Raw genomic sequence first — 63,709 nt, forward strand, 5'->3', positions numbered from 1 at the left:
GTAACCAGACAATTTTCCTATTGCCTCTCCTATATTTAATTCTTCCTTGTCCAGTAAGTGACGTTGTCTCACCCATGGCTATACCTTTCCCTCACCACTAGAAAGTACAAAGTGCAGAATGACAGAATGACCTATGTCACTTTTTTGTCTGTCTTACCCTTTTACTTTCTAAATTTCTCATTCATATTACCTCTGACTAAGATGTCATTTTCCTGTTGATTACAGCCCTGGGCTGTTTGTCTAGGTAATAAACTTCATACCACCAAACACCAGATCCACTAGTAATTTTCTATCACTTGTGTTTCTTCCCAACTAATTCCCTACATCACTTCCCTCCTCTTTCGGACCGAAAGCACCAAGTGTGCTTGTTGGTGGTTCATGTTATGCTCCAGATGTGCAAATAAGGCAACCAGGTCAAGAAGACAACCTCCAATTCCCAGGCCACCCTTTGCAAAATGCCTCCAAACCAAGCTGGTTTGTGACAGTGCCGATCCTTTCCCTGCCTAAAAATTCTCACTAGTAATTTTGGCAAGTGCTAATGAGGCATCCTTACTGCAGGATGTCTCCCACACATCTCCCAGTTGCAAGGTCTCTCATAGCACCCAGATGCAGGTCCCCCATAGTGTGTGTGTTCCCCTGCCACCCTCTGGCTCTGCATCCTTCTGGGCAGAGTGTGATGCTTTCAGCAGGTGTACTGCAGGGTCTGCTGTCCCTCAGCCATAGGGGAACATTTCACCAACAGTTCTTTTTTTGTTTGTTTTGTTTTTTTAACCTCTCTGTCCCCTCTGAATAGGCTGTAAATGGGGACTCAAGCATGCTGAAATTATGCAAATTGTCCCACCGGGTTTTTGTAATGCTAATTATATCAAATGCATGCTCATCAACGAGAATGTCTAATTCTCCTTGCTCATTATTTAGATGTCACATGCTGATATAGAAACATCTAAAAAACTTAATCTGATCACAACACAGTGTTTGTGAACCCCTTGCCACCACCTTTGCAACCCCTGCCTCTGTCCCAGGTGATCCTGGGCACCAGCACATGCAAGAAATTGTCCCCAAAAGCCACCACTCCTTTGGTCCTTCCTATAGAGGCTCTTGTCGTGAGTCTTTGGTGTTTGGTTCACCGAATTGCTTAGGTCTTGTATTTGTGACTGACATCAGCAGGACGGACACAATGGATATGTGTTATGTAGCACTCTGAAAAGTGATGTCCGAAGTAGTTCAGAACATACATCTGAGCTACTAAGTTTCCTGCCTATAAAATAGCAGTAACAGTGTGTCGGCTAATGGGCCTCTTGAGGAAGAAGTTAATTCAAATTTATGAAGCCATTGGACGCAAGGATGATAAATACTACAGAAAAGCTGAAGATCAGTAGCCCTACTTGCAGAATGGAGTTCAGATATGTGCAGTAGATAGCTGATGGATTTGTTATACGGCATGCAGAAAAAAAAAAAAAAAGGAGAAAAAATAGCAAATAGCTACTTTTTTTTTCTCTTTCTGTGAGCGATGCTCTTCCTACACGGGGAACAAAGAAAGGACTTTGTCAGGAAAACAATCTGTCATTGCGTAACCAAGGACAACCGTGGCACCTATGCACAAGGAGCCCACAAGGAGAAAAATAAGTCTGGCGTTTCTGAACTCAGAGAGCAGGGCTGCGACACCTTCGGTGGGGGTGTGTTTTCATTTATCGCAGTGCTGCCCTGAATGTGTGAGTTCAGCATTTACCAGGCTCCAAACAGGTAAACACTGAGCCATGTAATGGGCAAGATTACTTCCAAATCCATTTATTGTCGTTGCTTCTCCGACCTCGTACCGGGATGTTGCTATCCTGGCTACAAAATTAACTCCCTCTCTCCCCCCACTCCCAAGGAAGAAGCACTCACACCTTTATTTCCTTCAGTTATTACCATTCTCTTTTCTTCTTTCCAAATTGCCTTTTTTTTTTTTCCCCCCCAAAGGCTGAAAGGAGTTGCTTTGCCCCGGTGCATCTCGGAGGGGGCCAGTGCTGAAGGGAGCGGAGCCCCGGGTCCTCCCCGAAGGCACCGAGGGCCGCGTTCCCGGAGCCCCCCGACAGGGGTCCCGCCGGTCCGGCCCCGAGGCACCGCCGGGGGCCGCTGTTGGCCGCGGAGAGCGACAGCGGCAGCGGGGCGGGAGAGGAGCCTCCTTTGCCCGACTCAGCACCGCCCCCCCTCTTTTTTTTTTTTTTTTTTTTTTTTTTTTTTTTTACTTCCCACAGTCAGAAACGCTCTTTCATCATCACTTTGAGGTGAAGAGTTTGATCTTCTCCCCACACCCCTTACCCTCCTGAGTGAAAAGTACTTCCTTGTTCCCTCGTATTTTAGGGGCTGAAGTGGAGAGTGATGCCCGTGCTTCAGGCGGCAGTGTTTGAGGGGCAGGGAGGTTTTACAGCTAGCATGGAAGCCTTGTCACTGTCTGAGCCAAACAGCTAAAGCAGTGGTAGCTATGTCTGGCTTTAGCACGTCCAAACTGTCTAACAACCACAAACAAAATCAGCATATCAGGTTCTTCCATGACATTACACTATTTCTTCTTGTTTTCTTTGGGAACCCTTGCTGTGCAGGGTGCTACGTAAGTCAAACAAAAAAGTGATCCACACCCAAAGATATCTCCCAGCATAAGAGCAGAGATAGCGTATGACACAGAAATGTGGGAAACTGCAAGGAAGCCCTGAGATGGTTTTGGTCAGCAGGATGTACAGCAGTATATCAGCACAGTGGCAGCCTGGCCTCTGCCGAGATGCTGTGAGCATTGCAAAATACACGAGTTTGCAAGAAAGGCTTCAAAAGCAATGCATGAAATGTGGAGCTTTTACGGCACTCAGCCACAGGATCAAGGACTCTGCAGTTGGAAGGCAGGCAGGGCATGTAAAGTGTAATCCAAGTGAGAACAACTCCAGGGGGGGAAAGATAATGAAGAAGCTGAAAAAATGATTGGGGTATGAGATCAGCATCTAAAACACAAGGTCAGAGAACCATACAATTATTTAGGTTGGAAGGACCTCTGGAGGACATCCATTTCAGCTCCCAGTGACTGGGGGAGAGCGGAATGCAGGGGTTAACCTCCCAAACTCAGAGCAGGCACTGCTTAAGTTGCTCAGGGCATTCTGTAATACAAAATACATGTTTTGTTGGAGGAATACATCAAGTGTTGGGAAGCACACAGCCAGTATGTGGTGGAAGGAATACAAACAGTAATAAAAGCAATTTGAAGATAAAGTCTGGCTTTTTCTGGGACTTCTGGAACATCTTTTCAAGCTGACTTACAGAACTCAGAACATCAGAGGGTTTCTGGAAAGTATAAAATACATTTAATATTATGATTAATAGTCATAACAGTACATTTATATATCATCCTAGTAGGGAACCATTTCCAGAAGCATCTGACATGTTCGTTCTGAAAGTCAAGACTTGAAATCCTAATGGATGTGTGCATTTTTGCATACACCCTGTCTGATCCATACAGAATAAGGGATCTGTGTGCCTTTACCATCTCTCTGACCTTTCACTTGTTTAGTCTTACTTGATAAGAAGTCATTTGTTTAATGTTCACATCTGCAAATGACACAAAGTGCAGGGAGGCAGCGAATGGCATCTTTTACCCCTGATATACTTGGCAAGAATACTAATTCAAGAATAATCTCAGTAGGATACAGAGGGTCACTTAGACAGGTTGAAAAGGCTTTGCTAGGCTTATATTACCATTTAACTTTCCTTTCTTGAGTACCGCTGCTTCATGTAGTTCCTGTTGTTCTAAGCACAAGTTTTAAAGTGGTTCTGTTTTTTGTTCTTGAACACCATCATGCCCTAGGACTTACAGATTTGTTTAGCTTTTTTTTATACATAGTTATTAAACAGAACATATAAAGCTAGACAGGGTGAGTGACTCATTTCACTGAAAGACAGCATGTACACGTGCTCTTCTTTATCACCACGTGATGGAATAAAAAAAATCAGGCTTACAACGGCAAAAACACAGAAGCGGAAGAGCTAGCTAACACCAATTCTCTCTATCAGACATGAAAAATATCTCAAATCCCCTCCAGAATCCAAAGCGATTAAATTTGACTGGAATCCTCAAAATTAAAACAAAATTAATGCAAGCTGAAAAAGATTGAATGCCCAAAGGACAAAACACAACAGCCCACACTGGGCACACCATTGCCTATATATAACAATTAAGAAAAGCCTTCAGAAACCCAAAGTCAGGAACTTTTTCTGCTGCGTATAGCATGACCATTGTTAAACTGGTTGATAAGATTCATTAAGAGATCAGCTTTTCATTTATTTATAATTTTGTCAAAATATTTGAGCTAAAATTTCCTCTGAAGGTGGTGGAATATTTATGAAATGTTCCAGGTAAAAATAGTTCCACTATTTTCAGGAATGAAAATATAAGTAAAGATTATGTTTTCTGATGTGCTTTTTGAGAAGTTACGTGTTGTGTGTTGGGGAGGATACTGTAACTTCAGCAGAGGAGCAGCCTCTTCCAGAGGAGTCACATCTGCCACCTGATATTTCATTCATACTTGGCAAGCTTGCCAAGAGAAGATGGGGCCAGACTCTGCTCATAGTGGCCCTGAGAAAGCACAAGAGGCAGCAGCCATGACTTGCAACAATCCCGGTGAGAGTTAGGAAAAGCCTCTCCCCAGGGCATGTTTCAGCACTGGCGTGGATATCTCAGAAGGCTGAGGAAATACCATCCTTGGAGGTGCTCAGAAGACACCTGGACAAGGCTCTGAGCAACCTGAACTAACTTGGGGTCCCAAGTGCATCCTCTCTGGCTCTGGGACTTTGGCTGTATGGGCCTGGGGACAAGTCAGAGACAGAGACAGTGTAGCTGTAGTAGTAGAGGGCTGCCTCTTCCCTCTGGTGGAGGGACAGTTTACAGAAAGCTCTGCTGGAGCCTCAGTCAGGTCTGACCCCCTGCCCCAGGAGCTGTTTTTAAGCTGTTGCTCTTGTCCTTGGCTCCTGTCTGAGCAGTCTTGCCTCTGCCTGACCATGCCTTGTGTTGATCTAGACCCATGGATAGGTTTCCTGACTTGACCCAAGACCTGCCGTGTCACAATGGACTTGCCTGGCAATCTCTGGACTGTGGCTCACTCTGGTTACCGCCTCCAGAGCTGAACATGATGCTGACATGACTTCTTATTTTGACCTTGGACATGCCTCATCACCACAAGCTTGTCTGATCATCTGGATTCTCAGTTGAACCCAGCTATCTGCCCATGCCTGCCTTGCAGAACTTGCTCAGGTTCTTTCCCCTTGCTGGGTAAGCTTCTTCCTCTGCCTGGCTCTCAGCTGTTGTGTTCCTTTAGGGAGCAGCCAGCCCTCACTGCCCCCAACAACCTGCTGTGAGCAGGGAGTTGGGGTAGAGATCTTGAGATGTCCCTTCCCACCCAAATCTTTCTGTGAATTTATGACACCACTCTAGCCAAGTTAAAAAGAAAGAAAAAATCAGCTTCTCTGGACAGGGAAGAAAACGCAGTGTGAAGGCATTGTGTCGGTGCTTAGGTGCTGGAGCATTAGATCTGGGGAAAGGAGAAAGGCTCAGAGGGACAGGGACAAGGAAAAGGGTCTAGGAAGGAGGAAGGTGGAGGAAGATGTGGAAATGGACAGAAGTGCATCTGACGTAATATCACTTCACTATCCTGTAAATCCCAGGACAAAAGGGTAGCATCAGACCCTATCAGAAGACATGCACACAGCTCTGTTTCCTTTCCAGCTGCACAGTGTCACAAATGATTCACATTCACATGACAGTCCTGAATTTTCAAAATAGAAATACCTACTGCCCTGCAAACCCTCCTCCATCTCTCTCCCTGCGTCTCTCAGGCATCATTAAAGGTCCTTCATCTGCAGATAGATTTCAGGGTTGGTCTGCTGGTGATGCATGGGCTGAGCAAGGGGACAGAGCTGGCCTACCAAGGGCATATGTCTCCCAAGGCAGGCTGTAACACAAGGATGTCTCTGTGGAGAGGTTCATCATCTTCTACAGGTCTTCTTGAAGACCTGCATCTAAGGGTCTTCAAGGGAGACTTGAAAAATGGATTTAAACCCCTGTATCTCCTAACACAAACCCATGATGCCTTATGATACATTTATTCCCACAGCAGTCATGAGGTAGGGACTTGAAAACAGATTCATTGATTATTTAGACGTCTAAAAACCAGGACTTTGAACTGCATTTCTTGTCACTTTTCCTGACCTTTCCCTTAACATTAAAAAAAAAACCAAACCAACCACTATAATGGATCCACTGTGGGATAGTCTGAAACCTGCTGGAAGCCACAGAGGGGCTGTTTTGCAGTGCAGTTGGAAAGGCAACCCTTGGTCACTAGCAGGAGTGAATAACTGGGGCCTCTGGCACTGCCTGTATACAGCTGGATCTCTCACTTTTCAGGAAATTTATAGGGCTTTCACATACAGTGCAGGCTAAAAAAACATGTACAAACAGTACAAACTATATTTCACCACAGCCAGATCCTGTGACATCATTTCTTTTCAACAGTGAAAATTACTCAGACCTGAAATCAATCATTCTATATAGGGGCCCAGCAACAGGAGAGTGCAAAGAACTAGCATCAACATGAGCTTCAGACATGATAACAATATTGGTACCCTCTCTTTTTTCTGGGGCCATTAGGAATGTCGGTTTTATTTTTAAATATGCTAGTATTTCCCAAGCCATTTTGCTTTAGGTAAATGTATAGCCACCGTGCTGCATGTGTGTACAGCTGCATAAGCACATTTGACATATCTCCTGAAGATTGTTTTGCTAAGGTCTGTGACTTTCTATACAATTAGGAACATATTTTCTGCAAGAGTACCGAAAACTCAGCTCTTCTCCTTGACCCTCATAAGGGTTGCTAAATGCTTCAATTCTTTGGGAAAATTAAGATATTTATTTAGGTGCCCTGAGCTGGACCTATGACTCAAATTTAAACATCTAGTCAAAGGTTTCCCTCAGCCATTGCTACTAAATACACTTTGTCAGCAGTGAGTACCATATCTGTGTTCTGATGATCCCCAGAACTGCTTCAAGCTACAGTGCAGCAGATGGTACTCAGACAGAATGGACTTGCTATAGGAATTTATGCTGGCCGCCCCCAGACACACTAGGTTTGTTTCAAGTCCTTGTTCCACCCTACTGTTTCCTGTACCAAAAGAATCAGTTGTGACCATGTCACCAAGGTACCTCTGTTTATTCAAAACAACCTTTCATCCTTTAGCTTTGCGTCATCACGTTCACCCACTTAGAGTCTGCTCTGCTCCCTCAAACAGTTTGCTAGGTTACCCTGAGCAGTTTCCCGCAGGCTTGCTGTAGTTATTACATGGCTGACTCTGCAATGGCTTTTCTGTGGTTAAACTTCTGAGTCCTCAATGGGGCCATTCAAAAATACTGCTGTAGGAAGTGACGGTGAAGATTCATTGGGATGGACAAAGTTTTCAGATTGGAACAGTTTTACTTTTGAGACAGTCTGGTCTCGGATTGACTTATTCTCCACAACCTGATGCTTAAGCGTCCCCATCTCCGAGTCCCAGGCTTGTCCCCGCCGTAATTTCTTGAAGGTGTTACGGAAACCCTCAGTACTAAAGTAATAGATCAAGGGGTCCAGCGTGCAGTTCATGCTGGCCATCATCATTGTTAAAATTAACACTTGGCGCACCGAGGCCTGAGTTTCTTTCTCAACCTCAATCACCCGGGCCTTTATCATCCCATAAACTGCCAGGCTAGTGTTGTAAGGCACGAAGCAGATGATGAAGATGACTAGATTGACCAGGAGGAGACGGACAGTCTTCCGTTGTCGCAGGGTCTTTGGCTGGCTGGACTGGCATAGCTCCTGAAAGATCCGAATCGAGCAGTATGTCACACAGCTGAGAGGCAGGAGAAACCCCAAGATTTCAGCCAGGATTACTAGAGGGAAGAGGTTATTCTGCCATATGTTGTCGCTAAAGCTTTCAAAGCAGAGATAGATGGTCTGGTTCTGGTTCTGTACCTTACAATGGTTGCGCTTGTGGACTATGGCTGTGGGGATGGAACCCAGGAAGATCACAACCCAGACCATCAGGCAAAGGAGCTTGGCCACCTTGGGACGCCGCAGGTGCCGCCAGCGAAGTGGATGAACGATGGCAACGTAGCGATCCAGGTTGATGCACATGAGGAAGAGGCAGCTACCATACATGTTGATCTGGAAGACAGAGCCAGAGACCTGGCACAGGGTGCTGCCAAAGGGCCAGTGGTGGTTGGAGTAGTAGTAGAGTCGCAGTGGCAGAGGGAGTGTGAAGGTGAGGTCGCTTATGGCCAGGTTGAACATGTAGATCATGACTACAGACTTCAGGCGCAGGTATCGGATGAATATCCATAGGGCTACCACATTCAGTATCAAGCCTGTAATGAATATCAGGATATAGCCAGGCAGGAGGAGGTGGTGGTTGAAGGTATAATCCTTGCACGTCTGAGACGTATTGGAATCTGACATGCCCAGTGGGGATCAGGGGATGGTTTCACTGAGATGGCTGAGCCTGCTGATGAGCTAAGGAGGCTCAAAGAAAAGCAATGAGGGAAGTCATTCCCCTCTAAGAAGCTACAGACAGGTCATTCCTCTCATCTGCAGATGGGAGGTAGATGGGCACATCTCTCTCTTGGCTGATGCTGTGTTGGATTGCTGGTCTGTGGTCATCTGGCAGGGATGGTACTGTAATCACATCAGCTTCTGCCTCTAGTTCAGCAATTCTTTCCAGTGGTTATGGGGGTGCTGATGCGATGGAGGATCATTGCCAGTTGCCAGCACAATTCCTGGTCAGAGTGGAAGACCAAGACAGAAGTGTTTAAGTTGGAGGAGAAAATCTCTTGAAATGTTAAAATACCACCCCGATGGCTTCTGCAGCAAGAACTCACAAAGAAATCAAAAGACTAAAAAATGGACACTAGAAAAGTGAGTAATTGCATGGCAAAAGAAGACAGAGCATGGAGAAGGTGGTTGTATTTATCACTCAGCCCCAGAAAATGCACATTTCTTTGATCACTACTGAGAGCACATGCATACAACAAAGGGACAGCATGAGCACACAGGGAAAGTAGTTGAGGTGGCTCCAGCGAAAGAGAAAGAAAAGGCAGAGAGCAGCATTTTGAAGGAAAAATGCTGACTGGAAGGAACTTAAAATAAAAACTGCACGGTACTGTTTTATATCAGAGAAACAGGACTTTGTACATCCATTTCAGATAAAAAAAATTATACCACAGTTAGATCTGACTCCACCCTCGCTCCTTTTCGTATGTGAAACAACACATGCAAACCTTAGTCCCAGTGACTTCAAGTTCCTTATGTTGCTTACATTCCTACAATCTCTTTGGTGTTCTTACTTGCATGGGACCAGTGGTGTTTATATGTATTGCATGTCTTCATTCTGCTGCTTATAACACCATGAAACGTGAAGCAACTCATGTCCCACAAACACAGCCACCATAGCCAGGTAAGGGAGCACACAATAAAAAAGGAAGAGCCATGGAATTCATGTGGACAAACATAGCTGTGACTAGAGAAGGCTCCAGGTGGTATCAGCCTCCCTGCATTGGGTTTGCCTGGGAAGGTTTTAGTAATGGCAGGGGCTGCAGGGCTGGTTCTGTGAGAACATGCCAGAAGTTTTCCCTGTGTCCAATAGAGCCAGTGTTAGCTGGCTCCAAGATGGACTTGCTGCTGGCCAAGGCCGAGCACACCAGCAACAGTGGTTGCACCTCTGGGATAATGTAGTTAAGAAAGGGAAAAAGTTACTACAGAACAGCAACTGCAGCCAGAGGAGAGAAGTGAGAATATGTGACAGAAATAGCTCTGCAGACACAAGGTCAATGAAGAAGGAGGGGGAGGAGGTGCTCCAGGTGCCAGAGCAGGGATTTCCCTGTTGCCCCTGGAGAAGACCATGACGAACCCACGCTGGAGTAGTCTGTTCCTGAAGGACTGCACCCCATGGAAGAAACCCACACTAGGGGTTGGTAAGTGTGACACAGTTCCACTCAACTGTTTGCAGGGATTAAGTAGGGTCTCCCTCACAGAGTCCATATCAATTGTGATTTAGTTCAAAAGGAAAGTAGAATTTTCTGTCTAGAGAAAGCCTTTATGTGAGTTTGATATTACTGTAAGAGGAAGCTACTCAACAACTTGACAGGTATGACAAGCATGTCAGATCTTCTGAGGGGATTGTGGGGCAATGCACTGATCTAGAGGAAGGATCTACTGAAGGCAGAAACATGTGCTGACCTCACAGATATTTTTCTGGCAATATGTTGAACAAAAGTGGAAGTCTAACACGAGAGAGCAAACAGCTGCCAACTTGCCCATCCTTTAGTGTTATTGGGCAGATCCACCACCAAGACAGGTTTCTTAGAGAAGCTTCTACTGGTTTGTCAAGCTATATCTGAGTGGATTTCACCCTTCTTGGTGAATGAAAACTTTGTATGAAGTTGTTGATTTCAAGTGAAATGATTAAATGCTTCAAAAAATCTCAAGGAGAATGTCAGTTTTTGCTAGAGCCAAAATTCTGCAATTAATGCAGACTGAATAGATTTGAGACCTTTGTCTTGACTGAGACAAAGTTAGTGAGACTGAGACTCACTGAGAGACCATGACCTGCTTTAACATATGTACCCAGACCAGATAGATGTCAGAAGATGTCAGATGTTACCTCCACAGATAACCTATTTTTCAAGTTTTTGAGAGGTATTTGATAAACACTCTAGAGAGTATAATATGTAAGCACAGTCCATGTGTATGAGACTGGTGGGCTATCTACAACTAGTATTCCATCTCAAATGTGGATGGTGAAGGGATAATGTTAAGAGCAATGCAACTGTGTAGCTACGCTGCCTCCAGTTCTCTTCCTGATTCCAGCATACAGCAGCCCAGGGATTTCCTGAGGCAGAGGGGATCAAGTTGAATTCAGTAGTCCTCAGGGAACTTTTATTTCACTATTTTTTTCTGTTGCTTTTTGAGTTGATGTAAAATCTACCATCTACAGCATCCAGTGCCGGGAGTGCCAAGGAGTTACATGGCTTAATCACGTGTCAGGGGAAGAACCACTTCCATGTACACATTTTTGATTCACCACCTGCTAGATTCAGTTCCTAGTTTTAGTGCTGGAAGTGACAAGGGAAACAACATCTCAATGCACTTCACTTTATAACTGATAATATTATTAACATCTACCATATTCCCACTCAGTAAACTTTTTTTTTGAGGTGAAAGGGTCCTCGTCTTCATAGTTATTCCCCACAGAGGAGCCGTTCTGCACTTTTGAGCATCCTTAGTACCCTTCTCAGCACCTTGCCACTTCTGCTGCTGCTTTTGTGAGCCCTGTGGTGGGGTACTGAAAATGTACATGACACTGATGGTGTGGACGCGCTGAACTGTGTAGGCTCAAATCTCATTTGCAAGGGGTAATGGTCAGTCCAGTTTGGTTTTTCCCATCACTTAGCTAGCTGAAATTTCAGCTCTTATTTTAAGTCCAGTCACTCATGCTTCTCTTAATCTCTGCAGTTCTTTTCAACCAACCCTCATCTCTTCTAACTTGAATAATTTTATGTCTCCAACAGATTTGTTATTTTATTATTCATCTCTCATGAATAAGTCAAACAGTCCAATCCCCAGCACTGGTGTCTTATAACTCCACTGGGAAAATCAACCACCTACCCTCATCCTCCTTCCCATCTTTTAGGCACTTTTTATCGAGGTAGGAACCTGTTCCCTAAATTGCTTTAAGTGCCATTGGTGAGAACCCTTTTGAAAGCCTTTTGGAAATCCACATGGGCCACCGTTCACATGCTTCTTGACTCTTTTAAGGAAGGACTGTGGGACACAGCATCCCTTTAGAAAAGCCATGATGATTCTTCCCCAGTAATTAAATGTGACTGCATGCCAATTGATTTTTTCCCCCTTTATTATAGCTTCTACTAATTTGTTCAGCAAAAACATCAAGCTGCCTGGTCAGAAACCCCCAAGAGCCTTTTCTCAAATTGAGTCTGCTAGTGAGCCTTTAAAAACAGTTTTAAGCAAATGTTTCTACACCACAGTTAGTCAGGTCTTCCACCCTCCAGTTGTTTTCAGACCTCTAGGTAGGAGCCACATGGTTTTAGACACTGCTTAGTACATCTTTCTCCATAGCTGTTCCTACTGCTGTTTTGATCAGAGACAGTCCTTTGATGAATTTTCCTGTAAAGAGAGTTTCTGCTGCAAAAATCTCCCAGGCTTTTGTGTCATGAACACCAGTGAAAGAAACCTGTCCATTTTTTTTGCCCACCATCACCTTTTCTTTCTTTTTTAAGAGGTCTTTCCTTACATACTCTAGCCCTTCAGCCTTTAAGACAATAAACAGCAGAGTTCTAAATTGGCAGCAAAGATCACTGAGAGCAGAAAATAGATTGGGGGTTTTGAGGGGATATTTTTTTGTGGGTAGATGGAAACACAGAAGAAAGAATATGCTACGGTGATGTTACTGAAACTAAGCTGATAGTTTCAAACTTGCCATAACAGATACTATGATCAAGACCTCAGACACCTGAAATGAAACGTATGCAGGCAGAGTCATTGGAGCGATGAAACTGTGGGACCAGAGCGTTTCTCTGATGAGCTCTGGAGGTACTGTTTTGACTGTTCCTCACTGAAAAAGAAAGGTATGGGTAGCTCAAGCAGGCTGACAGCAGGGGAACAGAATAGCTGAAATTGGTTGGAATATCCTTGGTTAACGTCTGAGAGGCAAAGGGCATGTTCTTTGTGGCTGCCTCTAAAAGAACCTCAAGTACTCATTGCCCTGCACAAAAGCTGCCATCAAGCCATCAGCTGTGTAAGAAGGCAATGGTACCACAGCTGAATAATCTTCCTCCTCACAATAAGAAGCTGTCTTTAAATCCTGAAGGAACTTTGTGTTTGGTGATTGACCTTATGGGTCCCAAGAGGTGGAGGAAGCATCCTTTTGCCTCTTCGATATGAGTCCCTCAATACCATCATCTGCTGAGACCGTGACTTGCAAAACCCAAAGGGATCTTAATTTTTTCTTTTGCAGGGTGGGAAACCCTAGATGTGCTTGCAGACAGGGGCCAGAACGGGCAGGCATGCCCCAAGATGGGATGTATGCCTGGTGTCTTGCTTCCTGGTCCTGGGAATCCTCTCCCCTGACACTATCTCACTAGGAGTCACTGGCTCCTAGCACCACAAAAATTATGAAGAATCTGAGTATGGGGCTGAGAACTGAGGTGGGAAAAAAAAGCTAGAAATATATTGCTGAGCATGCTGCAGGGTCAGTGTTTCTGACAGTGACTGTCATTGAACCCATGGGAGCCTTGTGGCTGCCGTGGGGATGCAGACAGCAAATGTGGCATTGGGGTGCAGAGCTGAAAACGCAAACTGTGTGAGGTCGCTTAGTAAGTCTGAAAACAAAGAGGAAATAACAAAGAGCTTGCCAAACCTAAAAAAACCCCACTCAGCTTTGCTCTAGAAATTGAAGGTATATTTTTTTTCATAAACATGGATGCTTTTTACCTGTTGTCAGTGACATCTAATCCCCAATTTTTGCCTTTTTTCTACCCAAGCAATTAGATTATTGTGATGATTAAAACCTCAGAGACATTAAAGACTTAGGATGCCTTGTTCTTAATGAAAGATACATGATATTAAAACCGAGACCTTCGTATTTAACTCATGAAGTCTGGTCACACTATTGGCTATTCCTTAGGGTTGTCACCCCCCTTTCATCTTCTGAGGGTCGTATGGGCTTCCAGTGTGGGCACCTTGATAAGTAAGCTCTTCAGGCTGCCAGTGCTTTTGGCATCACAGGATCCCCAAAGAAAGCCTCCATTTGAACTGAGATTTGCCTCTAGGTCCACTGGACAATTGAAGAGGGGCAGATGTTCTCCAGTGCCGCATGGTCAGGTCTGGCAGCACACGCACAGCAGCTCATGGGGACCAGCGCCCAAGGTGCCCAGACCATCCAGCTCCCCAGATGTTTCCATCTGGCTTACCTCTCTGCTGCTGAAGAGCCAAGGGTGCACACGAGCTCGCTGGCTGGTGGTCGCCGCCACTGCTGAGGTCTCAATCCAGGCACCAAACCTGCAAGCAGCTTGAATCAAAACAGAACCAGGCAGGCTCTTTGGCTTTTTATTCATCCAAATCACAGCTACCCCCTACAATGCTATGGCTGATTCTACATCATGCTGCAGTTTGCTTCTTCTCCTTTTTCACTTCCTGACGCACTTCTGCCTGGCCACAAAGCATGAACTTTGCTATCCATAGCTGATAAGCTAAACCACATCCTATAACAGCAAATGTAGTCATGAAAGAAGCAGCACCCAGGTGTCATTGCAACTGAGGAGACCTGCCCTGGGTCATAGTGCCAAATCCTTGCTTATCTTGCTAACTCAGCTGCCCTCAGGACTGACAGGGGAAAATTAAAATATCCTCTTCCCCAAAATATTTCTAAACAGAGGGTAGAGTTGAAATATGGGAAGTGAGAGCAAAGTTGATTAATTGCTAGCTAGACAAAGACTTGGAATCCTGTCACTCTCATGGGCTTGGGCGCTTTGGGGTTGAAGTCCTGCCTGGGGGCCCAGCTGTGCACTGCTGGCATGTAGCAAGGTCCCAGAAAGAACTGAGCTCTGAAGAGATGTCAGTGCCCGTGGCAAGCAAAGGTATGTTTGCCACAAACGTCAGTCCCTGATGTTTGAGGCTACAGAAGGCACAGTGCTAAGAAAGTAAAAGGGCTGATTTACCAGGAGATCTGTGACCTGGCACTGCCATGTGTAGCTGGGAAGGGAACTGTTACTTCAAGTCCTATTTCTGCTTTGCCAGTCTCAGCACACCTGGAAGAAGACACGAGCAGTGATACTCCTAATCCTACTATTATCCTTCCCCAGAAACAGCTGCCCCAAGAAGAAGGTGCTTTGCTGGTGGGATCCCTCTTCCTCTGCAGCCCTTGGCCTGGCTCCTCCACCTGCTGGTGTTTGACTTTCTCACTCCCTGCCTGCTGTTGCTGACTCCTCGTTCAGGGAGTGACACGCCAAGGGATATATGTTCTTGTTGCTCATAAATCCTCAGAGGGTACAATAGCTCCCAAACCACTGATCTCACCCTGTCTCTTTTTAGTGCCTCTCTTTTTTAACCAGACTCCCATTCTCACTTCCTAGTTACTGGGATCTTTGTTCTCACAGCTTTTTGTGTCTCTTTAGTTCCCGTTAAGGCACCGCCACTGATAAAGGCTTGCAGATATACTGGCGGGGTGTCCTCTGGTGAAGGAGTCTTTGACACCCTCTGTGGGAACTTCCCCCTCCCCTGCAGCCCTCGCACCCCACACACACATGCACACACCTGGCTGAGCCTGGTAGTCTTGGCTTTTCTATGTGTTAGAAGAGGACGACACAGTAGCGCTTAGCCCAGCCCGTGAGCCAGTGAGCCCACGAGGCCCACAGCACCCCTCACCAAGCTGGGTTCACTCACCTCGCTGCGTCTTGCTGCATCAGCCCACGAACTCTGTCTCCCCTCGCCCAGGTGGGCTCACACCTCTTCCCCTTGCTGTCTCTTGGAGGCTCAGCTTGTGGGGAAGAGCAGCACAACCCCCGGTGTTTCCTCACTGCTGAGTGAGCAGCAGGTAAGACCAGATTTTACTGGGGTGTGTGTTGGAGGCTACACCCTGATGCTGCAGATCCCAACATGCCTACCGCCCCGGAGTGCTGACTCCAGAAACCAGGAGCAAGGACCCAACGGAAGGAGGGATGCAGGAAGCTGGGAAGGCAAGGAAAGAGGTGGAATTCATGCTAAAGGAGAGGGGCTGCTCAGGTTTGAAAGGATGACTGGTAAACCTCAGTGCTCTTCAGACTCCTTTGTACAGGAAAACGTGGAAAAGCACAGTAAAGAGGTGAATCCCTTTATGAAAGAACCACAGCAGGGCCAGAGCAGCCCTGCTTCACTTTCTGAATGATTCAGACAGGAAAAGCAAAAATCCGTGGGCTCTGTGAGGAGTGCCAGTGTGGAGACAGCTGGCACTTCCCAGGCTGCCTGAGGGAATGGCAGGCTTTTGTCCCAGGATATTTGAGCTCCCTGGTCACACAAATCATATTTTCCTGGGCTTCCAGGGGATCTTAGGCAAGAGCTACCTGCTAAGAAGAAGGGTAGCCAGCCCATTATGCCTCCTAGAAGAAAGGCAAGGACTGTCCTTGGGGAAGAAAATGAGCAGGGTGAAGGGAGACCTGCCAGGGAAAGAGTAAGAGAGCCAGGGAGCAGCTTGGCTGCAGGGTAGAAAAGAAGAATCTCCAGCCTGGAGGAGGCAGATGAGGGAGTGTCCTCAAGAACAGCAGCTGAGGATGAGGAAGGTAGTAGGTCTTCCTGTCTCTAATCCCAAGAGCTGTCACTGCAGGGAAACTCTCTCTCTCAAAAGCAGTGATGAGCTGATGGGTCTAGCTATAGTTGCTTGATGCTGCCAGGTTCTTCTCGTGTGGAAGGCTCCATCTGCAGCTGACTGGATCTTGGGCTGCTTCCTGCTGATGAAGTGACTGGACCGTGGAGAAAGACAACGACATCACCTGCTGACAGGATGGCAGAGGCCGAGGGCCTGACACTGATCCTCTCCCCATCAATGTGATCTCCCTGTGGCGAATGCCCACCCTGAAGCCCCAGGTCACAACTCTCCCACCATGCTGCCCAAGCTGTAAGTACAGAACAGCACTGGTGTGGACAACCTCTCAGGGCCAACCCAGCAGATTTCTGCAGGCTGCTGGGTTTCTGATGCTGGCAGGCACACCAGGGCAGCCCATGGTCAGGGGCTGCCCCTGCTTTGCAGTGCTGGGCTGCAGCTGCTGGGAAAGTGACTATCAGGCAGAGGCCGTGGGAAGCCACAGGAGGAGATTCAGGTGGCTGTTGCACCATGACTGAAGGTGGTGGAGTTTTGCCATGGACAGGATGGAGATGGTGTGCCTGCACGCAGTGCTGATCCCCGTGCAGTGCGTCGCTGCCGTGACCTGGCTGTAAGTATGCTTTGTACTGTTTGGGTTAGAAAGTCATCTAGGCAGGTGCTGTCTTCAAAGAAAATGGGGTGATAGAAGGGTAGAAGAAGGAATTTGGGCAACTAAAAGGCAGCACATTAGAAGGGGCATCTCCGGGAGCATGGATGGAGGAGGATGGTAAAGCTGAAGAGGTGCAGACCAGGATGGGGAAGAGGAATGTCCAGTTCAACACAGACAAGATGAGACAACTCCCCTTCCCTGCAACATTTCTTCTCTAAAATAAGTCTACAGAGGGTTAGTCCTGAAGAGATATGGCCCTGGCTCTGGCACATCTGAAACTGAATCTCTCTCCTGCCCTGCAGGTACCTGGCCAAGCAGACCTCCCTGCAGGTGTCCCTCCAGGACCGCAGGGGCTGTGATGGTCTGATGGGGTTGGTAGAAGAGCAGATCCCCATTTGCCAGTGGCAGGTGGAAGCCATGGATGCAGTGAAGCAAGGTGCGGAGCTGGCTGTCTGGGAGTGCCAACACAAGTTTCACTCTCGCTGCTGGAACTGCTCCACCCTGCAGGGGCTGCAGGTCTTTGGCAAGGTGGCCGTCCAAGGTCAGAGAGGGGGAGGTGACACAGACAAGGTTGGCATGGGGTCCCTCTGGTATGCCTATAGGGTCCCCTTGACACATCAGCCTTTCCTGGGCTAGGGTGCAAGGGGCACACTGGACCCATCCCCAGAGCGGCCAGCGCCTTCCTCCACATTCCAACATGTCTGTCAACAGAGAGTAAACTGAACCAAACGCATGTGCTTTCACACATACTAACATTCTGCTTAAACTTATTGCCCATTTGACCAGATTTGGCATTTTGGTCCCATCTGGACCATTCTGGGTACCAGCTATGCAGATTGGTGGATCTTCTCCCTCACCCTGCCACCAGCCCTGACACAGAGCCACCTCCATTACTGGCTCCTGGCCTTGGGAACAGCTGCTCCAGGTGAACATCCTGCCATCTATTTCTCCCAAGCAGTCTCCATCTGAATACATCTTTCCTCTGTGCAGTCACAACCTCTTTTCCCTCACCACGTCCCATCAGTGCCTTTGCCCCCCGCAGACTGGTGCCGTTCCTTGCCCTGCTGCAGGCACATGGGAGGCTGGTTTCATCCACGCCATCTCTGCTGCTGGCATTGCTTTTGCTGTGACTTGTGCCTGCAGTCATGGGGAGCTGGAGAAGTGTGGCTGCAACTGCAAGATCCGAGGAGCCAACCCTGAAGGTGAAGGAGAAGACTGTGGCAGGAAGGGGGTGGCGGAGGGAAAGATCTATGGGACTGTCTCCAGGGATGGAGACATATCCCTTCTCCACAACCCTTTGGGAGATCCTCTCAGGGATTCTCCTTCATCTCACGGCTGCTTTCCCTCAGCAGGTTTCCAGTGGTCGGGTTGCTCTGATAACCTGTCTTATGGAATTGCCTTCTCTCAAGCCTTCGTGGGCAACCCAGAGAGGAGCCATGGTGTCTCCTCCAGCCAAGCACTCGTGAACCTGCACAACAATGAGGCTGGGAGGAAGGTAACAGCAGGAACAAGGGCTAGGAAGCAAGCCTGGCTTCAGAGGTTTCCTTCTGGCTAGATAGAGCTCAGTCCAGCCCCCATACCCCAAGAAACAGTTTGAGGAGTTTGCATCCTGCTGCTTTCTTAGCCCAGCACTGGTGGAGGGGGGCTCCAGCCTCCCCTACCTGCTTCTGTGCAATCTCCTTTTCCTTACAGAGCCCAGCTGTGATTAACCTTCCTTGGCCTTTTCTGCAAAGGAAATTAGTTACTCTGTTCTGCTCTGAAGAGCTTCCCTGCCCCTCCAATCCATCCTCAACAAAGGCACCATCTTATCCAGGGGTCACAGTCAGATCTGGTCCCTTGAACATCCTCTGTCTCTGGACAGATCTGTTCCCCTCACAGAGCCCTACAGGCCAGAGCAGGTCCCCATCCCTTTCCCTGCCTCAGGGATTTCTCTTACAGACCCAAGCCAGCTTGTTGCCCACAGAGTGGATCTTCTTCTCTTTGTATTGACCTGGCTTAAAAAGACTTTTTTCCCCTCCCCTCCCCTCCCTCCATCTTTCCCCTCCCCTCCCCTCCCCTCCCCGCCCCTCCCCTCCCCTCCCCTCCCCCCCTCCACCTCCCTTCCCCTCCCTTCCCCTCCCCTCCCCTCCCTTCCCTTCCCCTCCCCTCCCCTCCCCTCCCCTCTAGCCCCCTGGGAGGTGTGTGGAGGGAACAGCAGTTGCTGGGGGAACCTGCAGCAATGGGAGGTGTTGGGAAGAGTGTCCCTGGTCTGACTGGCAGCTGCCTCCTGCTCCCCAGGATCTCCTGACCCACATGAAGGTGGAGTGCAAGTGCCATGATGTGTCAGGCTCCTGCAAGGTGTGCACACGCTGGAAGGTCATGCCTTCCTTCCGCAAGGTGGGCAACATCCTCAAGGAAAAGTTTGAGGGGGCAACAGAGGTTTACCCGAAGTGGGTCAGTTCCTGCGAACTCCTGGTGCCCAAGAGCTCTCGCTTCAAGCCCTACACGGCTCATGACCTGGTCTACCTGTTGGCCAGCCCAGACTTCTGTGACTGGGACCCCCGACAGGGGGTCTTAGGCACCTCTGGCCGCCAGTGCAACCAAACATTCCTGGCCATGGATGGCTGCAAGCTCCTGTGCTGCGACAGGGGCTTCCACACAGCCCAGGTGGAGGTGGTGGAGCTCTGCAGCTGCAAGTTCCGCTGGTGCTGCTCTGTCAAGTGCAAGCAGTGCCGGCACCTCGTGGAGGTGCACCGATGCCGCTGAGGGGGAGCGTGCCAGGGCAGCAAGAGGTTGCCAAGGGACAGCAAGGTCACAGGGAGAGGCCAGCCCAGGGAGATGTCCAGAGGTGTCACCAGCTCCTGAGTGCTCCCCACACAGCACCCTCCCGCCAGCCTCAGTGGGCTTTCTGTGGTTTGAATTAATTTTCTGGGTGGAGGGTTGGAGGACACAAGCCAAATAAACCCCTAAACTTTAGAAATAAACCAGCTGCAATGGAAAGTAAAGTGCACACAAAAGCTTCTTCCTCACATGCTGCATTTGGGACCTGGAGGGTCCCTGGCTTTCCTCCCTCCTGTGTCCCGGGAGGGAACAAGGCCACGCTGAGTCCTTCTGCTCAGGGACACGTGGGCTGCATAAGAAAGGAACATGACTGTGGATCCGGATGGCATGAGGATCCATCTTGGGCAAAAGAGGGGTCACTGGGGAGTGTAATAGAGCAGTGGCATTGGAAAGAAGGGAACAAATGAATTTTGTATAATCAAACAGGCTCTTTATAAAATAAGACTCATCCTTTGGAGGACTGGTACAGGGAGCTATGTACAAGGGAAGGATGCAAGAAATGCCTTTTCCAGTGCTCATCTGTTCCTTTGGCTGGAGAAAATGTTTCCAAGAGGAGTTCCAGCAGCTGCCACAGTGAGGCTCCCCTCATTCAGTCTGACCTCAGTGCCGGAGAAGGTTATGGAAGAGATTACCTTGAGTGCAATCACAGGGCATGTGCAGGACAACGGGGGGATCAGGCCCAGGCAACATGGATTTACAAAAGGCAGGTCCTGCTTGACCAACCTGATGTCCTTTTATAACCAGGTGACCCTCGCAGTAGATGAGGAAAAGGCTGTGGATGTTGTCTACCCGGACTTGAGTAAAGCTTTTGACACAGTTTCCCACAGCATTCTTCTGGAGGAGCTGGCAGCCCATGGTTTGGACAGGTGCACTCTTTCCTGGGTTAAAAACTGGCTGGATGGCTGAGCCCAGAGAGTGGTGGTGAATGGAGTTACATCCAGCTGGCAGCCAGCCACTACTGGGGTTCCCCAGGGCTCAGTGTTGGTGCGAGTCCTGTTTAGTATCTTTATAAATGATTTGGACGAGGGTACCCTCAATAAGTTCACTCCACCAAGTTAGGTGGGAGTGTTGGTCTGCTGGAGGGTAGGAAGGTTCCGCAGAGGGATCTGGACAGGCTGGACTGATGGACAGAGGCCAATTCTGAGGTTCAACAAGGCCAAGTGTCAGGTCCTGCACTTGGGTACACAACAACCCCATGCAGTGCTACAGGCTTGAGAAAGAGTGGTTGGAAAGCTGTCCAGCAGAAAAGGACCTGGGTGTGCTGGTCAACAGCAGCTGAACATGAGCCAGCAGTGTGCCCAGGCGGCCAAGGAGGCCAGTGGCATCCTGGCTTTTATCAGAAATTGCATGGCCAGCAGAACCATGGAAGTGATTGTCCCTCTGTACTCACCACTGGAGGGGTCACACCTTGAATGCTGTGTCCAGTTCTGGGCCCCTCACTACAAGAAAGACATTGAGGTGCTGGAGCATGTCCAGAGAAGGGCAACGAAACCTGTGAAGGATCTGGAGTGGCTGAGGGAGCTGCGGTTGTTTAGCTTGGAGAAAAGGAGGCACTGAGGAAACCTTATTGCTCTCTACAGCTACTTGAAAGAGGCTGTAGTGAAGTGGAGATTGTTCTCTTCTCCCAGGCAACAAGTGATAGGACAAGAGGAAATGGCCTCAGGTTGCAGCAGGGAAGGTTCAGATTGGATATTGGGAAAGATTTCTGCACTGAAAGGGTGGTCAGGCATTGGAACAGGCTCCCCAGGGAAGTGGTGGAATCACCATCCTTGGAAGAGTTCAAAAAACAAGTAGACATGGCACTACATGATATGGTTTAGTGGGCATGGTGGTACTCGGTCAAAGGTTGAACTTGAGTATCTTGAAGGTCTTTTCAAACTTTAATGATTTTCTGACTGCTGCTTGGCAAGGCTGAAGAACCTCTCATGCCACTGCTGCACCTCCTCTTCTCCCTCCTTCGCACTCAGCACCCGGTAGGTCTCGTTACTCTTGCATTCAACGCGAGTCACCTGCAAGGAGAACCTGAGTTCATAGGAAGGGTGCCACTGCCCATCCTTTCCACAAGGAAAGAGGATCTCCATGTTGGACAGCATTTGGAGGCTGGCATGATGGGGGCACCAGAGGGGAAGGGGGAGAACCAGCTGGAAAGCTGTTCAGGTAATAGCTGAGCTGTGTGTTTCCTAAGATATAGGCTAGTCCTCTGTCCTGCTATGGCGATTCTGGTTTTTGTTACCACCTAGGAAGCAACCAGTAGATGGGAGAGATCCTCCCCTACAGGGATACCCTGATGGGTGGGAGGCTTCCCACAGCTTCTTTTTCTCCACATTATATCTGCCTCTGCTTCCATCCCTTACAGTGTCTGTGCAAATCCCACCCACCTATGACACGCCAGTTATGTTTGGGTCACTATTTATCACCCCCTCAAACACATTCAATTCTGTCCTCCTGGAAGGACAAGTAGGGTGCCAGGGAGTTCCCCAGGGACTCAAGGCTGGCTATGGAGGGCTCAGCCACGGAGGAGTAGGCTGTGCAAAAGGCAGTGCAGCTGCTTCTCACCCTCTGGTTGTGGATGCTCTTCTGGAGGCACTGGTGGCTCTTGAACATGCAGTAGCTGGGGTGCTGAACTCCACTGGAGTCACAGATCTGGGAAGATGGGAATGAAGGTCAGAGAAAGAAGAAGAGAAGGAGAGATGGGAACATCTAATGATGGTCACCCACCTTGTTTGGTGTACCTCCGTCTTGGAAGGCAGCGTACTCTGCCTCCAGCCAGAGGATCACACTTGGGTCCTGGCAGCCATGGGTGGCCATCCGACTGCACCAGTACTCTGACCTCAGCCCTCTGAAAAAATCCATGTCATATTCCTCCAGAGTCTCTGAGAATCTGGTCTGCAAAGGAGTGGGATAAAGTGAGACATGCTTCTTTCTTCCCTTCCCCACCTCCCAGTCCAGGCTCCTCCTCAGAGACCAGCAGGGCATACAGCTCACTTGGTACCTGCTTTTCTGTATCCTGGTGCTGGGCTGATATCTGAGGGTTGATGTAGGTGAAGAAGTCACCTGTGTCGCAGTGAACACGGCTCAGAGTTTTGATGTTCTGACACTGCTCCATCTTCAGCGAGCAGAAAGCACAGTCAGGGCACAGGTCCATGTGATGCCGCCCAAGGTTGTCACACACCTAGGGTGGATGGTCACGGGGGAAAAGGAAGCTAAGAAGCTCCCAAAAGAGGAGACTGAGGAGCTCCCACATCCCTGACTTGGAGCTTGCCTCCCTGGTCACCCAGGTCAGCTTCTCTTGGGAGGTGACACCTGAAATGACAGGGAGCCCTGCACACCATGGGAGTCAAAGGTGGACATCAAGGTCTTTACCGAGTCTCCGAACCCAAAGACTCTTTTTTCCATCTCCTTCCAGGCCATGGCAAGCATTGATGAGAGACAGTTTCCCTCCAGCACTGCATAGCACAGGACCAGCACTGCCTCATCATTCTGCAGGGCTAAAAGGCTGACAGAGAAAGGGAAGGAAGAAGTCAATACACCTTCAGTTAGAAACTGAAAGAGGGGAAAACAACCCCAAAACATAGCAAAAAAACCCCTTCCTAAAGAAACCTTGGACTCCTGGCTAAACTGCATAGAAGAATGGGAGTATCTGCAGAGTTTGTACACGCCTGTGTAACACAGAGGCTACGGGGGGACGTGTGTGTGTGTGTGTGCGCATTTGGGAGCATGTGAGAGGGACTGGACGAAGCTTCACAGCTTGAAGAACTTTCCCAGGGCTCCTGCAGCAGGTGCTGCCTAGTTTTGTCCATCTGGGAGCAATGAGGAGATGTTTGTTAGAGGTCTGCTGAGTGTTGACTGTGGGGCAGCCCCATTTGGGTCTGGGGGATGTCACTCATTAAGCCTCCCTCCTGCTTGAGCCAATGTATTTGATAGAAAGGGGAAACATTTTTTAACCATGAATTAACTGTTCATCCAAACTGACATGGGTAGCTAAAAGTAAAAAATTTAAGGACAATGGGATAAGACCAATAAGAATATTAGGAACAGTGGAATTTGTAGGCATGGTACAGAACTGTTACTAGACATGGATGGTTGGCTTCAATCGTCAACAATGGTACAGAAGAGGTAAAAATGCTCAATTAGATATTTGCCTCTTGTGTCTGGAAACAAAACCAGTGATAAATAAACAAACTGATCTGACAAAAAGTAAGAGAAGCAGCAACTGCCTATGTTAAAATGCTCTTAAAATCCATGCATGGGCTAACCTGTATGGACAAGTCCTCCTGAGAGTATTTGAAACTTCTTGGAGACCTTCAGATTAGCATTAAAAAAATTAAAAAAAGGTGGAGAACATCAAGGAAGGTCATGAAGATGAGATTTCCTAAGGCTTGGAAAACTTTCACCTAGAGCAAGAGGTTAAAAAAGCTTCACTTAGCTGAGTGAAGACACTAGGGGGTGGCCACTCAGCCAGCCAGCACTTTTTCCAAGGAGGGCACCAGCTGGAAAGCTGTCCTTGTCAACAGATAGAAGAGTCATGACTTTTGGTGACTGGAATTTGGGGTGAGATCCATTCAAACCAGAAATTAGCTGCATGTTCCTGACACAGAGGGTATTTAGCTTGGGAGCAACTGATGAGGTGGTTTCTCCACAGTTCAGAGACTTCAAAAAGATATCCCAAACTTCTCTTAGGAGAAGGGTCTGTAGCTCAGACACATGATACTTTTTTTTTTCTCCAGGGCTCACCAGACATGGTTTCATGAGCAGGAAGGCCAAGGTGCATGATCAGAGCAATTGCTAGGCCTGAAGGTTAAAGTAGATCACCTTCCTGGAAATCGGAGTTGTGCCATCAGTCTGAGGTTACCAAGAAATACTGTTGCACTCCCTGTCACATCCTTTTCCTGCTCTATCTCTGCTCGTCATCGCTGCTGTGAGGTTTTCTGGCCTAATATTTTCAAATTTATGAGCTGATTTACCACCTCTGAGTGAGTATAACAGCACTGCTGTGGGTGCCCTATGCTTGTTGACATGCTGCTGAGCTGTTTGTGGATGTACAGACATTTCACCCATGCAGGGAAAGGGATAGATCTACCTAAAGTGATTTCTTAATGCAAATCCCACCCCAGCTTAGTATTTATGCATGTTATTGTCCTAACCACTGCCCTGGAAAAAGCCCAACAGGTACTGTGAGGCAATGATTCAAAGGGAATGTGAACTCCCCCCCCAGAATTAAGAAGAATCTGTGAGCTGAGATCAGTAATTGCTCCAAGGCAAAAAGAGAAAACTTCAGATAAAAGCTTATCATACTTTAGCATCTCAAGATGTGGAATGACATACAGAGCCTGCTTCAGCGGTATCTCTGAAGAGTGCTGGTGAACAGCATCCACCTCTCTCACAATGTAAGGACAAGGACTTGAGCCATTAACTTTCAGCTGCTGAGCCTCCCCGATATTGGCTGGCTGAGGTGGAGTGAGTACCTGAGGCGAGCAGAAAAGAAGATAAGGAGCAAACAGCTTTCCAGCACTTGGTAACTTCTGATTTAGGTGGGGGGTGATGCAGGAAACTAAAAACATTAAGGAAAAAGCCATTCTTAACAGCTTCAGAAAGAGTAAAGAGATCTTTGCCTGCATGCCAAGGCTGGCTGTGGGTGATGATAATTCAAAAAGAGTGTTTTTTCTAGGGATGACACTTTTAACAAAGAGTTTGACCTTAAAATGAAAGCCTCTGGGTTTGAAGTACATAAGCACCACAGGGACTGTCTGAAGCAGTAAAGCAGGAGGAGGAGGAGGAGGAGGAGGAGGAAGAGGGCAAGTCACCAGGAGTGTATGTATCTCATCAATGCATATAAATATCTCAAAGATGGGTGCCAAGGGGATGGTGCCAGACTCTTCAGTTGTGCCCAGTGACAGGACAAGGGGTAATTGCCATAAACTAAAACACAAGAAGTTCCACCTCAACATGAGGAAGAACTTTACGTTGAGGGTGGCACAGCACTGGAACAGGCTACTCATGGAGCCTCCCTCTCTGGAGACATTCAAAACCCACTTGGACACATTCCTGTGTAACCTGCTCTAGGTGACCCTGCCGTGGCGGGGGGGTTGGATCAGATGATTTCCAGATGTCCTTTCCAGCCCTAACTATTCTGTGATTCTGGGATTCTGAGAGGGGTTAGAACAGCCTTACTGGGAAAGCTAGGCTCACATGAACCACAAGTGAGCACCCATGTGAGGATACCAGCAGACTAAGGTCTGCATCTGGGACAGCTGTGATGCTGAAAGGGGTGTAGAGGTTGTAGCTGACAAACAACACAACAGTGGGAAGCCCTGGGAAAAAGGGCAAATGCAATTCTTGTGTGCAAACAGAAAAGCAGGGAAGGGAGGTTGATGTCCTTCTATGCATCTAGCTGCTGAAACCCATCACAGGGCTGTACACATAGAGCTGGAACATGGGGATGTTTTAAAGGGTCACTGAAAATTGCTGCAAAAAATCAGAGTTGCACAGGCTTTATAATGTAAGAACTACAGAGCTCTTTTTATCTTATTGCAAGACTGAATCCTGGTATATAGGCAACTCTTAGAAGAGGAAATGGGAAATAAGGCAGCAAACACAATAAGGACTTAAAATAGAAAATAAGTGCAATAATTGACATTTTCCCCCTCATAATGATTCACTGCTAGCAGAAAGACCACAAAAGTGTGCTGTAGATTCTTGTTATATCACTATCATTGCCCTGTCTCTCTCTAAAGGTCACAGTTAACTTCATTAAGTGCTAGGAAAGCTGGTGGAGCTACCAGAGCAGCTGCCACAAGCAGGGGTGAGCAAGAAGGGATAGATGTCCTGCCGGACATAAGACCCTTAGGTAGACACACAACCCTGGGATCTGTGCCCGTCACCACCCTGCACACCTTGTGTTAGACCAGACGCTGAATGGCCCCTGTGTGAAACGTCCAGTCCCACCCAGCACTGCTCCTCTGCTGGAATGGAAATGCTCCAAAGCATTTTGCCCCTTTTTTAGGTCATGCTTTGAAGTCCCTTTGAGAGGAGGCAGGATGTGGTGAGCAGCAAAGCCGACAGGCACGGTCTATCTCGCCTTTTTATCCCCACTTGAGTTTAAGCTTTGCTTAGCATGATTGATGGGGCTTTGCTGCCAGGTTACAGGCACACAGTCAGCATTAGTGTCTTTGAGAAACTGCGAAGCAGAATAGCAAGTGTCATCTGCAATCACAGCAGTCCCTCAATAATCCCAATGGAATCAAATCAGAACAAGGCTCAGTTTCAGAGGAAGGGAAAACGAGCACATCCTCAATGAAACACAGTTTAGAGTATATACACCAGAAAAAAATGTTTCCAGGCAGTAAAAGCTTCCTACAATGTTAGGGAGGAGGATGACACGTTACAGCCTTGCAAGAGAACAGTTATGGCTTTAACAACATGATGCAATTCATTTTTACATGCAGAAGAGGAATCTCTGGCTGAACTGTAGTGGTGGTACGCTCTGTGTTTAAGAGCAACCACAGATGTGCAATCATGCACAAAATCTGTGTGCTTATAGGAACATCACTGACCACCAACAGAGCGAAACCAAAATGACTTCTCCATGAAAACCACATCTAGAGAGCTTTTTTTTTCTGCTCTTGGTAAGCAAAATAATCTTTGCTTCTCAGTCAAAGCAAGTGGCCCTCAGCCACAGTGTAGTAAAGGATCAAAAAATAAGTTAGAGTGAAAGGATATGATCCTTTTGCAGGTCTTTTCTGTGTGGGCTTGCCAGTCCCAGCTATCTGAAGACAGAAACAAATGGATGCTGGCAAAGCACCTGAGAAGAGCTCAACATGCTCAACAAGCTCCTACAGGCCAGAGAAACTGAGAAGGGTGTGTAAAAGGACTGCAGCAAGCTGGGCTGTCACAGGGCCCTGTGCTGAACTGCCATGTAGCTGTTCCCAAAACCAGAGTGGGGAACCAGAAACCCCCTAGGAAGAGCTGTGCATAGATCCAGAGTGCACACAGTTTCACATGCTCGAGGAGAAGCAGTGGTCCTGCACAGCCAGGAGCATGGCTTTGTGCTCCCAGCTCTACTTCCTAGCACAGGGCTGCTTTTATTTTACTTGTGAGATGACAGAGCACTCTTCCAAGGGTTCCTCAGGAACCTGTTTTAAGAAATATCTGCTTCATGTTGCACACAGAGAGCAAGGATCACAGTGAGACACATCCCAAGGACCTGTGTTCACAACGAATCTGTTTCTGCACATCACCTGTACTCCTGGGAGACGTGCTGGGAGGAGGATACGTGCAGAGATGATTGCATGCTTCATACGGCCACAGTGTGGGGAAACAAAGCCCTGCCTGCAGCTAAGGCCCAGACTAAGCTCACTTTTCTCAGGATGCAAGGCCAGTGACATTTTCAGGCACGAGCAGTGCTGCATCACCCTCTCCCTGCTCACACTGTGCTGGAGCAGGGGGTGCCTGAGGGGCTTCCCAGGTACATTCCTTCTCTGTATGGGACAGCTTGCCCCAGAAAGCCTGTCCACACTCACCACCTGCTCCAAGCAGGGGCATGAATGCTTTGGGGCTGCCAGCCAGTGTGCACAAGGACAGTACTGCACAGGTACCCAGAAAGAGCAGTCTTGCCCTCACCTGCCTCGGGGGGGAATTTCCTGCTCTGATATGATTTCTGGACCTGACTTGGTGAAGTTCCAAGAAGAGTCCTTGGTGTTCAAGGATGCATCCAAGGAAAGGGCCGAATGGATCAGTTGCCAGATGCTGTTCTTCAGGCTTTGGTCTTCAGGGGATTCCACCCTGGGAGGCGAGGCGGTAGTGGCAGCCGGGACAAGCACAATGGGTGGGTGCACAGTTGTCCTGCTCTTCTGTGAGGGTGTGGTCACCTTTGATGTGGCTGTGGGGGGCTTTGTCAACAGTGGTTTCTGACCCAGGGGCGCGTGAGAGTGGTTCAGAAGCCTTTCCACATGAGCAGGAGAGGGAGAAGCCTGCTTGTGAGCTGAGGAGACAGAGGGATGGAGCAGCTGAGGGCACCTTTCTGAGGCCAGCCAGAAAGGTGCTGGGGGTGGAAGAGTAGCTACAGGAGAGGAGCAGGCGAGCAGGGGTGCCCAGCACAGCTCGGTGCAGCCATACCTTCTCTGCCAGAGGAGCTTTTGCCCACTGTCACGGAGCTCACAGTTCGAGGTTCCTTCGAGGGGATGACATCTTTTAGAGACCAAGTTGAACACGGGACTCGCTGAGTCGGAGAAAGAGGGAGAAACACGAATCTTGCTATGTAATCTTCCCTTCCTCCTCACCCCTTCCACCTCCCCTACCCCCCTCCCCCAAATCCTACTCCCCACCTTGACATAGAACTGCTGTTTGAGGCAGCGGTACTGGGCAAACTGGCAGAAGGTCTGAAACTGCAGCACCTCGGGAAAGTCAGTGCAGACTGGCCCTGGAGAGAGACATGTGGGATAGGGGCAGGCCACAGGTTTTGTCATCTACCCCCTTGGCCTGGGTGCACTAAGAGATCGGGATCTCTGGGGTGACAGCTTGTGGACGCAGGGAAAGTCTGTCCGTCCCCACGTGGAGATCACAGCCTTGGGCTGTTACAGCTCCCAATCCCAGGTGCCACATGCCCTTTCCCTCCAACCCCCTGAGGGCTTCAGTTCATTCTTCTACCATTTTTCTCACAGTTATCTTCCTTATGACAGAGATCCAAACTTCCTGTTTCCAGGATCTGATGATTCTGTTATTAGTCCTTACAGGGTTTAGAAAAAAGAGAAAAGCAGTGATGTGATAGGTTCAAAAGATGCCCAGACCAGGCCTAGGAGCACCAGAGAATCATAGAATGGTTGGGGTTGGAAGGGACCCTAAAGATCATCTAGTTCCAACTCCCCTGCCATGGGCAAGGACACCTTCCACTAGACTGGGTTGCTCAAAACCCAATCCAACCTGGCCTTGAACACTTCCAGGGCTGGGGCAGCCACAGCTTCTCTGGGAAACCTGCTCTAGAGGAGACAATATCTTCAGGGCAATATAGTTTGACATCGATTCCAGCCTTGCAGGGGATGGAGGAAAGCCCATAGGGCCAGGATGCTGCTGACAAAGCCTGTACCTGTACACACACACACTGCGGTCTTGACCAGCACTGTCGACACACTGACCCCAAAGCTGCAGCTCTTTCTGCAGTGATCACAGGAAAGCAAAGGCATGCAGGAGAGCAGAAAACCCGGGGAGAATTGGGGAGGGGGGTGATCTTGTGCTCCCTCTGCTCTAGGAGCACATGGTCTGGCTAGCAGAGCCAGCCCTGTGCGCACAGGACTGAGAGGGAGGAGATCAGCAGTGGAATTGCACTACTGTCCTGTTTGCTGCTTGTGCACCAACCTTTACCCTGTACACACACTTCTTGTACTGAGCATACACCTGCACCATCAAAAATAGAATTTCAGGTATCCACCAGGATCCCAGCCCAGGAAAGTGTCTAATTTGTAGGGAACACTACAGATCGACCCCTATTCTTTGTTTAAAACACAAGGTAACTGCCTTCATCAGCACCCGATGAGGTGCAATTAATGCTCATGAATATCTGGATGTAGACAGCACTACCATAGCTCTGTGAGGATGCTCATGAATATCTGGATGTAGGCAGCACTACCATTGCTCTGTGAGGACAGTAGAGGCTAAACATGGGTTGGAACATGTTCTACCATGACAGCTTGGCCTCTCAGCCTGGCTGAAATGTGCCAAAATAACCCAAAAACTGTAAAAAAGGATAACACAAAGGGAAATAAAGTCTGCTGGATGGGTCTGTTAGGCTGAGGGATGGAGAAAAAGAAGGTAAAGAAGGCAAACTGCAAAATTGTCCCGTCTCCTGGCATTTCCAGATGCTTCTGCCCTTGGCAGCTGTGTCTCCAAAGGCAAGAGCAGTGGGAGTGTGGCTTGATGTGGCAAGGAACAATGCTGGGGAGTTGGGCACCGGGAGAGGAACCAGGGACAGGCCCTGGGTGCACCCAGCACCATAGCATAGGATTGCAGCACTATGGCATAGGATTGCAGGTGCCCACAAGCGAGTGAGGAGCCCAGAACCCATCCCTGGATCTGGTGTTGAGGGGTGGCACTTGTTTCCCTGACACAGCTGCAGAAACCAGCAAGAAATAGTTGCCCTCAAGCTGCAGTCCAAATAAGCACAGTTGGCTGATCATTCAGCTCATTGACGTTCATATCTAAATATAAAGACATATTTTTTATGAGAAAATTGTTCCTATTTTTTTTCCTCTGAAGAAAAATACAACAGAAGTAGTACCAAGTTTTTCAGCTGCACAGATATAATTATGCCACTTAAATTCTCTGATGCAGGGGTGCAGGGAAAATATCACTGCAGAGATTTGAAGGGTGCTGTTGCTATGGTGCTTTCTGAACTGGGATGTTTCTTGGCTCCTGAAACGTTAAACACTTAAAAAGGCAGCTTATCATCTCAAGTTTTCTTAAAGACCTATGAGAACCCATGAGCCAAGCTTCTGCATTAATGCCCAGATCAAGTTGGAAGGAGCTGGTAAGAGATGAAGACCTTCAGTGAGCCCCAGAAAACCGTGGCCTGCTTAGGAGGTTAGGACTGGCCATTGGGAAAAGCATTTTTTCTCCAGGAAAGTGGTGCAGCACAGGGAGGGATGCCCAGAGAGGCTGCAAAACCACTCTTGTACAAAGCTGGTGTGCTCTTGTTCTGGGGGTGTCTGCTCCAAGCTGGACTTTGGGCTAGAGACTCCAAAACAACCCCTCCCACAATCTTGTGGCATTTTAGGGCAGAGAAACAGCTGGCCCTGCTCCAGCTGGGGCCACACCCTCTGCTGCCCATGGAGGTGGAGTGATGTCCTTACCACTGGGGATTTGGCCGTGGTTCTCCTCCTGGTCCAGCTGAAGAATGGTGGGACTGAGGCAGCCGTATGCCTGGCGCAGCAGGCAGAACATGTTTGCCTCCCAGAGCGGCTGCAGCCTTGCAAAGAATTGCTGGTACTCCGTGTCCGACAGCGGACTGCCTGGAATGGGAGGCACCGGTGGAGCAACAGCAGCCGTCGGCAAGGTCAGCAGACCTATGGGAGAAAGACCTGGGACAGTCTGTGCTTAACAGCCCCGTAATGGAGGCAAGTGGTGGGTGGAAATGAAGGAGCAGCTGGCAGGTTGGTCTGCTCCTGTCTGCTGGTACAGAGCAGGGCATGGGGATGAGGACCTCAGGTGCTGGTTGAGGTCTCCCTCCATCGTCCCTGCTTGCAGGGCCCTGGGGAAACCAGGAGCCCCATGGGGAAAAGGGTGAAAATAAATAAAAAAGAAGGAAAAAAGAAGAAAAAGTTTAGCTGTGTTTTGTTGTGAGCTTGGTTTGGTTTGGACTGGGGAAGGTGTTTTGATTTTTGGCTTGGTTTTTGTTTTGGTTTTTTTGGGTGGGTTTTTTCTCAGTGGACTTTTTCCCCCCTTTCAAAAGCCCCAGCTTCCAGAGGCACCCGCAATGACCCCTGTGAGCTGCCCCCTGGACCATGCCATGGGCCTGTGCCCCTCCAAGGGGACATTCTTCCATCTCCTCCCTCCTCTCCTTTGTCTTCAGCTGGGCCACCTCCTCTCCTGCCTTCACATTCTCCTCTGTCCCCCACCCTATGACCCCTCCAAGAGCCTCCAGCTGCTCCCAGGTGAGCAGAACAGAGGCCTATGGGCCTATGGGCCCAGTGGTGTGGTCTTGTGAGAGACGGGGGGTGGCAGCAGCATCACAGGGGCTTCATGGTTCCTTCCAGCCCCAGCCCCAGGCTCTGAGGTGACCTCGTGAGGGCAGGCACTTACTCAGTAGCCAGAACATGTCTGCCACAGGCTTCAGCCTCATGGAGCTGCTTGGTGGCTGGGTGGGAGTCACTCACATACCAAGTAGAGCAGACATGGAAAGTCTGAGCACTCGGGTTCTGCCCCTGGCAACAGTGGAACCAGAATGTGGCCACGGCGCCATGATCAGAACCTGATCATGGTGTCACAGCAGGGCTGGGGAGGGGCCTGTGGAGGGCAGCCAAAGCCCAGGCTCATGCCTGTGGGGGAGTGAGGGCAGGTAGGCACCCCACAGGGAGGGGAGACACCTGGTCATGGGGACAAGGAGGAGCAGGAACCAAACTGGGAGCTTCCCCTCTCTGCCTGGGAACATGGTGGTGGCTGGCAACAACACACAACAGCATTTGAGGCCTGGCCAGGCTAACCAAGGGCTGAGGGTACCCCAAAAGTGGTATCTCTGGGATACCTTGCACCCCAAAATTTTATGCTCTTCTGGAGGGGAAAGGGACAACATCTGCTCCATCTGAAGGGGATTGGAAAGCACACGTGTCCCAGCACCAGCTTGCTTCAGGATGCAATGGGAAGATGGCTTGATCTCTTCTGGGCAGCCATGCCACTTTCTGAACTCCCAGGGAGTCAAGAGAGCACCAGCTGGTCTTCCTCTGCATCTGGCACAGGTACCCTGAGCACTGTACTCTACACAGTAAAGCCGTCTCAGGAAAAGCAGGAATGCTCCTGGCACAATGAGCTTTGGGGCCACCAGTGCAGAGATGCACAGAGCTCCACAGGACTTATTTGAGGGAGAATCACACCCATACCCAGTTCTTAATACAGAGACACACGAAGTGCGGGGCACAGGCACAGCAATCCACATGTGCACCCAATGGATAGGAGCCGACACAGTGCCTCCCGCAGCTGGGCACTTTCTGATGCGAGAGGGAAAGACATAACCATAACCGTCAGGGGCAAGCAGCTGTCAGGTTGGAAGGAAAATGCTTGGCACAGCAGCTCCAAGAACTGCAGCCATAAGCAGAACACAGGCTGGCACAGCGGCTCCGCGTGCCTGCCGTGTCACCCCACAGCCTGCAGGGTGACACCCTTGTGGAACCAAGGAGGAGCTGTGGGCAAAGCTGACAAAGTTTTCAGCTCCACAGCAGTATGCTGCTGCAGGAGTCGCTTCTGTCACAAATCCTGGGAGATTCCAGCGGCTCTGCTGTATGAAACAGCTGCAGATGTGCCGGCTGTGCTTGCATGGCTGACACATCTCCTGCCAGTGCCCTGTGGCCATCCAGGCTGTCAAGGCGGAAGCTCAAATCACTGCAGACATGTAGTCTGTTAAAAAGGTGTCTGGCAGCACCACGTAACTCTGCAGGTCCTGGTAGGAGACAAGCCGTGGTTTGCTCTAAGGTGTCTTGTTGGAAGGTAGTGCTTCTGAGAAGCTTGAAGCTTGACCCCTTAGCAGCAGCACTGAATTTTGGATGGTTTTGCTGCTCTTTAGAAAGACAGTGAGCAAGAGACTTTTTCCAGCTAGCTCTTACCACTCGTGCTAAAACAGGTAACCCTACTGGTGCTTGCAAATTTTAGCCAGTTCCTGGTCTTCCATTGCTTAGCTTGAGAGATACTGCTTTTTTGCTGATTTTAGACAATTCCAGGGCCTTCAGCTCCACAGCTCTGTTAATCCCCTCCACTTCCCTGTGACAACAGAGACCAGGTTGAGTTCTGTTGCCCTGACTGAGCAGCTTCCTGGAGAAGTTCAGTGCTGATCTCAGTGGCTGATGGAAATGCTGGCCTTAGGAAAGCACATCGATGTGGCATGTCATAGAATCATAGAATGGTTTGTGTTGGAAAAGACCTTAAAGATCATTTAGTTGAACCCCACACCATGGCAGGGACATCTTCCACTGGACCACGTTGCTCAAAGCCTCATCCAACCTGGCCTTGAACACTTCCAGGGATGGGGCATCCACAACTTCTCTGGGCAATACCATGCAATGTTATTAATGTCTGTCAGGTGCTGGCTACACAGCCTCTGTCTACATGTGCCAGCAAGAGATTTATGGTGTATGAAAACAGAAAACAAGAACGAATGGACCAGAGTCCCCAGACATACACTGGGAACTCAAACACAAGGCAGAAGACAAAGGAGTTGTCAAAGAAGTCACCCTTGGTGGGTGCTCTAGTAGCAGTGCCTGTGGGGAGCTACTGCATATTTGGAAAGAAGGTGGTTAGAGATGTGAGGACAGATTGGCTACTTAGCACTTCTCATGCACTGTGGCACACCCTGGATTTGGTTCAGGTCGTCAGAATCCTTCAAGGAACTCACAGTCCGCAAGAAGGAGCCAGGCTGTCTCCAGCATGCACCCAGCAGGGTTGGGAGGCTGCAAGCGCAGGAGACAGTGCTGTGCTGTTTGGCTGGGTGTGTGACAGCTGGCTGTGGGGCACTTGTTGTTTAAGCCTCTGAAAAAAAAGAAGTCATCTTTAGGGGAGGGACGAGGATGGGAGGAACAGTAATTTGGACACAATGCATCAATGCTGAGAGCTGGGGGGTGGTCTACTCCCTACTGCTGCTTCAAACAACTATAGTGGTCAGAAATGCACAGAACAGGGATGATACTAATTCCATTTTTTCTGATTTCTGAATGTTGACCTGGTACTTTTAAGGTTGTACCTCTAATGCCACATTACAAGTTGTATAATTTTTGCACTGAAGCAGATTTGCACCCTTGTTTTCAGAGCCACCACACAGCAGTTTCCTGCAGACAGTGTTCCTGTGCCATCTGGAGCTCAGCGGGCTGATGAGCACAGCTGTAACCCCCAGGCCTACAGAGCGCCTGATACCAGCAGCAGGGAGGGTAACAGCTGGATAGCAACTTGCTGGAGTGGCATTTTCCATGTTGCTATCCGACTGCTGTGTCGATTCTGAGCTTTATAAGAGCCTGTCTGGTTTGTGAGGGACCACCCTTCACCAGACAAGCTCCTCTCCCGAGTTAGTCTTGTTGTTGTCTAAAATACTTCAGCTGTTTCTCAGCATTTTCCATGCTGCATGTTCCACCACAAACACTACCACCAGCAGCAGTGTCTGAAAAACTCTTGAAAAATCCAGGACAGTGGCTCGCAGACCCTCCCTCCTCTGCTACAAGGTTATATTGTCACTTCATCAGGTAATAGAATCATGAGAACGTCAAGGCGAACACTCAAAAATATCACCATCCCGGACTCAAGGCACTGATCCAATCCCCCAGCCCACTGTTTCCCTTCTACTTTGTGCAGGTGCATGGTGTATGGTGCCCAGTCCTCAGCCCAGGATGGCAAGAGGCATGACCAGAGATATCAGATACAGGCAGGAGAGGCTGACATTGCTGTAGCAGCATGGTTCCAAGCTGGGTCTTGGCTGTCGTGAGCAGAGGACCAACAGGGACAGGGGGACTGCAGAGCCAGGTGCATAGCATGGTTCTTCAACATGCACACTGGCCTAGCCCGCCAAGAAAAAGGCACAGAGAGTTTAACCAAAGAAGAAGGAATGATGTCTGATGTTTGTCAGAGTGTGTCAGCTCTCTGAGTTAAACTGGGGGGTTTGGGCAAGGAGAGGATGTCTGACCACTTCAGAAACTCATAAAGATGGAGGCTTCAAAGATTAAATGTGAATTCCAGACTCAGTGACTTGTCAAGCAGCATTCCTAGAAAGATTGTGTCCTAAATAACTTGAAATGTAAGCAGAGATGATAGAAAAATGCTTTCAAAAACACCTTTTATGGTGAAAAAAAACCCCAACAGTGATTTCATAAAGGCAATTCTGGTAAAAAATGCCTAAATCTACTTTCTCATGTTAGCTGGATTGAAATAATCAGAGTACTTGTACAGCCATAACAACAGTGTTGTTAACAGAAATATGTTTGTATATCACAGAATCATAGAAAATGCTGGGTTAGAAGGGATTCATGAAGATCATTGAGTCCTGGCCCTGCGCAGGACACCCTAAGAATCACACCATGTGCCTGAGGATGTTGTCCAAATACTTCTTGAACTCTGACAGGCTTGGTGCTGTGACCACTTCCTTGGAGAGCCTGTTCCAGTGCCCAATCACCCTCTGGGTGAAGAACCTTTCCCTGATATCCAACCTAAACCTCTCCTGACTCAGTATGTTCCTAGAAAAGGAACACCACTCTCTTTGCTTATGGAGGAGGCCATGAGCAATTATGCTTGTGCAGATGTTACAGTGGAATAAGGAAGGGGCCAACAGAGCCCCTGAGACATGCCAGGTTATTCATTCCTTACAGAGCATCAAAGGAAAGGGAAGACTGCTTCATTTACTAAAACATATCCCTAAAGGAGCAGACAGGGAAGGGGGACGTGTGCTCCACTGATGTAGGGAGTCAGACAGTACAGCACTGTCTTTCATGAAGCCAAACCTACTTGAAGAGCCCAACACTGAACACCTTCAACCTGGTAGCTGTGGCCCTGTGGGAAGGGATGTGGGTACCAGCTCATGCAGAGCAGGGTAGAGATCTCCATCTCCACAGACAAACGCATTAGAGGGTGTTCTGATTCGAACCAAAATTCTGTGAATTGTTGAGTTTAATCACAGGTTAAATAATCTTCATTCCTCATTTGTACTTTATTTTGGTGGGTTTACTGTCATTGGCTGAGAGCTCTGCGAATATGCTGATAAATATAGACTTCATATTAAAATTGGCACTCATTTTTAACTTGGTAGATATGTTAATCTATTCACATTTATACAAGCACTGGAGAGTTATAACATGCATTAATTCAAATACTTAATTTACATTTTATTTTGTTAGGAAATAGTGAATGAAGCATTTTTTACTTGACATTTAGAAAATGGAATATTTAATTGATAGCAAAAACAGTATTTAAAAATGGTTTCTTGAATTATTAATACAACCTAAGATGGAGTGGCTACATAAAAGCATGTTTGAACCAACTGCTCTAGTCTTTTTAGGCAGGTTTGTTTAGTGCAAGAACAACCTGATCTGACCACAAATTTATCCCTACTGTGGGTGGGGGCTTGGACTACAGAGCACCAGAGAGGCCTCTTCCCACCTCAATCTTTCTGTGGTAACTAAATGGGTTCTTCCAATGACTGCATCATTCAGGCTTTTGGAATGAGGAAATCTCAGGGTCTCACACATTTTTTCCTTGCTTGTTGTCAACGTGTAAAAAATAATTCCTTTCGTACTCCCAGATGGGTTTTCAACTTTGAATGAGTTATTCATTCAATGGCAGCAACCCAGGCCACTGAAATTAAATTGTACACCTGCAAAAACAGACTAAAGTGGACAACTTGCTGAACATTTCTTTCACACCAAGCTTTAGGAGCTTAGTGTTTGTCACAGCTTTGCCTGTCCTTAAGTCTTGGGCAAAAATGTCTTTTTTAAAACTAACACTTAACTTTCTTTTATGTATTCAGAAAAATAAACATAAATTAGCATAAATTAATCAAGATGTTTGACTATTTTTATAAATGAAATGCATTTTATTGGATAAAAACAGCTATGTTTCTTTTGATCCTGTAACTACTAGGCAACAGAGTTGGAGAAACTTCCTTCAGTTGTCTTTCGAAAGAAAGGTAGGGCATTTTCTTTCCTTCTGTTAGCCTTTAACTCCTTCAATGCTGCAGGTCCCCCTTGCTTGCTTTAAAGCAGCAGATGTTGCCACTCAACTCGTCAGCGTCTTCACAGTTCATCCACCTGGTTCACATGACAGAGAGAAAGTAGAGCAATGGTTGATTATAAAAGGGACAATGGTTCAGAAACTGTCAAACCAGCTGTGTCTGGGCAGACATGGGCTTATTTTAAGTCATTTCAGTATGAGCAAGTTGTCTCTTGGGAACGTCTTTCTTCTCCACTGCCAAGCTGAGATCTCTGGACTGATTCGGCTGGCATTTGAATTGAGTCTTAAGATCATCAGTAATATCACCTTTCATCTTGAGCCACCCAACTGCTGCTTCTCATCCTAGTTGCTCTGCTACAGAGAGTTTCGGTACTCAGCATATATCTGACCTGATTTAGGACGGACAGCAGCCCTGCTTTGAAGGGGAAGCTGAAGCAGATGACCTCCAGGGGTACTTTCCAATCAGTGTTTCCAGTTCTGAGTAACTGTCTCATAAAAATTGATCTGTGATAATCTGAATCTCACAGAAACACACCCTACAGCTGAGTTTCAATGAGTCTGCTTAAGCACAGAAGCCTTATACAAGCTGTTAAACAGACAGCGAGGGGGGGACTGTCCACCACGCGGCTCTGAGTGTGTGGTTGGGTAACACCTTAAAAGTGCTTAATGGAAGGCTGGATGTTGCTGAGCTATGGGGCAAGTTCAATCGCTTTATTCAAAAGCAGGGGAGGAAGGTGTTCCCACTGGTGGAAGGTGATGGCTTCTGTGCACATCACGCAATGGACATGGTGATGGCAGAGCCCGAGGGATGGGAGCTTGGTGAGCACGTCTGCTCGCTGGAAAGGGGAATACTTTGCTGGACATCCTCATCAACATATTTGCCCAGCTACCTAGGAACGATGCCCAAAGATGGGGCAATCACAGCTGGACAAGATAAACTGGTCATTTGTGTGCATGACCAATTATTGTTAATAAATGGGCTTAAAGAGGCTGGAAAAATCTTCCCTCTTGTTGTGCTGAATGGCTGCAGCTTCCTGAAACTCAGACTTGACTTTACTCATCAACTAGGATATTTCCAATCACTCTAAAAGGGCAATTTCTCCAGCACCATTTTAGAAAGTGTTTATGTTGCACTGACAGCTGTTCCAGGAAATCTGCAAGCTAGCCAGTTCTGTAAAGGAGCTCATGATTACTTTAACTTAGTGTAACCCTGCTTTAAGCACTTCAATTCTAGGAGAAGTAAACTTTTCAGATCCCGTTACCACTAGAGTGATGCAGGTAACTATTAACAAGATCTTTAAAAAAAAAAAATCAACTAGTTTTTGACTGACCTGTTTTTGCTACTTCCAGTCAAACTGATTTTATTTTGTTGACCTGGATTTCTTGCTTGTTTTAGAGAGAAGCAATTTACTTCCCTGCTGTTTCAGTATTTCACATCTGGACTGCTGTGGCAGCCTTCTTGACATCATTAAGGACCAGCACAGAGCTGGCTCTTTTCCAGCCTTGTGGGCTTTCCTTAGCAGTCCAGAGCCTTTCAGAGAGCAGTCCACAGACTCCTTTGGGTGGCTTTCAAAGGACGACAGACATAATTTATCGAAGACTGCTGATCAAAAAAGTCTTGACCCCAATAGATGCTATTTAAAACTCTCCTTTACTGTTTGCCTAGGAAGTACATCATCCCCATATTGACACCAGCACCAACACAGAATAAATATTTACAGAACACTTCCCCTCCTCTCATTACAAACAATTCTGCTATCTGCAGTTGGTAATGGACATGTGCCATGTTCAATTATATCAAAAACAAAAGGCATTCTAAAAAAAGCTGCTCATGTTTCCAGCCTTGTCACTTATAGGCTTTGTTCCCACTGGCTTCATTTTTGTACTTTGTAATTTCCAGCTTCTACTGATTTTTTTCCTCCTCTGGTGATTACATATTGCACAGCTATTGCCCTTATTCCCTCCCTTCCAAGGTTAGATTTTAATGTCCTTTCATTTGCATTTATACTTTTAAGCCATTTAAAAATGCTCAGGCTTTATCCAAATTTTGGTCTAAGTTCCCTCTTCCTGTAAGTCAGAGCATTTCCTCAGCTGCAGCAAATGTCCCCTGAATGCTCCACGCTGCTGGCTGAAGCACCCCTTTGTTGGACAGAAGCAGGACACAACAGCAGAGTGGCAGGGAAGTAGAACAGCAGCACTGCTTGCCATTTTCTGGCACCGAATCAGAACCCAGCCAAGGTGTTTCTCATCTGTTTTGCATTAGGTCATCAGAATGTTTCAATTTTCAGAGTGCCAAGAAGCACAATGGTAACGCTGTGGCCAAGTTTTAGTCTGAAAACAGGAACGTTCCAGTCTACCTCCCCCTCCCAGCATTCTATGCTGACTGCAGAAAACCCCAGACTTGTGTTTCCCAAACCAGAGCCGTCAGGAACACAATTACTCCTGTGAGCAGCACCTGAAAAATAGGCAATCTTGTTTGCTGGTTTGGTGCGCAACACACTCCTGCCCACTCACACACTCTCACGTGATATCACATGCTTTTATAAGCTACTTATTATCCTTGGTCAGCAGTGGCTTCATTACAGGGCTAGTGCTCCAAACACCCCTCTAGCCCACAGTTCCCAGAGAACTTGCTGCTAACACTGGCCATTACAATTACAGTCGTGTCCCCTCAAAACCAAACTGCTTGGAGGACTGCTTGCATCCTTCGTCACCCTTGCACTTTGCCCAAAGCCCATCTTCAAGTTCAGACCGCATCCTCCATTTCTGTCAGTTGAGCACCCTGCTGCTGTCTGAATTAACCCCAGCTCAATAAAGTTTTTCTCCTGCCACAGTTTTCTCACCCCTTGGATCACGGCACAGTGTCTCCCCACTATGAAAACTGTACCAGATACACAGCCAACATCTTCCAGAATTTACTTTCTCTCTGTTTAAGAAGTGAAGCTCCAGGGAGTGGCCTAATAAAATCTAGGGATTCAGACTGAGATTGTGGCAGGGATACCAAAAACAACATGAGCCATAGCCTGGGCAAGAATCCACCTCTACTTTTTTCTGTACAAAATGAGAACCCACAGATCCCTTCTCGAAGAAAAAAAGCAAAGACTGGCTCAATGCTAACTCCCTTGAGCAGAAAACTCCAGCTCCTGAGCTGATGGTTGACAGAGTCCCCATACAGTGACAAGGTGGGAATAACATTGCTCTTGACCTACAGTCCTCTGAACCTGAGCAGAGCTTTGGCTTCATGACTACAAGAGCAAAATCTTCCATGGATCCTCATACAAGTTATATGTGCGAGGAAAACATCCTGTGTTTCAGGTGAAAATCCTAAACCTTCCTGATGAGCAGACCACAAGCAGCAAGAAGAGACTTGGGCTCATCCATCTCCAGGTCCTGCCAATGGAATTGATAAAGGGGAGCTTCAGTGTGGGTCATCTCCTCACAGTTACCTACAGATACTACAGAAAGACACATCTTCAGTAATTGTTCTGGAGCCCAACATTTCTGGTAACAAGGTGATTGTGACCCACTAGGGAGCAAGTTATCAGGATATCTGGAAATACCTACCCACATTCTTGGAGGCACATGGCTTGTCCTGATGGCTTATTTTCTCAGCTGTGCTGCCCAACGGCCAGAGTGAGTGTTGACCTCAATAACTTCCAGCCCTCCTCATTTAAGAGAAGGCAACTGATGAAGTAGATGATCAAACAATAATGTGAATAAATGTCCACCTTTTTGTGAGGGCACGACTGATGGGGCAGATGTTTTTCACATTCACTAGAAAGCTTAGTAACCTTTTGCAAGTACATTAGGTACATTTTAAAGCCTGACTTATGCAGAATGTCACTTATTAATGCTATTTAGGATTGGTAGATGAGAAATCTGTACCACATTCATCATTTACAATAAAAGCAGAGCTAAGAGAGAAAGAACTAGAGAGACCAATTGCCACAATTTATTTTGGAGGTAACAGCAAGGCAAACAGAATATTTGTTTCAATGAATTTTATTTCATTCTGTTTTATACAAGTGGGATCTGATCCCCAAACTTTCCACCATCAACATAATGGAGAAGCACCACTGCACAAAAGGAAGGCAGAATTTTGGAGCCGGAAGACAGGCTAGACCAAGCCACTTCTCCCCATGTGGTTAGAAATTCTTCCTCCTTCCCATAATGTGCTTCCCAGACCAGCAGGGTTACCCCAGGAATAAGGGAGACAAAGCTAGCTCTAAACACTCCCTCCGCCTCCTCCTCTCCCCAGCAAAAGAGGCTGCTCAATGCCAGTAATGGAATGGTTAAAGACAGGGAGCACATCAGGTTTTCAGTTTCTCAACCAGTCCACTAGATTAAGAAGTAGCCTGGTTACTCCCTCTCTCCTGAAAAAGATCCAGGAAAATCAATGACCTAAAATGCTGAAGACTTACCTCCTTTCCTTCCCCCATCCCATAGCCTTGTTCTCTAAGCACAGAGTAGGCAATGAACTCTGAGGAGGCTGAAGGAAAGCCAAGGAAAATCAGGGGCTACCTGAATCCCTGGGAATCTGGTGGCTACCCTGGTGCCCTCATTCATTCCCTTTGAGGTTCAGAGACCTGTTTGGAATAGTACACAGAGAAGTCCTCCCTTAGGGACTTGGAAGCAACCCGGGATACAGAACACACAGGAACCACTGTGAGGGTACACACCATTCCAGGGATGGCCCAAACCACAAACAGGGCAAGACTCCCCCTCAGCCAAGGCCCCAAGGGCTGGGGGAACTGGGACGAGGCCCTGGCAGGGGGAAGAGAGCTCCTGCAGCAGTTCTGAGGTTTCATGGGAATTTACTTCTTCTTCCTCTCCTGCGAACAGCGAGGGCAGAACCTGTTAGAAAGGGAAGTACAAAGCCAACGTTGAGGGCATGACATGAACCTCAAACATACAGTCCCAAAAGACCTTTTCCAAGGTCTCCAACAAAGCCTTAATTCAATTTTTCATTTTTATGAGGTCTCTTAAGTGTACTCTCTCATCTGCCACCCACGACCTCCCTTTTCAACAGGCCAGTGGGCCCTCCAGGTTGCTTGTTCACTCACCATTTCCCTCTTGGTTTTGTTGTCAGACCCACACAGGCAAAATGAAACCACTCAATGGAACACTGTTGGGATGGAGAGCAGTCAGTTAAAGAGCAGTTTTCTTTTGAAATCATTGCTTTTGGGCTACCGGAGATTCCCAGCATTTGATCACAAACTCCTAAATCCCTAGCAGCAATCAGGGAATGAAGACTCACACCCAATCTACACACTGTTAGCAAGGAGAACTCCCCTTGTCCCTTGCTAAGTTTAGGGGCAAGAAAACATTTTAAAGAAAACCCCGACAAAAGAGGCACTTAACAGGTCATGGTATGCCATGCCCTTGCCCTTCCCAAACTCCCTGTCTCCTTGCCATTGCTTGCTGTATCAGGCCCCACCCAAGCAGGACAAGACTTTCCATCCAAGAGCCTTCTCTCCACGCCTTTCTCCCCCATTTCCATCAAGTGCAGGCTCTTACATCTGGGTTGTCGCAGCCAATCATCTCCCCATAGGAGACCTGGTGGCAGAGGCAGTAAGTAGGCTCATTGGGGTCCACGGGCATATCCAGTACATCCGAAGGGTGCACATTTCCAAAGGTGACTGAAGGCATCCCATACTCTGTGCTACTGCAGGACAGGAATAAAGTAGGTCAGCAAAATAACCGGCTTTGAGTCCCTTCATGTCTCCAAAGACAACGTCCTTGTTTGCCAGAGACAGATGCTTCTCTTATTTAAGCACATATACCCAACTCCAGTGAAGTGACCCGCTTTCCTCTTCAACCCACACTCCCCTGAAAGAATTAAAAAGATTCCCTTCTTCTTGCTTCCCAAGAAGGGACAGGAGATAAACCCTTTTAGTCTGGGTGGGGATCAGCTATCCTTCTCAGGCTGGGCCTTCCTTGGTCTGATTTCTAGTGCTGCTCCTGATTCCTGCAAGTCTCTTAAAACACTTACGTGCGGACGAGCTTCAATTTCTTTTGGGCAGTTTTTGGTGCTTCCTCATCAGAGTTCTTCCCTTTAGAGCGAGCACGGGCAGCTTTTTTCTCTTTCTGGGCTCGGCCCTCTGATAAGAAGAGAAAAAGGTGTTGCATCTGTCACCCCATCAAAACAGACACTTGACACGGTGACAACCTCTCCAGCATTAAAATACACTCCTACTTTGGAGTGTATATGGGCTTTGGGCCATGCACTCCATCTTAATTTTATCTAGTGGCCTTGAATATCCTCACACAAGAAGCTCACAGGTCACCATCTTTTTACCTGTCCTTCAGATTCCAGCGCAACAGTCTTTGATCTGTACCATTCCAGTGCCTGCCTTCATCCCCACCACTTCCATAGTCACTTGGCTGCCTCCTGTATCAATCTGCAGCCCAGTGGTGGTACTCACTCTTCTTGCCCTTGCTGGAAGAACTGTCATAGTCACTCGACTCTATCTGCTTCTCCTTCAGGTCTGCTTCAAAGCGAGCGAGGTCTGTGTCCAGCCGCCGGATGTGCTTATCAACCTGCAAAGACAACAGTGACCAGGGGTCATCACAGGACAGAGCCCAGGAGGGCAAAGAAGAGGGGGCTTGCACTAAAGAGCCAAGAAGCAAAGAGCGGGCAGGGCCTAAAAATGAGAGATCAAGGCCTTTCAAGACTGGGGGCTTTAGTTTGGACTTTCACCCGATAAGCACTAGACACTTCCCTTCATACCATCTCGTAGGTCTGCATAGCCAGCTGAACCTTGTCGTCCCCAAACTCCTTGCACTTCCCATAGGCCTCCTGGATTTGCTTGAGAAGCCCCAGTTTTTCCTCTGAAGACAAAGTTCGTGCATTGCTGATATACTCTGTGGCCAACTTATCGATCTCCGACTTGAGGTCTGAAACAAGTTTACCATTAAATACATAAATATACACAATGCTACAGTGCCCTCCAGTAAGAGAGACTGAATGAGTGGAGCAGCTTTAGGCTTTCTTCCCTGCCCGGAGATCCCCATGATTAAAGCAAAGCAAAGAAAAGCTGGTCAAGCTACATACTTATTGTCTTGGCAACAAAACCATCTTGAAGTCTCACCTTCTGTCCTCTGATCCAGATCTCGCATGAGCTGGAAGTTTCTCTGCAATTCAAATGGCAGGTTCTCAATACCTTCAGGGAAAGGAGAATACATGGAGAAATCAGGTTCATGTCCGTGATGCCAAGGCAGGAACAAAGCTAACCAATAACGACACATACACCCCTCTAATGATGTCCCTGGTGCACATTAGCGTGCTTCCATTTGTTGCCAGCTCCAGAGGAGACAGACTATAAAAACGTGATAGATTTAATCTGGGAGCACAGTTCTAGAATACATATTAGTTAGCAGAAAACTGCTGCCATGCAGAAGGATCCACATTAAGAAAGCAGAAACTCAAAATTTGTAATGAGTGTCAGTCATTATAACATATTCAAAAACTCCACTTAGTAATGAAAAAAATAGTACAACAGCTGGTAAATAATGCCATTTAGTTGTTCCTACACAAAGATGTAGAAATTAAAGTTGATCAAATGCTAATTCACCGAAAAATGAGTTTGTTTTAGTGCATCCATTTTACATATAGGGGACGGTAGATGCTTTGGGCAGAGCCAAAGAGCAAGTCTGAGATGGGACAGGGAGCAGTGAATATCAGTTTTAACCCCCCGTGACGTGTTCCTTTTTGTGCCTTCTGCACCGTCATCTCAGTGCGGTCCATCCAAAACCTGGAAGGATGCCATACATCATGAATAATAAACGTTTGTAGGGCTCTGAATGAGCAATGTGAAGTTGATAGTCAATTAATTTTCAATGCACTATGCCACTCACCCCCTAGGCATCACCAGATGCTCAACTGGCAAAGCTGATAAAAACAATTCTCATTTTTCCATGCCTGTCTAATCACAATGAGATCTAGTGTTACTGCATTAACCTGAAATCCAAGCTTGATTATTGTCACCTTTATATGTAATTAAAAAAAAAAAATCTTTCTTGCAGGTTAAAAAAAAAAAAAAGGTGGTAGGAAAAGCTCTTCAGAAATCCAACATAAGCATATCTGCTTCCTGAACTCGCTCTCCAACACACAGGGAGTGCAACGGAAGGTGTGTCTGGCCATCACCAAAGCTGTCCAATACATCAGTCCAGGCAGCAGTCTCTATTTTCACTGCACATATTTCTACAGCAATGAATGCTTTTTCAATTCCCTGAAAAGCAACCAGCTGTCTGGGAAGGTCTGTATGCAAGAGGAAGGTTTTAACAAGTATTATCCACAGGCCGTGAAATTAATTCCTATAAGAAGTAAAACCAACTCTGGGCCTTGTTGAGCACAGAAGCTGTTCCTTTTACTTACTTTTTTGCACAAACAGAATATAATAAGTTACACACAGAACCCTTCTGAGTAATGAAGTTGCTGCTTCAACAGATTTCTGTTGCCATTTCTAATTCAGTTACCTGAGAAATGCTCGGGTAGTAGGAGTCCTTGAGTACCCAGATACATAATCCACAGCACATACACATCACCCCCCTGCATTCAAGGACAGTTAACAGCGCAAATTCAAATTCTCAAAAAATTACTAAGCGGCAAAATTCTGTCTGCACATTCCTGAATTTGATACTTCCATGTTTGTTCGGCATGACAGACTTCACACAAGGTTTAAGCAGCCAGCTACCAGATTACATCCCTATGGCTCAAAAAAGCATGTCAGAAGACGATGGGGACACAGGGTTGAAAATATTGCTTACAGAGGAAGCTCATGGCAGGGACAAAATCCAGCTTGGGGATCTCAAGACCATGCCTTTTTCCTTCCTGCAATCCCCAGACTCATCAACTCTAAACCTTCCAATTTACACAGCAAATGAAACATGGGTCATGCTGCAGCATGCTGCTTTTCATTCCTCTCCAAAGCAGCCCCTGCAGAAGGCAAGACAGCTATCCTCTAGAGGAAAACAGTATCTGTTCTTGTACTGCACACAATATGCTGAATTTATATTGAGTTTATTAATCCTGAAGATCACAGCTTCTAAATTCTGGACTTTGTGGTTTTTAAAAAAGATTAATGTAATTTCTTTTTCTCCTCTGAAAAGGACAGACAGTAAAAGCACAAATTCCACCAGGTACTGTCAGTTTTCCCTTGGTAGGGCTAGAAACCTTTAGACAGAGCAAGCACCTGAGCTACGACAAAAGCCAATAGGATGCTGTTCTGTGGGCAGAACAACCCCACACAGGGTGACGGTCACATTTCATGCTGATGTTCTCACAGCAGGAGAAACTCAAGCAGGAGTTTGTTTCTGCACAGAACCTGAAAGGGACTGTATTCTAATTTTTACAGCTGTCACTGTAAATATCTGCCACCACCACTAACACCAGCACATGCCCTCGTCTGGACAGTGCCTGTCTTCCCTTTGCCTCTACATGCCCAGCCTCGTCTCCTCAGCCTGTGCCACCTACCCTTCAGAGACCCTCTCTGCCCAGTGCCTGCTCCCCTCACTGCCAGCCCCTCAGCCAGGCCAATGGCTCCCCTGCTTTGCTACCTGCCTCCAGGTATGCAGAGCCCTTTGCTCCCGGCAGTGTGGGGAGAGGTGTCACCTGGCCAAGCAGAGGCTCAGCACAGGCACCATCATTTACCAGTTTAGCACTTAAGAGCCATGATCTCCTGGAGCCACAACCTTCCAGATGCTCATTAGCTGAGCAGGCTTCCATGGGGACTGACAAGACAAACCCCTGTCATTTTAATTCCTTCCCTGCTAAAACCAGCAAAATTATTTCCTAAAACCCCAGCAGAATGTTTCACTCTGCAAATCTATTACTGGACCAACATTCTGCAACTGCTTTGTCAATAAACTGGGAGAAAATGAAACAAGTGACAGTACAGTGACTTTATAATCAGAACTGTTACAAAGATACTTTATCTGTTCAACTGAAAGTGGAAGGAAGCTGAGCACAACATTACTAAGTATGATCCAGAGAGAGTCTGGCAATAACAAAAAGCATAACAAGATAAAACTGCAGCCGAGCAAGTTTTAACTGAACGACAAACTATTTTTATGGTACATAGTTTAATCTAGCTATGGGGATGTTTTCTACTATCTGCAGCTTAACTCCAAAGCTCTTGTGTAACCTTAAACAGAAGTGATTCTCTGCATCACAGAATTTATCACAGGGGTCAGAACATTTGCTGAAATTGCTTGACCTATGCTGTGCTGGGTATTAGACATCCCCACCCTAACAGTCCCATTAAAAAAAGAAAAATCTAAGATTTAAGTTTCCAATTTTTTATTCCTACCAATGCCACACACTTTTCCTCAGTACTTCTAAAAGAACTCATGTTATTTATGTAATTTCATTTCCCCATGAATTTCTCCTTTTTTCCTTTACAATTCATTTGCTCTTTCATCTTATAATAAGATTCACCTAAAACTTTCATGACTAAATACTATCTATCACAAAATACCCAAATAATTCTCAGATTCTGAAACTGATAATTGTAAAGAAAAAACACCCTAGAGGCATCCTTGATCACTAGAGAAGAGGGCAGTGAAGCATAGTCACTGTCTCTGATACACAACAATGGAGACAAAAGTAAGGAATAACAAGGGCCTCTTTCCACACAAATGGAAGCAAGAGAGGAAGAGGAGGATGGTGAAAATGTCCAGGGAAGAAAATGCTAGCAAGGCCAGCAGCTTGGCCCAAAGCATGGGCTGGCATTAATGCAACTGTGTCACAGAATCGCAAAATGGGTCAGGCTGGAAGGGACCACAGTAGCTCATCTGGTTCAACCTCCCTGTTCAAGCAGGGTCATCCTAGAGCATATGGAACAGGATTGTGTCCAGATGGTCCAGAATATCTCTAGTGAGGGAGACTCCACCACCTCTCTTGGCAAGCTGTTCCAGCGCTCAGTCACCTGTGTAGTGAAGAAGTTCTTCCTCATATTCAGGTGGAACCTCCTGTGCATCACTTTCTGCCCACTGCCTCTTGTTCTATTACTCAGCATCACCAAGAAGAGCCCAGATCCATTCTCTTGACACCCTCCCTGCAGATACTTAGAGACATTGATGAGGTCCCCTCTCAGATATCTCTTCTCAAGGCTGAACAGGCCCAGCTCCCTCAGCCTTTCCTCGTAACAGAGATGGTCCAGTCCCTTAATCATCTTTGTTGCCCTCCACTGGACCTGCTCCAGGAGCTCCATGTCTCTCTTGTACTGCGGAGCCCAGAACTGGACACAGCACTCCAGACGTGGCCTCGCTAGAGCTCAGTAGAGGGGCGGGATCATTTCCCTTGACCTGCTGGTAATGTTCTTCCCAATGCAGCCACCTGCACAAATCCACAGAAAAACCATGTGCAGCCCTACTGATTCCTCTCACAGTACAATTACCCTGAAAATCATTGGGGCAGGTCTCTCAATGAGTTTTTCTCACCCCTTCCTTTTCTTACCTTGTTTTCATTTCTGATCACAAGCCAAAGTCTCTCCACCTGTCGTTGTCTTTCCTCAGTTCTTATCCCTTCGCTCGCCCTGTTCTTCTGTCTTTTTTATTCTCCTCTTTCCTTGTCACTCCTTTCCCCATTCATTCTTCCATGGGCATCCATTACCATGCAGTCTTCTCCCTTAAAAAACACGCACTCTCCAAAAGTCAGACTTCAACACCACTCTCTTTCCTCTCCAATAATTATTATTTTATTTACTTCTTTGTAGAAGCACACGTGGGGTGTCAGGTGCAGGCAACTGACAGTTAAACTTCAGCTACTTAACTCAGATGTTACCTCCGACACACACACCATACACACGCAGAGAGCGAGCCTACACAGCCTGATAACTTCAACTGTGCTTCAAGCCCCCGCAGCACATCTTTACTGTGCCAAACAATGCATTTGTATTGTACAAATTCCTAAAAGATGATCAGTAGTACCGAAGACCATACAAGCACACAGTGCCATTCCCGAGACATCTGTTTACCCACTACGTTTACATGCATGTTTAAATTTATTAAAAACCAAGAAAATACATTTTGAAACATAACCACAGTTGCTTTATTGAACAGTATATATTTCAGCAAACCTTTTAGACACCACACTGCTGAAGGTAATTAAAAAAAATCCTACTTGTGTCAGGGACTGCCACAATGAGAGGGCAAGTTCTGTGCCCCCTGAGAGAGGAAAGCAACTGGTATCTTGTGGGGGAAGCACACTGGACTTTTCTGTACTCCGTGATTCTCATAATTTTGTAGCACTTGAAGTTACTGCATGACAACTGGCTTACAGCAATCTTCAGGCGCTCCCTTGCTTCCTCATTAGGGGCAGGATGTCTTTTATATCCCTCCTTTCAGACGGTACAACCCTTTTAAACTAATGCTTCTCCTCTGTCCTGTGTTCTCAAGTAATTAATCATCCTCCTACACAGTTTATTGAAATTATTGCACAAACATAATGTATACCTTTCCCTCTATTCATACATTGCTCGGCCCTACTGCAATGTACACATCCTAACCCGTACCATTATCCTCACAACACCTCAGTGAGGGATAATACTACCCACATTTTTACAAAGAGGGTGCTCGGGTGTGGCAGACTGATTTAGTTACAGGCACCCAGGAATTCTGTGCCCATGTCATACATCCCAAGCTATGGGCCAGTGCACTGCACGAGTCCACCCAAGCACATCTCCTTCAGGCACTGTCCAAAGAAACAGGAATTAGTCAGCAATGACAGTCAATGCAACAGCTACAGAAACCCAATATTACCCCAAAGTGTGGACTGTTTTCCTGAGAAGGGAGGGCTCTTTCTGTCATTTTCTTATTACACTACCTCAGTGCTACAGCATCTGCAGCCAAGATAGCAGGCAATGTTGTTAAGTCTCAGAAAGGGGATCTTAAAGATCAACCTTGATTTCTGAAGCTTGGAGGGCTTGGAAGACTGACACAAGAAACGAAACTCGCAAGGCTTCTGACATTTCCAGCCTGCCACAGACCTCCAAAGGCAGGGACAACCACCAAAGAGCTCACAGGGCTGTTAGCCATCACATCGGATTTGCAGTTGGGTGAGTGAAGAAATACAGAGAAAACACAGTATTGCTTTGCCATGTAAAGTCACCTTGTATCAGCTCCAACAAAAGTACCAATGAACAACAAAATCAATTCTAAATGAACTGGTCATTAAATGTATCAGCTTAGTGTGGGCTGTGCCAGTAGCTTTCACACAGAAACAAATGCTGCCTATGAATCACCAAATTCTCCTCCCTGCATGATATCTTTTGTAATTTTCCACAGATGAAGTGTGCTGCATCACAGGTGCAACTAATCCGAAGTCTCAGAAAGGTGAAATGCATCTTTCATTACACTGAAATAGTGCTGAATATAGAAAAAATTTATTAAGAGACTTGCATTTCTGAAGTACGATGTGAGAAACTTTAGAGGCAGGGATGGGGGGTATGGCTGCATGGTACACTGGGGAGGGGATAACTGTAAAGACGGGAAAACAAGAGATAAAAGAACTGCTGGGGAATTTGGAATGCAGCCAGGTGTGGGAAGGAATTGAAGGCTTGCCACAGCAATTTCCGACATCACACCCATGTCCTCTAAGAGTATTAAGATGACAATACACATCACACCCTCATTTGATGAAGCCACACAGAGGAAAATCCTGACAGATGTAGCTCTTCCGAAGAATAATCTTATTTTACTGGGTTAGCTAATGTTATCAAGGAATGAAAGGACATTCCCATGTCAGTTGTAGAAGAAAGAAGATGACTTTCATAAGGGCAGATGCTGCTTCTGTTGCTCTGTGCTTGTGTCGGCTTAAGTTTTCTAGTATTGACAAGCCCTGAACTGGTGCATCTTTATGTGCCCACTGACTCATGCAAATAGAGGAGCAAAGGAAACTCGATGCCTTCCTAATCAGTGTAAAAAAGGGGGAAAACACAAAGTAAAATGACTACACAGTACCACATTAACTTACCAGCTGAGGTCTCCTCATCTAAGCCTGTTTTCTCCATCACCCTCTTCACTGAGGCAGGTATGTCCTAGAGGCTGCTCCTGGAACAAGTCCTGACTGGTGGCCTCCAAGACAATGGAATTTGTATCAAGCAGCCACTAGAGCAGCCAGGCCAGCGACATCCCTCTGCGTCTCAAGCTCACCAAGGCTACCTGCCCTCTACTGATGACTCCCCCAAGCATTTAGGTCTAATTTAGATGAAATACTGGCTTTAGTTCCTCAGAGGTTTCAGGTGATGGAGGACGGAAACACTTTTTATTGTTGAGGAAACATACATGCCTTGGTTCTGTTGCCATAAAAGATACATTTGTGTGTTGTCACTAAGAATACTTACTTCATTCTGGCACCCCCTGGGTGGGCAAAGAGGGAAGCACTGATGGCACAAAATACACCTAGTTGCACAGCAGTTCGTCTACTATAAAAACAATCCCTACACTCATGGCATGTTCACATACAGAGACTTGTAGAAAATTATTTGGGACTGTTTTCTGAGTATGTGTGTGCTTCAATGACGTCTTTCACAAAGGAGATCTGCAATCCTCTCCAAAACTCCAAACACAAAGAACACTCGGGGTTTGCATCTTGTCTTCTGGAAAATCTGTATTAGTCACATTCTCCCCCTCCAAGTCTCCACTACAGTATTTCTAACCCAGTATGAGAGCCAAGCACAGTAACTCAAGTTCAAGCAAGCACAAGCTCCTCTAATGAGTCTTCATGCACATTCAATCTTTTAATCATAAACTACTATTTTCTTCCTTCTTCCTTTTCTTCCCCCGTTCCCTTCTATATCTCTAACTCCTTTGCACCCATAGTTTTTCCCTTACTAAAGCTGCACTGTTTTACTGGCTTGAGGGAAAGCACTTATATTATCTTGCTTTCTCCCCTCAAAACCAGGCATAAAATAGTTTAGAGACCAGGAAGAGGACAATATTTGAAGTGATGGAAATATTTTTACGCTTTACTTCAGCAACTGGGGAAAACCACTCAGGAAGAAGAAAACTGGAACAAGACACATTCCTCTTCTCCCCTTGCCTGAATCCTTTGGCTCAGTATAATCATTGAAAGGCCAGCTTCAGTAATTAGGATGAAGGAATGAAGGTGATCAGAGTAGACAAGACGGGAGTTCCTCTCTCAGGATGTTCAGCACAGAAGGAATGTGCATATTTTTCTGCTGAAAAAACATCTTATAGGAGCATAACACATTTCAGACAGAGCTGCTTTGTAATTAACAGCTTAGAGCAAAGGCAAAGGCATGTCTAATCCTCGGTCTAAACCTGGGTTCAAATTACAGCAAAGACTTGAAAGCTACTGAAATATCAGACCTAAGACCCAGCCAGACACCCTTTACTAAGAGAACAGTTCTTAATTCGGTTATTCCACAAAAATGTAATGGAAAAGAACCTTAGATGTCCAAAGCAGAGGACTCAAAATACACGAACTGAAGCAACTGAAGCTGTATGCACAGTTTTGTCAGACTGCTCGCGCATTTTAACATACAGTTTTTAACTACCAAACTGCATGAGGTTTCATGGAAGGTGTTTCTCATTCCAAGTGACTGAGTATTTTATTCTCTTTGCTTGATACAGTCACACACACACATGGCCCAGAGCCCAGAGTGAAAACTGACTTGGTAATCAGCTTTTCAAGGTGTTCATTATTGTGACACTAAAAGGTTTTCACAATGCTGCAGTGGAGTGGCCCACTTCCCTCACCAAAAGAATGAAGGCTAAGAGATTTACTGAGGCAAAGAGATTAAAGTCACGAAGGCCAGCTAATTACAATCTTGCCTCTTGAATAGCCTGACTTTTCAGAATTATCTGTTCAAAGCAGACTTTAGCTGCAGCTATGAGCATTCTGCACATCTGCTCCCCTGACTGCAAATTTTCACTCATAATTTGAGGGAAGCACAATCCAAGCAAGGAGAACCTGTAAAAAGTGTGACTCCCAACACAAAATAAGAACATCAAACTCACTTTATCAGAGTGGTACTCAATTGCCTCAAACAGGAGGCCACCTTTTTCCTTTCTACAATCTTCATTCCTTATACATCTTTCCTTTCTTCAAAGATATGAAGAGGCCCTACAAACAACTGCCCTCTTTTCACACACTCCCCATTCATTCCCTGAGCAGATTCAGCCAGTAAACCACATGAAAGAGAATCTCTGTGGGAGGAGGAAAAAAAATTCAATCGAAAACTGTATCTGCAATAGCACTATAATACTAAAAGAATTCAGTTCCAAGATGCAAATGTAAATGAAGAAGTAAATTAGACATCTTTAGAAGAGATGACCAAAGGTTCTGGACTATTTGTTTGTATTAAATTTCAGGAAGTTTTGGGACATCAGTGAACTACCTTAAAACTGAACTGAATGCTTTTAAAATACCCAAATAATTTTTAAAAAAGAAAAAGGAAGTAGCAAGGAGGGAACCAAATGCTGTCGCTCAGTCAGTATCATGAAGAAGACTCATTATTAAAAGATTATGCATTTTCACAGAGTCAGAAGTTCATGCAGAATGTAAAAAGATTAGAGCAGGCTGGGACAAGAACAATATAGGTAATCAGAAAACTGAAAAATATGTCATCCCAGGTAATTTTTTTTCTAAGTTAGCAGAAAGAAGGTTTAAGATTTAATCAACTACAATCTACACAGGGAATAAACTTTTAATAAGGGGACACTTTAACATGACAGGTAAGAGGTGTTAAAGGTGCAATGACTAAATACTGAAAATGTGAAAATTAACTACAGACACAAGTCACAAAAGCATGACAGGAAAGCCTATCAGCAGATTAACTTACTGAAAAACGAGATGGATGCTCTTTGACTGTAAGTATTACAATTCATATAATATGATTTTCTGAAAGAAACTGCAGGTTAAGCATAGCTTAATTAAGCACAGCACAATTAGCAAACAGAGGAAAGTAATATCGTACCAGAAACTGAAAAAAGCCTTTAGAGATTTACAGGTAAGCAAACCAGGCTAAACCATTGCTGCAAAAACTGTTTTGTTCTTTCTAACATCTTTGTAGCCAGAGTTTTTAAGGACTTTTAGATTGTGCCTGTTGCTTTCTGTTTTTAAGTAACACCGACACCACCATACTAATGGAGAATCTCTAATTCAACTGCAGGACCACAAATCTCAGCTGAGAGAGGAAAATAAGTGTATCATTTTCTCTGCATGCCTGTACTAGAGAAAAAGAGGAGTTTCCAGGGGTGGGTAAACTTTAGTTGGAAGTGACAAGGAGATCCAGAGGTGTTTGACTTTGGTGGGAGTACCTTCCAGCCACCAAGACCGTCTACAGCTTCCTTTTTCTCCAGCTTGGTATCTACCACACCCTTCCACACTCAGCACTGCATCCTGCTCATCTCTGCCTACCAACTGCAAATCCCAACCTTTCACTCCTTTATCTTGGCACTGCAGCTCATACCAAATATAATGCCCTCCAACGAGGAAAACCCTGCAGCCTCCCCATGCACTTACTGCTTATCCACCTGCTTCTTTCTCCTCTTGTCTAGCCCTTGTCCTCCCCACTGAGGAGCCTCAGTCACTTGCAGTCTTCTACAGTGGAATGAGAAAAGCACAAGAAGATAAATCTTTGCTTCTCTCTCACAATCTGCTTTCTCATCCAACTCTTTTTCCTGGCTTTTGCATCCTCCTTCCTTGCAGTTCCTAGATCCTTGCCTGTTCAATTCCAGCTTTCTCTGAAATTTATTATGGTTCTTAAACTTTCTTAATTTAATTTACAAGAGGTTTCCTTTCCTAATGGCAAAGGGAGCACTGAAGACACAAGGAATGAGACCTCTTGTCTTCAAATAAACACCTTATTAGCTCTGTGCTGGAAGAAACCCGGTGTAGCAAAATTTCTGAAGAGCCAAGCTCCAATGTTTCCAAGCATACACAAATACAGAACGAGAGATTTAACTTGGCCAGACAGAGTGAAGTAAAAGACACGTTCCCAGAACTCCCACACTGTAAACACATCACCCCATCACTGTGCTACCCTGTCTCCAGTGACACCAGATCAGCAGGAAAATGTGCAAAAAGCATTCATGAAAGAATATGTTACTGGATCTTAACACAATAGTCTCTTCCTCGAGAAAAAACTCCTCTGATTAGTTTACTCGGCTGTTTTAAGAACACGTGGGTAAAACAGGCACTGCAAGTCTTATCCCCAAAGGGCAGAGTTTGACAAAGTTCCGATCACCTTAAGGCAGGACGGTATCAAAGGAGGGCTCCCCGATAAGGTTACCAACTCCATCATCATTTACACAGCTCCTCTTCGGCCACAAAAACAGGGCTGATTGTAAATGGACAGCGAAGGAAGCTACCGAGACCACCGTCCCATAGATCCAAAAGTTATCTCTGGCTGACTCCCCCGGCCCTGCTGCTGACGTTTATCCCGGGAAACCACTGACAGTCCAGCTCCCGCGAGGGGCTGGAGCAGCACTGGGCTCCTTTCTCCAGAGACGAATCAGCCGCGGGGCCGCGGTGTCGGGGCTCCCGCAGCAGCCGCAGCCGAGCCCTGCCCCACGGCGGAGGGGCTGCCCGCACGGCCCGGGGACCGGCCGGCCGACGGCCGGGCCGGGCTGCGCCCGAGGCGCTGGGAGAGCCCGCGGGCGCCCCGGAGAAGCGCTCGGCCCCCTCGGGGCCCCGCCCCTCGGCCCGTCCGTGCCCCTGCCGGGCCGGCTCCGGCGCGGCCGCGGCCCCGCCCCGCGGCTCTTACTGTCCAGGTAGTGCTCCAGGTACATTCCCGCCGCCATCTTGGCCCCGCGCACGGCGCTTCCGCCACCAACCGGACGCGCGCGCCCCCCGGAAGCGGTTCTGCTCGGCCGCGAAGCCGCTTCCGCCCGTCCCGCCGGGCACTTCCGCCCGCCCCCGCCGCCATTTCGGGTCTGTAGGTCGGCCCCGGGCGGGCCCCGCGAGAGGTGAACGGGGCGATGGGGGGGAGTGGAGCATCGCTCCTACGGGGGAAAGGAGCCGCGCCTGTTCAGCCTTGAGAAGAGGCGACTGAGAGGGGACCTCATCAACGTGTATAAATACCTAAAGCGGGGCAGGGGGGAAGGGAGGGGGAGAGGATGGATGCAGGCTCTTCTTAGTGGTGCCGAGCAATAGGACGAGAGGCAAAGGGCAGAAACTGTTGCACAGGAGGTTCCACCTGAACATGAGGAAGAACTTCCTTACTGTGCAGTGACCGAGCATTGGAACAGGTTGCCCACGGAGGTTGTGGAGTTTCCCTCACTGGAGATATTCCAGAACCGGCTGGACGCAATCCTGTTCCATGTGCTCTAGATGACCCTGCTTGAGTAGGGAGGTTGGACCAGATGAGCCACTGTAGCCCCTCCCAACCTTACCCATCCTGTGCTCTGAGCGAGGAAGTGCTGTTGACGCGTTATCATTGGTTTTCATTCACCATGGAATTCCCCAGTGAGGAGCAGCTGCTGCTGTGTCATAAATGAGACAGTCTTTGAAAGGCTTATGGTACAACACAGCTAAAGAATGAAGTTAAGACCGTTTTCTCTTTTCCTTCCTCTTGCCAGTATCACCTTAGTGACCACACACCACAAGTCACTTCTGGGTTAGAGATCCTCATGCCATGGAGTTCAGGAGCTTCCCCCGCTGTCCTTTGCTACATGCACAGTGTGGCATTGTGCTGGGTTAAGAGGGTGAGGTCACGCGTGATTATGAAGGAACTGAGACAAAATTATCATACTTCTTTTGAACCTTAGGGTCTAGGATACGCAAGATTGATGTTTGAAGAGGTCAGCGTTAATCTAGCATCCTCTACAGTTTAGGAGGCACTGGTTTTGTTTGGCAAATACTACATTTCATCCACCTTTCTGCTGGGCACTCACCGCCACCATTTTTTTTCCTGGACAGTCTGTACAATGACAGTCACTGCTCAGGACTGAGTGCTCCCACATTCTGGCCACGAGGAGAAGTGACTGAATTTGGTTTTTTTTTCCTCTTTCCTCCCAAAGATCTTCCAAGACAACCTGACTTTATTTATGTGGATATACTGGGATTAAGTCTTCCAGCAGCCTCCACTGCAAGACTGAGGAGCCGTTATATAAATGAATTACAGCTGTTTGAACTATCAACCCTCTTGTTATTTGGTTAATTCAGAGATCCTCTGTGTTCTGAAGATGGTGTTTTCCATTCCTATTCCTACAGTCATTTAAGTTATTTATGACATATTTTTAATTATGCAAAACACATTTCTCAGTCTTTTCAGTTCTCATATGAAGCAGCTGGCTTCAGTTAGCTGAACATTATTGTTAAGCCTCACTTTAAAGTACTTCAAAATTCTTGTATAAATTGCCTTACACTCTTAATTAAGGGGAAGGATGTGGCTGTTACATAAAAAAAACCTGCTCCCTAAACCAGAATCCCCCAAATGCATCCTGCCTGGGGCTACCAGGCTAAATGGAGCTGATGTTAAGAATTAGACATTCTCAGACATCACTAATTTGGTTAAGAGACCACCTGGGAATCCATCTTACCCTCCAAGCCAAGGCTAGGAATGTGTCAAAATACCAGACCACTGAAGTGGAGAGACAAGCTCCCTCTGGACTTCTTGCCACTGCAGATACAAACTACAAGGAAAAGAGGAGACACTTGCCTAAAATCTAAATGGTAAATCTTAGTAAAATGTACAAATATGTCTTTAACTTCATGAACTGCCATTGTGAAGTTGGAAAACAAAGGGGAGAGGCAGTTTTGTGTGCCTGGGTGGTCTCACAGCAGTAGAAAATAGCAATCCAGCAGAAACTAGTTCCTGAGTTCTGAATCTAGAAAATTTGCTATTTTTGCTTTCTTAGAAAGTCAAAGCATAGAGAAGTGCTCAGGGTTCCAGAAGCATCCTCACCTGCAGAGGGAGTGTTACCACGGTAGTTATTGGCCAGGGGTGTAATATTTTTTACAGTAAACACTTCTGCAAGTCAGTCCTGGCAGGGGCACAGATGATTTTACAAGAAGGTGCTTCCCCCACTCAAATACGCTCCAGAGTCCACGGCTATTTATGTCTAACCCTCACCCAGCCTCATTCACTGATCCTGCTGTAGTAACAAAGCCACAGACACTAACCCTGGTGGTTATCACACTCCTCCCCCTCACCCCAGTTTGCTACCACAATTACATCCTGTTGTTAAACCCACAGGTACCTCCTCCTGGTTGGTTGGAGGGAGGGCCTGTGGGATGAGCAGGCGTGCTGCCCAGAAGGCCTGCGCACCTCACACCGGGGAGCTGAGCGGCCTACGGAAGCAGTCTGCAGCAGTGGTTCTCAACCTTTATTGATCTACAGATGCCTGTGTTTTCCCTTGGAAATGTAAACATCTGCATACCAAATTCAAGCCTCCAGCTTTTCAGTTACCTTAGAGACCTCTTAAACGTTGTCCAAGGAGTAGGAGGTGAAGGCCAGTGCTTGAGAGGGATCCTTATGCATCACTCAACAGGAGGGCCTATAGCTTCACACACTTGTTTGGTTTCCTTTTTGCTGTAGAGGTACATTCGGCTCTTCTCACTCTTTAACATTCTCAGTTCAGGTCCCTGCTCTGCATTTCCTGTCTTCAGGAAACACTGGATGTACCCACACTTCATTCTCACAAATAGCAAAGGATTGATCTGCAGCACTTGCCCGCAAGGTGGTTAATCAGCTTTACAAATGAAAGAGTATGCCAAAGGCCACAGATTATACCTGTATCCATGTTTCAATAACATATCCTAATTCAGCAGCAAAACTAGGCATAGACTCTAGTTCTTTGGTGTCACGATTTCTTCCATTTTTTTTTTCCATTCATTACACAGACACTACATGAAATCGAAATGTTTGTTGGACCAAGTTACTACATCTCTCTAGTACTTTGGTGTTCTACTACACAGAAACAAGAAACCATGCACACAAATTTAATCTGTTGTACCTGAAATGACGATTGAACAGGTACCTATCTTGTAGTTAAGAAAGTGTACAGAGCAATTTCATTCTATGTTCTGAAACTGCACTAGTAAACTTGGGCAGCTTTCAGGTACATTACCTGCAAAATATTAGAAGAAAATCCTAAACATGATATATATCCTTTAGATGATATAAAGATGATAAAATAATCAATAAAAATATAGAAGACAGGCAGAATCTCATAATTATATTCTATATTAGGAAGAAAGTTGGATGATGTAGACATATCTGTGAGGTAATGAAATATTACCTATTGCCAATAAGATTTAGGAAGATCTTTAGTTCTACCCATTAAATTAAACATCCTAAAAGTTGCATAGCTAGAAACTGACAATCTGTAATTTGAAAAGATTTATCTGGCAAGCAGATGGAAGCAATGGGCTTTCTTTTCCAAACAACTTTGAAGCTCTGAATGTGTTCCAGAAGACCAGCAAATACTTTAAAAGTATTTGAAAAGCAAATGGGCTCATCCAGGTTGCTGTAAGGCAGTTAACCTAACACTGATGTGGCAAAATCACAGTGTAATTGATAGGGGTTGCACTCAGCTAAGAAAAGAAGCATAATGCTCTTGGTTTGAATTTAAAGAAAAAGATCTCATTAAAAGAACTAGACATCCTTGTATGGCATTGTAAGTTTGGTGGCTCAAGACAACCATCTAGGTCTAATGTAGCAAGACTTGAAGTGAACACCACACAACCTGGTAACTGAAAGGGAAAAGAAAGGCAACAGGTAAGAAATACATGATGGAGCCAAGCCTTAATGTGAGACACCTAAACCAGCTCAATTTAATTTAGCTGTTTGGAAGAATGAATGCAGTGACTTGATCATGGTCTATAATTCATTACAGAAGAAGAAAGACTTCTTATAGAAGAAGACTTTAATGCACTGAACAAAGGCATAACAAGACCCTATGGATTAAAAAAAAATATAGTAGTAAAACAGAATGGCAGTTTTAATGGCAGTGATAACCAACAGAAAAACTCTAATAAAGGATATGGTTGATTAACCATAAGGCTTTAAATTATGAAAGTCTTAAATCTTTCTTGAAGATTTAACTGAATTATAGACCAGCAATACTATCATTAGTCACAGCTAAGATTCAGTTACTGTTTGTGGGTGACTTTTCTAAATGATTTCCAGCCTACATGATGTTTCCTTTTAAAGCAATGATAATTTGTAAAATCCAGCTAAGAACAGACAATCAGCTCAGAAAAGGACAAGAAGAAAAAGTGCTACTGCCTTCCAGCAAAGACACAAGATGCAACCTAACACAGAACTGCAGAGTCATTGTCAAGTCTTCTTGGATAAGACATACAAAAACAAATGCATTGGCATCACAATGAAAATGCAGGGTCAAAGAATTCAGGGAGCTAAGAGGAAGGACCATAGGATCTTGTTAAGAGAATCTTCCACTTGTGAGTGGGAGGTAAATAGTTGAACCATCGTTGGCTTGAGTGCACAAAGCTGAAAAGCTGCAGAACCTCAGGCTGCATCTCAACAGGGAAGGATTTTGTACAAGTTGTTAGATTTTGTGTCTCACAGGTAGCAACTCTCCTTTTTAAACCACCTGAAGCACTTTGACAATGTTAAACAACCTTGGGAATCCAAAGATCTAATCCAAACTCAAATAAGTGACAAAGATAATGAGAGTAAGGTATCTCCAATTATTTCCACATCAGCAACAGGACTCAGGGTAAACAGAGGACATTCTCACTGATAAGAAAAAAAGAGGCCTGGAATAAAGTGGCATTTCTGAAACTCAATGGGAAGTCCCTTAGTAAGAAATAATTAGGTGCTTCCTGGGCAACAGTAAAAGCTATAGGTACAGCAACAAGCTGCAAACACACAAGGAATAATATCTTTGAAATGACTGGTAACGCAGGAATTGTACAGCCTTAAATACATATGGATCCCCATGCTAGGTAGCAGATTCCAAGAAGGGGAAGGATAGCAGACATGAGAAGACAACACAGCAAACCAGGGGCCTGGAAAGGCAATTTCAAGCACCTTTAACATATAAACCAAAAAATGTCTGCAAGGAATTTTAACTTGTGAGCCATTCCCCTGGGAATTCAACCAGTCGGCAAAGTATAATTCCGACTTTTAAAACCTTCCCAACTTAATACAAGGCACTGCACCCAAGCCAAGTCAATTTTTCAGACTTCAAGGTGATGCATATGAGATAACTTGAGTGAAACTGGCAGCTTTGTCCTGTTCATATGGAATAGGGACATGGAGAAGAGAGCCACAAGTAGTAATAAACTTGTGCTGAGTCTGTGCTAACTTCCAGGGTGAGCAAAACTATAAACTGAGTTGTCCATGAGAAAAAAAAAAAAAAAGAATTAAGGCAGAGAAATGTGAATTAAACTCTCCTGTGAGGAAAATCTTCCATGTGGCCAAAAAAGCCCTAATTTCACAATGAAAAAGAGGAAACCTTTTGGTAAAAGCTCATCCTGGGTTCAGTGAGAAAGTCTGTGAGCAAGAAACAATTTAAAGAAAATCAAACTGAAACACAACAGATGGAAAAGATGAAGGTCAGACAGCAACTGACACAAGTTAGACATTATAAAATAAGTAAAACTTTGTGGCTAGCAAAACTAGTCATAATAGGATTTTTTTCTCTTTTAAATTAACAAAGAAGTCTTACTAATAGTACTAAATAGTACTGATCCATGCTAGATGAAAATGGTGAAAATGCTAGTGACATAGAATAGCGGAAATCAGTCAACAAATATAAAGAAAGGAATAGGATGTGGCAGTCAAATGAAAATAGCAACTTCTATCTAGTACCTTAGTATCAAAGTAGGAGATGAGACAACCTCTACCAGGGATATGCATTTTAAGTCAGCAAAGAAACAGGAGTCCTAAAGGAGTTCACTAACAAGCTCTCTAGCCCATTGATTCTCATTTTAATTAAAGTTGGGATATTAGAGAAATACCTTAAGACACTCACGGTAGTATTCCCAAAAGGCAAATGAAATGACTCAGTGTTAAAATTATGGAAAAGCTGTTGAGATGAAGAATTAGTGAATGAAAAAATAAAGTCTATAACCCAAGGATTTTATGAAATAAAAGATTTTGTAGTAAAATAAGAAAAGAAAAAACCCAAACCCTAATTTCATTCTTAGATGCCATCATTATACATTTGGTTTAACAAAGGGGACTGCATAGGTGCAACATACTTAAATTTTTATAAGGCATTGACCTAGCACCATAAGTCAGAAAGATTTACTGTACATAATCACATACTAAGAGGATTAAGAAATGCCTAGCCTGCAAGTCTCAAAAACAAGCTAATAAAAAGTTGCACTCAATGATGCTTTTCAAGTTAGCGTAGGTCATATGCAATGCAGCATTTCAACCCGGATCTAAAAGTAAAAAATAACTGATACAGTTTGTGGGTCACAGAACTGGGAAAGCAGTGAGTAGCCTGGTCCATCACTCAGCCAGGTCCATTCACACA

General features: G+C 46.5%; 4 protein-coding genes and 2 long non-coding RNA genes across 9 annotated transcripts; 3 read left to right on the forward strand and 3 right to left on the reverse strand.

The window, feature by feature from the left end:
• Positions 1 to 7,207: 7,207 nt before the first annotated feature.
• On the reverse strand, positions 7,208 to 14,088 carry LPAR5 (lysophosphatidic acid receptor 5). The gene is made up of 2 exons (XM_027730447.2): positions 14,033 to 14,088; positions 7,208 to 8,821 (listed from the first exon to the last, which is right to left on the reverse strand). Exon 2 carries the CDS (start codon positions 8,502 to 8,504, stop codon positions 7,386 to 7,388), a length of 1,119 nt encoding a protein of 372 aa, XP_027586248.2. The 5' UTR covers positions 8,505 to 8,821; positions 14,033 to 14,088; the 3' UTR covers positions 7,208 to 7,385.
• Positions 14,089 to 16,961: 2,873 nt separating this feature from the next.
• Positions 16,962 to 19,810, forward strand: LOC113992694 (protein Wnt-4-like). Its single transcript, XM_039388947.1, has 5 exons — positions 16,962 to 17,026; positions 17,368 to 17,606; positions 18,136 to 18,267; positions 18,418 to 18,560; positions 19,343 to 19,810. The coding sequence occupies exons 1-5, from the start codon at positions 16,962 to 16,964 to the stop codon at positions 19,808 to 19,810; spliced, it is 1,047 nt and encodes a 348-aa protein (XP_039244881.1).
• A 1,932-nt stretch (positions 19,811 to 21,742) lies between these two features.
• LOC113992742 (acrosin binding protein) lies at positions 21,743 to 32,690 on the reverse strand. Its single transcript, XM_027730357.2, has 10 exons — positions 32,675 to 32,690; positions 31,726 to 31,938; positions 29,209 to 29,303; positions 29,000 to 29,102; positions 28,505 to 28,865; positions 23,249 to 23,381; positions 22,878 to 23,057; positions 22,604 to 22,771; positions 22,442 to 22,528; positions 21,743 to 21,894 (listed from the first exon to the last, which is right to left on the reverse strand). Exons 1-10 carry the CDS (start codon positions 32,688 to 32,690, stop codon positions 21,766 to 21,768), a joined length of 1,485 nt encoding a protein of 494 aa, XP_027586158.2. The 3' UTR covers positions 21,743 to 21,765.
• A 296-nt stretch (positions 32,691 to 32,986) lies between these two features.
• LOC113992745 lies at positions 32,987 to 36,387 on the forward strand. Its single transcript, XR_005566345.1, has 2 exons — positions 32,987 to 33,327; positions 35,921 to 36,387. It is a non-coding gene; the product is annotated as an uncharacterized LOC113992745 (long non-coding RNA).
• A 5,835-nt stretch (positions 36,388 to 42,222) lies between these two features.
• On the reverse strand, positions 42,223 to 57,665 carry ING4 (inhibitor of growth family member 4). Of its 4 annotated transcripts, none has more exons than XM_039388956.1 (8): positions 57,647 to 57,665; positions 45,376 to 45,447; positions 45,015 to 45,181; positions 44,710 to 44,824; positions 44,277 to 44,385; positions 43,802 to 43,949; positions 43,348 to 43,409; positions 42,223 to 43,138 (listed from the first exon to the last, which is right to left on the reverse strand). In XM_039388956.1, exons 1-8 carry the CDS (start codon positions 57,648 to 57,650, stop codon positions 43,099 to 43,101), a joined length of 717 nt encoding a protein of 238 aa, XP_039244890.1. In that variant the 5' UTR covers positions 57,651 to 57,665; the 3' UTR covers positions 42,223 to 43,098. The 4 variants fall into 4 exon arrangements, 3 of the variants coding, with proteins under 3 accessions (XP_039244890.1, XP_027586161.1, XP_027586163.1); XR_003542336.2 differs by lacking the exon at positions 57,647 to 57,665 and having other exon boundaries at positions 42,271 to 42,870; positions 42,964 to 43,138; positions 45,376 to 49,370; XM_027730362.2 differs by lacking the exon at positions 57,647 to 57,665 and adding an exon at positions 57,019 to 57,111 and having other exon boundaries at positions 42,271 to 43,138.
• Positions 57,190 to 58,968, forward strand: LOC113992718. The gene is made up of 2 exons (XR_005566344.1): positions 57,190 to 57,220; positions 58,022 to 58,968. It is a non-coding gene; the product is annotated as an uncharacterized LOC113992718 (long non-coding RNA).
• The last annotated feature ends 4,741 nt before the right edge of the window (positions 58,969 to 63,709 follow it).

This window comes from Pipra filicauda, unplaced genomic scaffold (assembly GCF_003945595.2).
Source record: "Pipra filicauda isolate LSUMZ 115617 unplaced genomic scaffold, ASM394559v2 scaffold69_size3009148_pilon, whole genome shotgun sequence".
Classification (NCBI taxonomy): domain Eukaryota; kingdom Metazoa; phylum Chordata; class Aves; order Passeriformes; family Pipridae; genus Pipra; species Pipra filicauda.

What these genes read in the sequence shown, in the direction of transcription:
- LOC113992694 (XM_039388947.1), top strand. Translation starts at nt 16,962, where the DNA reads ATGGAGATGGTGTGCCTGCACGCAGTGCTGATCCCCGTGCAGTGCGTC. An exon ending in GTCGCTGCCGTGACCTGGCT is followed by an intron (nt 17,027 to 17,367) that starts GTAAGTATGCTT and finishes CCTGCCCTGCAG; the next exon opens with GTACCTGGCCAAGCAGACCT. An exon ending in CCGAGGAGCCAACCCTGAAG is followed by an intron (nt 18,268 to 18,417) that starts GTGAAGGAGAAG and finishes TTCCCTCAGCAG; the next exon opens with GTTTCCAGTGGTCGGGTTGC.
- LOC113992742 (XM_027730357.2), bottom strand. An exon ending in CCACGGCCAAATCCCCAGTG is followed by an intron (nt 29,304 to 31,725) that starts GTAAGGACATCA and finishes GTCTCTCTCCAG; the next exon opens with GGCCAGTCTGCACTGACTTT. An exon ending in AACAGCAGTTCTATGTCAAG is followed by an intron (nt 29,103 to 29,208) that starts GTGGGGAGTAGG and finishes TCTCCGACTCAG; the next exon opens with CGAGTCCCGTGTTCAACTTG.
- LPAR5 (XM_027730447.2), bottom strand. Translation starts at nt 8,504, where the DNA reads ATGTCAGATTCCAATACGTCTCAGACGTGCAAGGATTATACCTTCAAC.
- ING4 (XM_027730360.2), bottom strand. Translation starts at nt 45,532, where the DNA reads ATGTGTCGTTATTGGTTAGCTTTGTTCCTGCCTTGGCATCACGGACAT. An exon ending in TCTGGATCAGAGGACAGAAG is followed by an intron (nt 45,182 to 45,375) that starts GTGAGACTTCAA and finishes AACTTGTTTCAG; the next exon opens with ACCTCAAGTCGGAGATCGAT. An exon ending in TTGGCTGCGACAACCCAGAT is followed by an intron (nt 43,410 to 43,801) that starts GTAAGAGCCTGC and finishes CCATCCCAACAG; the next exon opens with TGTTCCATTGAGTGGTTTCA.